Source organism: Hyaena hyaena, unplaced genomic scaffold (assembly GCF_003009895.1).
Source record: "Hyaena hyaena isolate Hyena2069 unplaced genomic scaffold, ASM300989v1 scaffold_636, whole genome shotgun sequence".
Classification (NCBI taxonomy): Eukaryota; Metazoa; Chordata; class Mammalia; order Carnivora; family Hyaenidae; genus Hyaena; species Hyaena hyaena.
The window spans coordinates 4466-76554 of NW_024081268.1; the positions used below are offsets into that span (position 1 = coordinate 4466).

At 37.0% G+C, this 72089-nt stretch overlaps 2 protein-coding genes across 3 annotated transcripts; both read left to right on the plus strand.

Annotated features, from left to right (window-relative positions):
* Positions 1-8697: 8697 nt before the first annotated feature.
* On the plus strand, positions 8698-33187 carry PLSCR5 (phospholipid scramblase family member 5). 2 transcript variants are annotated; one of them, XM_039216496.1, is made up of 8 exons: positions 8698-8784; positions 14146-14211; positions 24362-24404; positions 25631-25851; positions 27746-27907; positions 29987-30148; positions 32713-32796; positions 32878-33187. In XM_039216496.1, exons 1-7 carry the CDS (start codon positions 8731-8733, stop codon positions 32749-32751), a joined length of 747 nt encoding a protein of 248 aa, XP_039072427.1. In that variant the 5' UTR covers positions 8698-8730; the 3' UTR covers positions 32752-32796; positions 32878-33187. The 2 variants fall into 2 exon arrangements, with proteins under 2 accessions (XP_039072427.1, XP_039072426.1); XM_039216495.1 differs by lacking the exon at positions 8698-8784 and adding an exon at positions 19141-19304 and having other exon boundaries at positions 14154-14211.
* A 26368-nt stretch (positions 33188-59555) lies between these two features.
* LOC120219646 (60 kDa heat shock protein, mitochondrial-like) lies at positions 59556-61610 on the plus strand. Its single transcript, XM_039216494.1, is given in 3 exon segments — positions 59556-59665; positions 59668-60294; positions 60297-61610. Coding segments are annotated over 3 exon segments (1749 nt in total). The 5' UTR covers positions 59556-59562; the 3' UTR covers positions 61316-61610.
* Positions 61611-72089: the final 10479 nt, after the last annotated feature.

Below are 72089 nucleotides of genomic sequence, written 5' to 3' on the forward strand. Positions count from 1 at the left end.
GAGAAAGACAGAAACACAGAATCCAAGGCTGTGCCAACAGCTCAGAGCCTGATGCAGAGCTCAAACTCACAAACCGTGAGATCATGATGCTTAACTGATTGAGCCATCCAGGCGCCTTGTTTTTAAAAATTTTTTCTTTTTAAAAATTTACTTTTTCTCCTCTTGGATACATATCAGAAGATATTCTAAAAATATTCAAAAATATTATAAATTTCTGAGGATATTTATAAAATTATTCTGAAATATGCTTATGCTTTAATTCCTGATTTACCAGTTTAAACTGTAGCAACTGACTCCCAAGAATATCCAATTAGCTCTTTAATAAAATCATACTCTCTTTCACCATCCATTATATACATAAAGACACAATTGCTTTTATGTTCCCAAAGTATCTATAATTTACCTTCTGCTATTTGTCCACAACTGTGTTTATCCATAGGTTGATTACACAAATTGAAGACCAAAAATAGCACATGTAATATAATGGTGTATAATACTGCAGAACCAAGTTGGGGGCAGGAGGGAAGTCACCTGAAGCTACTAAATATGTGCCACTATTCTTAGCATCAAGGTCAAATTAATTCTCTTTTCATACACTTAGTCAATTGCTCAAAATACTGCCACTTGAGTGTGCTTGTTCCTCCAACATGAATCATAAATTCAGTTACATATAATTTAAAAAGAGAGTAAGTTAAAAATAAGCTATAAATTATACACAAAACCAGCATTATTTATGTTAAACTTCCAATGATTTTATTAATCTCAGGAAAAACTGATAATGAAAGAAATCATGGCTTCAGGCAGGTTACCATGGTAACAGTTTGGTTTGGTTTCCATGGTTACAAAGAGTGCAGCTGAGAGGCTCAAAGAATCACAATTTGCTTTGATTGGTAGATTCTCAAAAATGATGATTTGGAAAGTGACAGGGGATTTAAAAAGAAAAAGGTTTCCCTCATGAGGAACAAGACATTAAGTGTAATAATAGCACACTGATGGTCAGACACAAGACAGGCCTTTGAAATTTAATGAAACATCCCTTTGCTCCTTCATAAAAAAAAAAATAATGGACGGAATATCTCAATTTATAACAGCATGATACTGTAAATCAAAATCCCTTCTCCTAATTAACTAGCCAAAATATGTTAAATTGTTTATAAAGAACTTTTAAAATTAGCATAAAAAATTACTAGCGGACTCAAACTGTGAATGACCCAAAAGACTAAAATCAGTATTTCTGACATCTCTGTGTTCTTTTGTGAGGTTTAGCAGGAAAAAAAAATGTAATAGAAATATAGTTATAAGGGTATTAAGAGATCTAGAGTCATAGAATACCTCTGTAACTAGGTGCAGGTAATTAGTCATATCATTTTATTTTCAACTTGCTTTTCTTCTTGCCAAGTAACAATTATTACTTACTATCAAAAATAGCACAGATATTGAAAAACTACCTAAGTTTTAAGAAACCAGGATCTTAAGTGGTGCCTGAGTGGCTCAGTCAGTTAAGCGTCCAACTTCAGCTTAGGTCATGATCTCGTGGTCAGTGAGTTTGAGCCCTGTGTCGGGCTCTGTGCTGACGGCTCAAAGCCTGGAGCCTGCTTCAGATTCTGTATCCCCTCCTCTCTCTCTGCCCCCCTGCCCCTTCATGCTCTGTCTCTGTCTCTCAAAAATAAATAAACGTTAAAAAATTTTAAGAATAAAAAAAGAAGCCCTGATTTTAAGATCTCTTTCTGTGCTTTGAATCCAATTATTTTAAAATATTTTCTCCCAGTTTGAAGGACAAATTAAAGAGATGCATAGGCAGGCAGGAAAAAATACAAACAAAAGGTCTAGATACTTAGCTCCTCTCTCCCAAGTATCAGAAGAAACAGGAAAAATGTCTAAGAGTCTTCATGCAGATTTTCCCAGCAGGAAGGATGTTTAAAGGAAAAATTAAATAAATTCTCTTTCCCAGAGTGGTGTCCAGCTGGGAAGCAAAGCAGTCAGAAAAAAAGAATTAAAAACCAAGGCAGATGGTCTGGGAAAGGGGAGTGAAACCTAGTGCACCAAAAGCCATGGGTCTGGGATACTTCAACAGCAGTCTCTTCATTGCCTTGACCATGCAATGCCCTAATCCCTCAAACTCTTAATGCCCACAGACAGCAGACGAGTCATTCTGGAAACTTTGAGCAAAAGCAAGGTTCCAACTGTGTTTCTGTCCACTGATTGGGGGGGAGGGGCAGGGGGGAAATGGCAATGACTGCTGGAGGAAGCAACAAGAGAACTAACCTACCTCATCATCTGGGAAGCAAAGGAGTGTTGTGGGGCAAGGGGATCTACTACAGAATGGAAAGAGAACCCACAGCAACTTAGGACCTTGAGGACACCAAAATGGAAAAGGAGCACAGAAACAAATCTTCTAAATAAGATATCACAGAGTCTAGATTGAATTCCCCTCTTGACCTTCATGCTCATATGCTACATAAAAGTAATAGATTACAAAATACTAAGATGTTAAACTGAAGCTCTGTGAATTTCATATCAGGTTGGAAAGGAAAATCATGGAGGATTTATTCACACTACATCAAAGGAATCAGAAGGCCTTGACAGAGATGAATGAGAGAAGCATGTTTGCACTGCAAAAATGCTACTGAAAGGGAAGAAAAATGAATAAAGGGAAAAGAGAGAAACAAAGATAAAAGAAAGGGAGAACAAAAAGAAGAAAGACACTGGCAGAAAGAGAGATAAGAAGAAATTATGGTTTAAATGAAATGAAATAAAAAATGAACTGTTAAAGGGGGGTCTGGGTGACTCAGTTGGTTAAGCATCTGACTTCAGCTCAGGTCATGATCTCACAGCTTGTGAGTTCAAGTCCCACGTCAGCCTCTGTGCTGACAGCTCAGAGCCTGGAGCCTTCTTTGGATTCTATATCTCCCTCTCTCTCTGCCCCTGACCTGCTCTCACTCTGTCTCTGTCACTCTCTCTCAAAAATAAATAAACATTAAAAATTTTTAAAGAATTCTTAAAGAAAAAGTACCTATGAAAATAAAGAAAAATTTCCAACCTCTTCTCACCAAAGAGACATTTAAAGAAAACATAGATCCAAGGTATGGACATACTAAGGTTACAATGTTAAAACAGCTTAATCAAATGAAAACACAGAGATAAGGACCAAATTGTGGGAGTAGAAACAGCATTACAGAAGTAAAAAGTAATGTGACACTAATAGGCAACTCAGGTAATAACTAGATTAAAAGAAGTAACATAGTAAAATGGATAACAAGAAAGAGAGTCTTGAGATAATAGCGTGAATGCAAATTGGGGCACCTGGGTGGTTCAGTCGAGTATCCAACTTCAACTGAAGTCATGATCCCATGGTTCATGAGTTCAAGCGCCACACTGGGCTTTCTGCTGTCACTGCAGAGCCTGCTTTGGATCCTCTGTCCCTGTCTCTCTCTCTCTCTCAACCTCTCTCTTTCAAAAATAAATACACATTTTAAAAAAAATAGTGTGAATGCAAAGAAAAAGAACATAAAGAAGGTAACCCAAGATACAACCTATGAAGATTCTTGTACCTGAAGTGGAGAGCACAATTAATGGAACAGAAAAAATTAATTTTTAAAGAAATTTTTCTTACATAAAAGAATATACGAATCTATGGATCAAAAGATTATGTGCTTCTCAAAGAAGTGTTACAAAACAAACAATGGTCTAACATGTGAGAGTTAACTTCTTGAACTGTGAGGATAAAGAGAGAATTCTTCAGTCACCTAGACAAGGAAAGCAAGGCATATAGGGAGCAGGAAATGCCTATTGTCTTCAGACAACCACATAAATATTAAAATAATAGAAGCAGACTCTACAAAGACCTAAGGGAAATGAAGCAAAACCATGAATGTTATACCCAGCCAACCTGTCAAGTAAGTAAACAGACAACAGAAAGAAAGTTTCAAATATGCACGAATTCAGAAAACATAATCCCATGAGCCCTTCTTGAAAACACAACGTCATGACAAATGTAGCTACCATGATATGGTGAAGCTATCGTAAAGAGCAAAGCATTGAAAATTTAATATGTAGAACGAAGACCAAAGGTTATTAAGATACACAGTCATAGAAAACTACTTTACACTTTAGTACATACACATGCTCCATATGTAAAGTTAGGCTTTAAAGAATAGAAATGGAACCAATAATTTTCAAGCCAGGAAGGGAAAAGAAACTGCTAATAGAGAGATTGTATAAGAATATGAAGGGGTGCCTGGGTGGCTCAGGCGGTTAAGCGTCTGACTTCAACTCAGGTCATGATCTCACAATTTGTGGGTTTGAGCCCTGAGTCGGGCTCTGGGCTGACAGCTCAGAGCCTTGAGCCTGCTTCACATTCTGTGTCTCCCTCTCTCTCTGACCCTCTCCTGCTCACGCTGTCTGTCTCTCTGTCTCTCTGTCTCTCTCTCATAAATTTTTAAAAAAATGAATATTAAATGTGGGGATTAGTAGAGACTTCATTTAAAAGATGACATTTAGGCAATAATGTAAATGAGATAAGGGCACTAACTTGCAAAGGTCTTTCAGAAGAATATGCTAGATAGAGGAAACATTTAGAGCAAAACCCTAACGTGAAAGAATCCTAGGTATGTTCCAGGAATAACAAGGAGGCCAGTGTGACTACAACGAAGTGGACAAGGGGAAGAGGATCAGACGTGACAATGGGGATCAGGTGGTACAGGGTCTATCCAGCTCATTCCAAGCTTGGCGGAGAGGAGTGATCTGATCTTACATTTTCAAAGGCTCATTCTTGCTGTTGCATTAAGAATTAACTGTAGGGGACAAGGGTAGACACAGGGAGTTTATTTATGAGACTACTGCAATAATCCAGTCATAAAATTGTCATGGCTGGACTAAGATGGAAAAAGTGTTGGTAAGAACTGGTTGGGGCTCTTGATATATTTTGAAGACAAAAGCCAAAGGATTTCCTGTATAAAATACAAGGTATGAGATACAGAGAGGAATCAAGAATGACCCACAAGATTTGGCCTAACTAGAAAGACAGGGGAATCAAGGACTAGAGGGTAAAGCAGATTAGGAGTTCAGTTTGATCCTGACTTTGAGATGTTACTTTATAAGTAGACAGTGAAGAAGCATACCCTGAGCTAGAACAGATTTTGGAGTAATCAACATATAGAAAAGATTTAAAACCATAAGACTAGACAAGATCAGCAAGGAATTGGATGTATGGAAAAAATAACTAAGGATTCAGAGTTGAGATGCCCCAAAACAGATTTTTTGAAAAAAGAGGTATCACCAGCAAAATAGACTGAAAAGGAGTGATCAGTTTACAAAAAAAAAAAAAAAAGATAATGCTAAAGGCCTCTTGAGGAAAGTGTCAAGGAGGAGGGCATCATTAACTTGTGTCAAATGTTGCCAGTAGATCAAGCAAAATGAGAACCAAAAGTTAACCAACAGATTTAACAGCACAGAAATTATCTTTACCCGTAACAAAGGTCATCATTTGCAAAATGGGGAGGCAAAAGCCTGAGTGGAGTGGGTTAGGAGAACACCGAAGGTAGGAAATCAAAGCCTGCAAATATAGAAACCTTTTCTGAGAAGCTTACTATGAAAAGGAGCAAAAAAATCAGCTATAGCTGGTAGAGGAGTGGGTCAAGAAAAGTTTAATATGGAAGTCACCATGGCAGGTTGCCCAATAATGTAAAGAATGAAAACTTGATATAAGAGAAAGGAGGGAATTAGCGGTTCAGCATCCTTCAGTTTGCAAGAGAGGCTGAGATGCACAAGTGAAGAAAGTAGCGTGGATAGATAATGTATAGTTATGTAGAGGAACACAGCCTATGTTCATGTGTGCTGTTGGCATATGACTACATACGATGGTGGGAATTTTTTTTTTAATGTTTTATTTATTTCTAGGAGAGAGAGAGAGAGACAGCGTGAGCAGGGGAGGGTCAGAGAGAGAGGGAGTCACAGACTGAAACAGGCTCCAGGCTCCGAGCTGGCAGTCAGCACAGAGCCCGACGCGGGGCTCGAACCCATGAACCGCGAGATCATGACCTAAGCGCAAGTCGGACGCTCAACCGACTAAGCCACCCAGGCGCCCCGGGAATTTTTTTAAGTCATCTTCTGACTGCCCCCATTTTCTCAGTGAAGTAGGATGCAAAATCACAAGCTGACAGAAAGATAGGATAGAATGTACTGATGCTTGTTTAGAGAGAAGGTGTGAAATAGTCATCCAAGAAGAGTCAATGAAATGATAATCTGGCAGTATTGAGGGCCACTTGATTTTTGAGATCATAAATGTAAAAGTGAAACTAATAAATAGTTTTGTGTGCTTTGTTCATGTGTAGGTGCAGGCCGAGAGCAGAGGAGTTGGATTGATCAGGAATTTGTTTTCAGCTAGGTAAGTACTAAGAAATAGGAAACGTATATTTTCAAGGGTGTGATTAGAGCAATTCTCCATGGAATTTAGACTGGATGAACCAGAGAATGAGGACACCAAAGGAAGCCATCGATGGGTAGGACTGAAGGCATTGGTGCCTCAAAATTTGTTTCAGTGGAAATACCAGAGAGAATGAGCCAGGAATAGAGGAAGAAAATAGAGGATAGAATACATGAATTTGATATGATAGAAGGACTGCATTTACTGGTTACAAAAATATCTAAGATATACCTATGAAATATATATACTTTTTTTAATGTTTATTTATTTTGAGATAGAGAGAGACAGAGCATAGGCGGGAGAGGGTCAGAGAGAGAGGGAGGCACAGAATCCAAAGCAGGCTCCAGGCTCAGAGCTGTCAGCACAGAGCCTGATGCAGGCAGGATTCATTCAACCTCACAGACTGTGAGATCATGACCTGAGCCGATGCTGGACAGACACTTAACTGACTGAGCCACCCGGGCACCCCAAATATATATTGTTTTTTAAGGTAGGTTGAGGTAGAATAGGAAACAAGATCACTGGAGGAAAGTAAAACGACACAGCATTGTTGGGATCATTTATGTGTACTCTTATAGGTCTCTGCCTAGTCACATATTTTTCATTCCTCCCGAATTGCTGCATTTTTAGGGGGCACATGGATGGCTCAGTCAGTTAAGTGTCCAACTTCAGCTCAGGTCACAATCTTACGCTCCTGATTTCGAGCCCTGAGCTGGGCTCTCTGCTGACAGCTCGGAGCCTGGAGCCGGCTTCCAATTCTGTTCCCCTCTCTCTCTCTCTGCCCACTCCCCGCTTGCACTCTGTCAAAAATAAAAAACGTTCAAAAAATTAAAAACTATAGTTTTAGTATCTATGTATGCCTTTCATTTAGCCTACTTTAAGCATTATAGAAATTGAATCACTCTATACAAGCATTTTTCTGTGACTTGCTTCTTTCATTCAATATCAAAATTGAAAGAAATACCCATATTGCATCCATGTAGCTGTAGTTTATTCACTTTGATTTTGTATAGTATTTTATTTTAGAAGTATGCAACCCAGGGTGCCTGGGTGGCTCCGTTACTTAAGTGTCTGGCTCTTGACATCAGCTCAGGTCATGATCTCACAGTTCATGGGTTCAAGCCCCATATCGGGTTCTGTGCTGGCAATGTGGAATCTGCTTGGGATTCCCTCTGCCCTCTCTCTCTGCCCCTGCCCCACTCACATGCTCTTCCTCTCTCTTAAAATCAATAAACAAACTTAAATATATATATATATATATGCAACTATTAACATTTTTTGTGAACAATTTGGTTGTGTTAAAGCCCCATGTCAGGCTCCGTGCTGACAGCTCAGAGCCTGGAGTCTGCTACTGCTTCTGTCTCCCTCTCTCTCTGCCCCTCCCCCCACTCATGCTTGCTCACTCTCTCTCTCTCTCTTTCTCTGTCTCTCAAAAGTAAATAAACATAAACAATTATATTTAAAAAAAGAAAAAATACAACTAGGCAAACATAAATATGCTTTAAGCAAACACAGTTGTTCCTAGATGTACCCAAAACACAGTAGCATATTTGTATAAATTTCACTCAAATCACAACTGACTATAATTTGAAGTCAGGAGCATGATCATAATTCTTGTCCATTTTTCAGAATTCATACACTTGCTTGTAGACATGATAACAAAAGGAAGAAGGTCAAAACTAGAAATGATGCTGATGGTTATGTCGATTCCCCATTCTTTCAGTTAACATTCCACGAAAACCCACAATGAGTCAGGACCCGCACTAGGCACCACCACCACCACCACCACCGAAAAGAATATACACAAATCACAAGAGCAAGCCTTTGTTTAACACTCCCATTCAGTGAAACCACATTCTCCGTGGCATACAGGACACCTCCCACTCTTTTAGCCACCGCTTAGCAAAGCATGCGTTTAAATGTGGTAACATTTTCTGGCTGATCCAATCCATAAACAGCAACAGAAGAAAACACTAAGCATACACTATTAAGCATAAATGAACTCTAATGCACTTCGCCTATATGCTTAATGTATATTTGTTATAAGAGTTATCTCAGTTTCTTGGGAACTGTGCTCTTGGGAGGTTCCAAGCTTGCAGAAGCTTATTTTCGATGCTGGAAATGCAAAGATGTTCTGCAGAAAACAACTGGTGTTCTCTAGCTGGCGCTGAATCGCAGCTGCACTGGCTGTGCGTGCTATGGCCGCTGCCAATGAAGGCAGTTGTATGCAGAGCACTGCTGGGCTGTCAGCAGCAGCGACCGAAAGGCTTGGTGCAGGACTGTGAGGATGTCTCAGATGCAGGCAGATGTGGGGAGGACAAAGTGACCACACCGAGCCAGGCAAAGAACCAAGGCACAAGGTAAGTATATGTAAAATAATGGTAGAGATAAAGAGATTTTCAAAATGGTAAAGTAATTCTTGGTGGGCAGCATTAAAGCCTCTGAAGATTTTTTAACACTTTATGAATTCTCCTTCTCAATCCAGTTAGTAGCTTCCATCTCTCTCTCTGTCTCTGTCTCTCTCTTTCTCGCTCTCTCCCTCTGTGTGTGTGTCTATATCTTCCTCTCTCTCTTTCTCTCTGATACACACTTGAACATACCTCCTGAAGGACATATAAACAGTTGTTGATATGTCATATGTCTATTCAAGCTTTCTGCTTATAATTCCCATCTCTTTTACTAGTGATATCCCCTGGAATGAGCCAGAACCTCTCAGACTATTCCCTCTACGTTTAGACTCTTTAAAGGAAAATACCATTTTGAACTATTAAAAGTTTGCATTATGCATAACAGATCAGACAAATGCCAGAAGACAAAACACAACGAAGAAAAGAATCCTTCAAAAAACTCCATTCAGCTCTACTTACCTAGTCTTACCTAAAGAAAATGTATAAGGCTGAACATTGAAAAAGAACTTCTGTACATAAACTAAACTATTGCTTCTGCCTTAGGCTTTACAGTCTACTGATTATGGCATACGTTTTGCCCCATGAAGTCTGTGCACAGAACTCTGCGTTAGGAGTCTCTTCCTTGTCATCTTGGTGAATGGGGACCCTCTAGATTTGCTCTAGAACTAGCTCTCTCTTAGTTTCACAGATTCTTTTCTGTATCCAGGATTCTTTCTCTTATCCTTTGGATCAATATCTTTTTAAGTATGCAGAATGAGAGGGGGTAAGAAATTCATCTTTTATTAATAGCTAAGAGGCATGATCCAGTTTACTATCCTTTCAATATTTAAGAAAAAAATCTTAATAGTTATTATTTTCTTGTCCGAAAGGAACAGATGAAATGAAAATTAGACATGTATGTGTGAAACAAAGAGTTGATCTTTTGAATGATGCATTACTGATTCCAACTGGCTTTGCTTTTCAGATAGAGGATGAGTTACATCATTTTATTTTCAGGAGGTTGTAACTTATTCTTAGTTTTAAAAAGTAAAAAGAATATTGCAATCCTTTATTGTGAATCTTCACTAGAGCACACATTCTCCCAGAGTGGGGGCCATATCATTACATCTGAGTATACTCTATGATGCTATGCACATGGTAAAAAGCTAATACATGTTTAGTGAATGAATGAATAAAGCATTGTATCTAAAGGACAGATTTGAATAAATAAGTAGACAAATGCATTTCATAGAAGGTTTGCAAAGTACACATAAATGACTAATGAAATAGGACATGCACATTCCTAGGAAAGAAACATCCAAGTTTACATTCAGGGGTTGTATATTTCATATTTAATAGTGTAGTTATAAATCAAATAACTGGAAAAAATTATAATAATGACATTTCTCCACATATCTGTGTTATTTCCTTTATTAATTTATTTATACACACCTTGTCCTGTTCCACAGCAAGTTTTAGTACGGGAACTTACAAATCAAAGGATAAGATATATGCATAGAAATGCATACCTTTCATGCTGCACAGTTGCTAAAAGTGGATTCACGTTTTAACTGACTATGCCGTAAGACTCACGAGTGAAAGGAGCTGTTTCATCACTAAGCTATAGTGCATTTACAAACCATTTCCCACCTATAGCAATTACTTTTACAACCAGTTTTTTATAAAATTTGCTACTAATGATTCTTACATGATACAGTATGATCGGAACAGCTGAAAACATAAGTACACATAAAATGTTTACAGTACTTAGGTATAGCGTAATGAAGACTTCTAGCTGCTGCCTTCTTATAAATCAGTGTTTGCAAGCCCCTTGTTAATTCCACACTCTACTGACCATGCCGGTGTTGAAGGGATATGTGGAAATGGGAATACTTACCCATCACTGTTGGGAATGTAAACTGGTACAAGCACATTCGAGATCAGTTCTCCAATGATCTCCAGTGATACTTAGTAATTTCTTAATATTTACTAGTACTTAGTAAATTCTGCAGTGATACTTAGTAAAAGTCAGGATCTTTATAGTCCATAAGCCAGCATTTTCATTTCTAGATATACACCACCTTCAAAAGACTGCTACACATGTGCATAAAAACCATACTGCCTTATATACTGGAAACAGTCTAAATTACCACCGAGAGGACAATATCCATAAAATGTAATAACAGGTAGTGGCTAAAAACAAATGTAAAGGTATGTATTATAATGTATTTTATTTTTCTTTAAATTTTTAATGTTTATTTGTTTTTTGAAAGAGAGACAGAGACAGAGCATGAGCAGGGAAGGGGCAGAGAGAGAGGGAGACAGAATCCAAGCAGGCTCCAGGCTCTGAGCTGTCTGCACCAACCCTACATGGGGCTCGAACCCACAAACCGTGAGATCATGACCTGAGCCAAAGTTGGATTTTGAACCAACCGAGCCAGGTGCCCCGCATTATAATGGATTTTAGAAGACATAGTTTCAACTGAATAAAACGTGCTTTGCAATTATACCTCAATATAAATAAAGGGAAACAAATAATTCCTTCTCATTCCACATAGGTATGTATATATTCAATTATATACATACATATGTATATATTTATATATGTATATATTTAACTTTTTAGAACCTATAATTTTATAATACAATGAAAATAATCATGAAATATTCTTAGAGTTAACTATTCCCTTCCTTGGTCCTTGGTCCTGCCTCAGGCCTGTAGGCTTACATCTTTTTCCATCCCCATCCTTTCCCCAAAGGAGGCTGTTTGAAGCATAATGCAGTTTTTGTCATAACAGGGAGCTTATCAGTCACTCTGTGAATTTAAATGATGTGCAGTTTCTCCCTTCATACTGAGGGAGACTCTCTTGGTGAGCCTTTTCAGACATGAAAATTTGAGTCAAGTATCTAACCATGAAGTAATTAAATAATGGGGAAAGTTCTAAACAATGATGTAATGTTGACTAAACAGCTCTTCAGAACAGCTGCAATATGTCCTGCAGAAAGGCCATGGGTGGTGGGGGTGATTGCACTGAAATAATGATGCAATTTTTTCTATTTCCTTTTGACTAAAGCTGAAGTTGAGGGTGACCAGAGGCCCTGCTTTTAGAAGGGACAAGGACAGGCAAGGCAGAACACCCCCATGAAATGAGCAACGCCCAGGGAGCGGAGCAGCAGGGCAAGGCTCAAGAGAGGGCAGTTTCCTGCGAAGGGGCAGACCCGTTGTCTTGTTTGTTTTCTGACAATTCATTTTTAAGTCTCCTTTTTAGCACTGCTTTCCCCGGGTTTACATCTGTTAGACACTCCCACCTAGTATTGGCTCTACTTTGTGGAATCAAGCCAGACAATGGGAAAACTACAGCCTGATGGCAAAGGGAAGCTGGTATTGACGCTGCTTGAAACAGTCCAGGGCTTCAAAGCACAAAGCTGAGAGGTCAGGGTGAGCGGTCTCAGCACTGAGCCAAAGAGCAGGGCAGTCCTGCTTCTGCGCAGACAGCAAGTGTGAGAAGACGGGGATTGAGGGCACCAAGCAGGTGGAGTTGAATGACCACAGCAACCACAGTGGGAGAGGAGGTGAGGCCCTGTCTGCACGAGCACTTGGTAACAGAACACTTCAGTATCCGAGAGGTCCATCACAAGGGTTTGTGACCCTTTTTTAGAGAAAGGCTGGGAAACAGAAAGGAATGGAGAGAAGGGGAAACCTCAGGCTGGTATCTACTGGGCCTTTGAGAAGTAAAAGCAGTATCAGAGCCGTCTTTGGCAGGACAGAGAGAGAAAGCATAAAGAAAGAAATGGGCACTCCCTGTACCACACCAAGTTAGGCGGCCTGAAAGTTCTCCCTTGCAGGTTAAATATTGTAAGACTCCCTCAGTCAGTCGTATGACCATATCCAAATACACGGATGGTTGGCCTTATACAGGCCAAAATATGCATTTAATTGGCTTAGATTTTTATCTCAAAATTAGTGCTCTGTAGCAAGTCAAAATTAACTAGTCAATTATGACCATAATTTAAACTACCAGATTTGCTAGTATTAATAACAACTTAGTTTCTTTGGAATACAGTTTTTTTCAACTGCCAAGGGCAAACAGTAAGAAATATAGGAAACATATAATTTAATTAACATACTAATCATCTTTATTCACTTTTTCAGCAAAATTACAAGTCAGAGAACGGTAGCTCTTCAACCCCAAATACTTCAAAACAACAACAATAAAAAGAAAAATCTCTGCCCAATAAGAAGAACATAAACTTTTGGCTATCAACAACCTGTGGGAATGACTTTATAATTTCTCATTAAAAGCTATCTTTTATCAGGCCACTTAACTATTTTTAAAAGTAGACAGTGTTATTTATAACCCAGTATATCTTGCAAGTTCAACCTTAGCAATTCATGCCATCCACGGCAATTGACTTGAGGAGCAAAATCTCCATGGTCACCTGCATTTAGAAAGATGAGCTGTCTATTCAAGGTTACGGGGTTTTCTTTTTCCCCTCAGTATGCAATACAGTTAAATATCACCAGTGTTTCCATTAACTTTGAGAAGTTATTGAAGGCTTGTATTTTCAAATGTGTCTGATTCATCAGATTCAATTAAATAGGAAAATACAGGGGCGCCTGGGTGGCTTAGTCGTCTAAGTGGCCGACTTCGGCTCAGGTCACAATCTCCAGTGAGTTCGAGCCCCGTAGGGATCTGTGCTGATGGCTTGGAGCCTGAGCCTGCTTAGAATTCTGTGTCTCCTTCTCTCTCTGCCTCTCCCCTGCTGACGGTCTGTCTCTTTGTCTTTCAAAAATAAATAAATGTTTAAAAAAATGAAAATGAAAATACAGATTTATTTATTACATAAATAGTTAGGGATAATCTACTTCCTGCTTATTTGCTTTTGGGGGAGAGAACATGAAAAAAATCCCAAGAGAAAAATAATACTGAAGTTCAAACATTTTCAAAATATAAAATATTATATTTAGAACTATTAGGAACTTACAAAGGATAGAAGAATGTATCATAAAAAAAGAAAAATGTGTCATAGACTCTGGCACAGAAGTTTTCTAGGAAAATAAAAATTTCTTTTATTTCTTAAAAATAAGACTCTTAAAATGAATCTTCCTTCCTGGTTTTTATTATTTTTAAATTGTTCCTTCAGCCACCAAGAGATGGTTTCTGAGTAGTGCTTACCTTTGGTGATAGCTTTGTCTCCCCCTGTTGTCCAAAGTGATACATCACTCTGGAAACAAGACGCTCACTTCCTCTGTTATTTGTAAGCTGACATGAAGTAGACAGACACCTTCTGAAGTTTTATGCATGCTGTGTTTTTTCTTCTTGCTGCAATAAGAAAAGCCTTTCTTTTAACCTGGCTGCCTTTGAAGAAGTGACTCAGACATCCTCATGGCCTGTAAAGGTAAGAGTAAATAGAGCCAGCTAATAAATTTTTCCTTATTTATGACTAAAAATATGCAGTTGTAGGGATGTTATAATCAGTGAGATTGATACTTTAAAACCTGTCACTTATCACTTTTGACCACTGGAATTTTTAACTTCAAGGAGCTTGTTCCATTAAAAAACAAACAAACAAACAAAAAAACCCACTACCTGATTGAATGCAAAAGTTAAGATACAAACAATGTTTTAGTTATCATGAATATAAACATAATGAATTAATAAGAAAAGCTGCATAGCAGAATTTAGAAGGGCAATATTTAATGCCAAACACAAGGACAGGCTGATATTCCAAGTTTAAAGGGATTTGGAGAAAACTTTTCACAGATAAGTTAAAAAGTGTTACAGTTCAATATTTTTAAACATCCTATTTGTTGTTTAAGATGTGTGATAAACTCATTTATTATAAAGAATTCAATATGTGTTATTGGTAAATTCTAATAAATGTACTGGACTAATAGTAAATATTTCTGAGCAACAATCTTTCAAAAGTTCTTTGACAGTAAATTATATATAAAAAAACAAACAGAAAATAAATAATTTAAATAAGCAGATTAATTAGGGATTTTGTAGGAGGAGCTGGGAATTTTCTCAAGTCCCTACAAGTACATAAATATCATTAGTGCTGTTTAAATAACTTCTCAAAAGACAAGAGATATGGATTTTTTTTAAGTAATGAGTTTTAACCTCACTAAAACCACTTGTGAAATTATATAAATTGAAATTATAATGTGTTTTCATTTCATTATCAGAACAAACCATTAAACTCTAGCCTATAATAAAAATTTTTAGCATGAAGCATGATGATTAGTATAATTGGATGACACCTTTTGACCTAATCATAAACAGGATAAGAGAGTCCACCAATTTAAAATATCCTAAATTAAATTAGTGAAGTATTCAAAGAAGCACATATGCTTATATACACTTTTGGATGCTATTTAATATGGAACAGAGGAGGTAATCTTTTCATTTTTCTTCAACATTTAAAGTATACCAGTCCCTGAGTATCACAGAGAAAGCTCAAACCAACTGTAAAATATAGACATGAAACAACAAAATCATGAATTTTAATATATTGTGTGTCTCATTTTTATACTTGAAGATGAACTAAAAAAATCTTGACAAGTCTTTTCTTTCATTGAAGACTGACACTAACAGTTAATCCAAAACACTTCATCACTTTATACGAGTTACAGCAACAACAGTAGTCTGTAAGGTAAAGAGTTGCAGAGTATGTGAAATATTTATAAGCTAGTTATACATTTTTAAAAGAGTAGATAGAAATTCAAAGCCAGATAGAAATTCAAAGGAGTTCCATCTTTATCTGGTGGTCTGAGTCTTTGAAGAAACTTGTGACTGGAAAGCAATAGTAAGATCAAAATATGATTAATCTACAAAAAAAGCAGTGATGTTCAGTAATGATAAAGACTCACCACTAAACTTAGAGGCAAAACTTTAGATGGAAAACCAATACTCCTGCAACCTACTCCAAATAGCACATGAAGTGGGCAAAACATCTGTTAGAGACTCTATTCTATTTAAAAGAAATGAAAATGAAGCTTCCTTTTGAATCAGAAATCTAGTTTGAGGGGGCAAGTCAGATTATCATCATTACTTAAAACTTTTGGTAGACAGGGGCGCCTAGGTGGCTCAGTCTGTTATGTGTCTGACTTCGGCTCAGGTCATGATCCTGGTTTTTATTTGTTTGTTTGTTTTTGTTTGTGAGTTTGAGTCCCACATTGGGCTCTGTGCTGACATTTTGGAGCCTGGAGCCTTCTTTGGATTCTGGATCTCCTTCTCTCTCTACTCCTCCCCTGCTCTCACTCGGTCTCTCTCTCCCTCAAAATAAACACTGAAAAAAAAAAAAAGACCATTTTGGTAGACAGTTTTCTTCAATTATGTTGCAGGACATTATGTATAATATCATGGATGTACTCTGGCCGATGAACTGTATGGGCAATTATTATTTTCCAAGGGAATTCAGGGTAATTGTATAGTTCACACATTTTGTGGGCAGTTCAATCAGCACCTCTAAACCAAAGGACAGTCTGAATACTAGATGCCATTAGCACTGAAGAAATATTTGTGTGGTCAGGAGTCCCGTGGTCTAGTATAAATAAACACAATTTAAGAAAAATTTTGTCCCAAATTTTTAAGTTTGAGAAAAACAAGAGTTTCTAGGATAATCTAAACTGAACAGGAGATATCTCTAAGAGCTGCTCCAATATGAACTGAAATCCCAGAAAAGGAAGCACGTGATGTCACAGCAGTGATCCCAAATGAGACTCCACTCAGACTTTGGATGTGATCTTGCCCTGGGCTCCAAATACACTACTGTTTCTGGACCTGTTATGAGATCTAAGGACCCAAAGACCTTGGTACAGCCAAGGTCTGTGTACAGCCACACACAAGAAACTCAATCAATAGTCTGCATTTCATCACAGCAAACATAGCTTACAAGATAAAATGGGAGTAATTTGCTAATCTTTCTAACAATAAAATTGATGAGAGAGAATCTTATAATCTTCTGCGAGCTATTATTAGAAATTGATCCCTTGGTGGTGCCTGGGTGGCTCAATCGGTTAAATGTCCAATTTTGGCTTAGGTCAGGGTCTCACAGCTTGTTAAGTTGGAACCCCACATCAGGCTTTGTGCTGACAACATGGAGCCTGCCTCAGATCCTGTTTCCTTCTCTCTCTCTGCCCCACCCCCAGCTCGCTTTCTCTCTCTCTCTCTCAAAGGTTGAGAGAGTAATGTTTAAGTAAACACTACAAACATTTAAAAAATTGATCCCTATATATGCTTTTTTTAATAGAAGGATAACATGTGTAAAGTGCATAAAGAGCACAAAACTTAAGTACATTATTTTTTTAAGTGGGCTCGCCCCACATAGGGCTTAAACTCCTGACTGTAAGATCAAGATCTGAGCTGAGATCCAGAGTCAGAAACTCAACCGAATGAACCACCCAAGTGCCTCAGGTTTATTTTTTAAACAAAGAGCATTTGCAACCACCAACAAAATTAAGATATAGAACATTTTTGGCACTTCAAAAAGTTCCCTTTCTGGCCATAGTCCTACACCTCCACATTCAGGATGAACTTCTGTCTGCAATTTTATCATTATAAACTAGTTTTCCCTACATCACAGTTTTGCCTCTCTTTTTCTTTGGAAACTGGAAACAGTTTATATCAATGTTCAAAGGATCATTCATTGGATGCCCATGTTCCTTCACCATGTTCCTTCTCCAAGAACTCATTCACGCTATGCTTGAATTCTCTTAATAGTGGAGAACTTACTATCTCCAAAGGAAACAGTCCTTTCTTCCCATTTATTTTTTAGAGATTTAAAGAATTCTAAAAACTACACCCCCACATACATACAACTTACCCAGATTTAGTATCAGTGCTGAAGGAAGGCCATTCTAATCTACTGAGAATTATATAGATGTCACTGCAACTGTAATATATGTTCAGTGAGGGTACTTTTCCAAATCTGTGTGCGGCTGTTTTAAATTTCTTCCTTAGAGTAGACCAGAATAATTTTCCTTGTCCTTCCCATTCATATGTCCTTAGAATAGTGTCAATAATTTGTTTTCATAATGGCCCCTTAATATTTGAAAATAACTATCATGAATCTTGATGCATACCTATGCTCAAACTAAGACAGCATAGTGTTGTCAGACTAAATGAATGCAGATGTGAGAACTCCAATAATTTATGGATTAATAAACATGAAGAGTAAAATCTCTGATAGTCTTTCGGAAAAGAAAATGGTATTCAATTAGGTAGTAATCCAAATGGCAGTCATGTGAAAAGAAAAAGGAAAAATAATAGAAGGCTGTAATTTATATTTTTTAAAAAGAAGACTTTTTCAAGTATTATTAGGGCTTATACATAATACTACACAGGCTCCCAACTAATGCAGCAAATATCTAAATGTTAAGCTAACAGATAAGTGAAATAGTAACATTTTTGCCTGGTAATAATAGAGAAACCAGGCAATTCTCTAAAAGAAATCAAAGCCAAACATTACAGAATTCTGCAATTATTTTATCTTTTGTATCACTGAGTAAGCTACAAAGGGATTCACACTGTCAAAAATTTTGGGGTGCTTTATTTCAAAGTACTGAGAAATCAAAGCTTCATTAGATATTATATTACTCTTAAGCTTATAAATTAGTTTTGAGTATTCTCATAGCATATAGAATTAAACCACTAGTTCTCAAAGTATATAGTCAGAGAGGCAGTATTAGCTCACCTGGAAACTTAATAGAAATGGAAATTCTCAAGCCTCACCTCCAACCCCAACTCCTGAATGGGGCTCCGGAATTTGTGTTTGAACAAGCCCTCCAGGTGCTTCTGGTATAGCTGAAAAAATAAGCACCTGAATCAAACCTAGCTATAGCAGTAGGATTGATTAAAAGTGATAAAATAGCCTCAGCAATTACAAGGTACCCTCATAATATTTGGGGAAGTGAGACTATGCCTGGAAACTTATGATTCAAAACTTGTGTCTAAGGTTATCCTTTTAGGAGTAGAGAATATCTAGTCCCTTTTACCATTTCACTTTGGGGTTTATAATTTTCCAGCTCTTTGAACAGAAGTTTAACTTGCCTTCCAAAAAAATATCTTTGGAAACCATTTATTTTGCCCAAATTATCCAACATTTTTCTCACAACCACTACTAGCAGCCTTCCGCATTCCTTTTCCTCTGGTTTAAGGGGTAACCGTAATGGTAACAGTAAATAGGGAAAATGCAGGAAAGGGTAGTAGAGAGAGGAGACAGGAGATCATTGGTCCTCTGAATTCAGAAGTCACAGATATCATGAGAAACATAAGTGAAACGGCCTACATTTAAATATGGGCTGAGATTTTCATTCTCTTGCAGATGCACAGAACCAAAGAAGTAGAGGTCTGCCTGGCTTTCTTCCTGGAGCTCCAGACCCTGAACGCAGCTTTCACCTCTCACTTCCCAGTCCAGAAAACCAAGTGTGGCAGCCAGCTCTCTCTCCGCCAGGCAGCCTCCCTCCTGGGCTAGAATATTTAAGCCAGGTGTTTTTTATCTCTCTATTTCTACACGTTTGCCCCTTAAAATGAACACGAACCTGGTTTCTTGCTTTTCAACTGATGAGGTTTTGGGATGATGACGGGTTTAAAGCTGACAGCCAAGAAAGAATTCTTGAAGATGGCTTTGGTGCAAAAAGGGGATTTTATTAAAGCACAGGAACAGGACTGGTGGGCAGAAAGAGCTGCCCTGGGGCTATGACGGGTAACTAATTACATACCTTCAAGTTGGGAGGGCGTTAGGGATAGAGTAAGTCACTAAGGAATTTTGGAAGCAAGGTTTCCAGGACCTTGAGGAGCCAGCTGCTATTAGGAAAACACCTTTTATTACAGTTTAGTAAAACCTCAGTCATGATACCCTTCAGGTGTGTATCAGGGAGCCATAACCTTGGAGTATGATTGCCGCATATATGTATCTTGGGGAAGCTGAGAAAAAGGTAGTTTCCAAAGGAATTTTTATATGTTAAAGTAGACTGACAAGATCCTGGGGGGTCAGGATAATGTTAAATCAAGATTCCCTTTTGCCCCCAGCGAAGTGTCATCATTAAAGCAGCTGAGTTCCTACAGGGAGTTCACTCTGCTAGTTTTAAGGACTACTCAGTGGGCCATAGGCGGTAAGGGAATTTAATTTTTCATTTGCCTTAGTTTCCCACATCACCATGGCAAGCATTTAAACCCCTTCCCTTTGTTCTTGGGTAGCCAGGAGTGTCAGAGGAATATCACACATATTCCACATGGGGGTGGGGATGCTAGCTTGTACTTTGCCCTCAGTTTGCATTATGCCCCCTCATCATCAACCAAGGTTGAAGGACTTCAACAAATAATTTATTGAAGTGAGAAAAGCATAAATCATGAAGTTATGGGAAAACATTTATTTCTATTATTTGGAAAGAAATTCATTCTCTTTTATTTCCGCTTCTATTTTTCTTATTTGGCATAGTGATGACACTAAACATTTTTGATGGAGCCATTTAACACATTTATCCTCCTTCTGCTCTTTGCTCAAGGTAGAAACAAATGTACCCTCAAGGAATTGTCTAACATGTCTCGTCACCTACAGCTATTTAATTAAAGAATATTTATTGAGTACTTGCCGCAATCAAAACATATAAAAAGTATAAAACCTAGTCCCCCTCACTCAAACGCTCTGTAACTTAATTGGCATGCAAAAAGTGTTGACAAAAAGTGCTAGGCAATGTACTTAAGCCAAATAAACACACAGTTGTAATGTGTACAGGTGCATAGAGCAGAGAAAGGTTGTTAAGGATCTAAGTACTCAAGAGAGACCTCCGTAATTATCTGAGAATTCAGTGTCCTCAACTGAATCTCAAAAGATGACTATAAATCCAAGGAACGGAAGTCACCACCAAGTTAACATCATTGTCTCTAGTACTGTTGCATCTTCAGGTCGATTTGCTTAAAAGATCATATTACTATTAGATTTTGGACTATTAGTCATTGGATGGTAAGCAGTGATTAAAGCCCTATAATAAATCAATCAAAAAATACCATCATCTGAACTATGTGGCACACAAAGAACAATTATATTTTTATATATTAGTGTTGCTTTCGTATCTTATCCTATGAAAGAACAGAAATACACTGATATTGAGATGTCAGCACATCTGCTGCAATTTTCAGCTTGTTTGGCATTCTTTCAAACTATAAAGTCTATCTCCTTTATCAAAATCAAATCTCTGTGTTAATTCCCTTAAGGTACAAGAGATTCCTGTTATGCCTGATAGGGTTTAAGCTGCATGCAGCATATGTTCCTGGGAAAATGTTTATAATTGCAGATGCCTTCTCCAGAAACCCACTGGCAGACAAATGTACTACAGAGACTGGAGAGCTCAGGGAGATATGTAAAAAAGCTGGAAAAGCTAACCTACCATCTTCCATCTGCAGAAAGGATCTGTAATAGCTGACTAGAGTTGATTAACTGCTGCAAGCTGTTTGGGAATGTTGTCAGACAAGGTTTTGCCAAGTATAAAAGTGATATAGCAGTGCCAGAGGGCTGAGGTTTGATGATCACATATGGTCATCACATATTCTTCTTCCATCCATGAATGATGACACACCCGGAGCCAGATGCTTGACATGAATACATTTTTTTTTTTACATTCCATAAATAGAGATGTGAACCCAGTGGCTTCAGTTCTAAAATGAAGTCAATTTTCCATACCTATACCTCTGGTGATCTATTTCAGAAAACAAAAAGATGCCACAAACTGGTGAATATTTTACTTCAAAGGGAAAGATAAGTCATTCACTTTGTACTAAAAGAACACTTACTCGCTTTAAAGCAGTGTACTTAAACAGGGTAAATGACCATTTTAAACGTTTTGTACCACAAGTCTGGAAGAGTTATACACATAAAATGAATTTTTATGTGTTAAATTCTTTCTAAAACTATAAGAATTAAATAAAATCATGAACATTTGGAAATAGTAAATTCTTCAGTAAACAGGAAAATACACAAAATCCTTCTAAATTAAAAAAAACACAGTAAAAATTTAAAAACACATCAATTCTCCTTTAATCAAGCCTGTCCCATGACTAATGGAAATAAGATTTTCATTAACAATTTGAAAATAAATTTTCAGATATGTATATAAATATATGAATGCATATACACACATGTACACGTGTATACATAGATGTGTATGCACTATGTAGATATATATGTATGGATATGTGCATACATTTATGTTGTTCATTTAAACCTGAAAATAAACCGAATAGATTATCTCTCTGGATTACCACGTTCATGATAGGTAATATCATTTTATACTATTAGTGTCAAAACAAAGGATAATTATTATAATTTAGTCACCTATAGGTAAGAGTAGTGAATTAAGTCTACAAAGACACATGTATAGATCCTATTTATTCAGAAGTATATATACGAAATGGAATCACTGATACCTGTAAACCTGATAAAGTATACATAAGAATTTATTCTTAAGCTCTATGTCCAAGGCCGTTGTTAGATTTCCATCCTAGGGCTTTCATACTTGAGTGCTTCACTTGCCCTGACACCTGAATACATGATCCAATCTGTGTAAAGTTTCCAAGAATTCCTAGTCCATCAAATAATAGCAGAGAGTAGAAAGGGCTCATTTGGAGCATAGTTTATAAGTGGCCTACCACTACTTAAAAAAACAAAACAAAACTGCAGGAACAAAACAAAACCCTCAAATCCAGGAGTTTTGCCCAGAGACAGATCAAATCAAATGTTATTACAGAGGTTGGGGTCAGTGTAAGGGTAGAGAAAATCAGAAGGAGAGGTTCAGAAGTTCCACAGTATCACTTAAGAATTGTTTATCCCAGTTCCTAAGATTTGTTTAGTGATGCCAGTACAACAACAGAGTAGAAATCATGTCAAAATTGGTAGAAGTACAATGTAGGTTCAAGTCCCATCCCAGCCATTTACAAGCTCTGTGATCCTGGGCAAACTGCTTAATCTCTCTGAGATTGTTTTGTCATGGGTTAAATAAAACGATGCCTATGTCTCTAAGTTTTTGTAAGGATTACATCAAATACTATGTCAAAATATCTACCACAAGGACTACCTCATGGTAGTCATTAAATAAACAACTGCTATTATTAGAAAGCAGAGAGGTAGAACTTACCTTTCCAGAATGGATCTCAGTTGATAGTCTCTAAATTTCAGGACTAAAACTTGATCCATGGCACCAACATTGAAGTTCCTAATTCAAACCTTAGTCTTGTCCCCAAAACTCTTTTCCGTCCCTAACTTACCACTAATGGATCCACCCCTAAATAATCACGGATATCCTTTGTGACCTTTCTCTCAACCCTCCATTTTTGTCAAAGAGAACAGAACTAACAGTAGTACACTATGAAAGACTGATTCTAATATTTAAAAATTTCCACAATTGTGAAAATAGGTTTTAGAATATCTTAAATCATAAACTGTTTATGGAAAATATTTTTTGTGAACCTTAAAAAAAGGCCCCATGCACTCTTTTACCAATAATAAAATATAAATAGAAAACATTTAGTTTTACCTGTACCTCCGGATATACAAGGAGAATGAAGGAAATGATGTAAAATCAACTTTTCCCGGGCTTGGAATGCCCAATCAATACCAGATATTACTAATGACTATTTCAGTTTTTAAGCATTACCAGTGAGTTTATTAATATGAAGGGAGAATAAAGTGAAGAAAGTTTAGAGGTGAAATAGAAAAGAAAGTGTCAGAAAAGTAAACTAGTATCCGGGTTCACTAGTTTACCTTAGTAAAAATTCATTCTAACAATATATTTTAATACTCCCTTTAAAAATTTGCACTGGATACTTTTCAATATAGTCATTTCTCAGCACTCTGTAGATACTTTATCTCTGTAAACGAACTTCATTTTAATTACATAAAGCAACTTTTATTATATCAGCTATTAGTGGCATCACTTATTCTGCTAAAATGGGTATTTTGTTGGCATCAGCAGGATTTCTGTTTTTTTGTTTTCTAATCCAAAGAAAGGCATGAGTGAGAATAATTTATAAAATAACCTCTTCTCAGCATTCACAAAGACATTTTATAGCTATGAGGAATGAGTTGAGAGTGAATGAGAAGTTAGGCAGGATGGAGAGGAAAGGTCTCCATTCAGGCATTCAGCTCACTGATGTTTTACATCATCTCCTTTAAAAAAATGAATTTTAAACCTTTTTAGGCATCATTATTTAGAGACTGTTTTAAAATCTTCTCTAAGTATTGTTTCCAAGAGTTACTCTTTTATCCCTTTATCACAGAAAGAACACAAAATTAACCATAGTTCTTATTCTTATCCTTGGCATTTCTGCCTTGGAATTTTCAGGGCTCTTGTAATTTTTTAAAAATTTTACTTGAATAAAAAATGAATCTTCTTTTTCATTATAAAATGTGAGCAGTTTTCAACCATTTTCCTGGTAGAGAACATGGAAATTAATGATGTCATGTGATGAGCAGATTAATAGTAATATCTCCAAGGGTTTTCAAAGTGTGATGTAATACTTTTTATTTCCTTTATGTCATTCTTTAACAGTTAGACCTGATAATTATACACCAGCAGGTGGAGCTTCTTGGAAGTAAGTATATTATATTCTATATGTATTAAAATCATTAAAAATATTTTAGGCTTCAGAAATTTTATTACATTTAAATATCTTATAAACAATACTGTTAAATGTTGAGGATAAAATTGGATCAAAAGCATCAGTAAGTCACGGTGCCTGGGTGGCTTAGTAGGTTAAGTGTCTGCCTTTATGATCTCATAATTCATGAGTTCGAGCCCCGTGTTGGACTCTGTGCTGACAGCTCAGCACGTGGAACCTGTTTTGGATTCTGTGTCTTCCTCTCTCTCTGCTCCTCCCCCTCTCTGTCTCTCAAAAATTAATAAGCATTAATTTTTTTAAAAAAAGATCAGTAGGTCTACTGTTTAAAATAAATATTTGAAGTGAACTGTCAGTCTGATATAGCTAAACCTATAAGCATGAACTCTCCAACAAATCTTTGGTAATATTATTATCAGGAATCTAACATTTTTATCTTAAAATAATAAAAGATGTTATCATTTCCATGCTTGGTAACAATTTATATTTTCTTAATAATTTCATAAATGGAAATCAAGGTTGAAACTAAGTGACAAAAACCTATTCTACTCTTGAAACTAATATTGCACTATATGTTAACTAGCTGGAATTTAAATAAAAACTTGAAACAAAAATGATAAATAACAAAAACCCATCGAACAAAATTTGATATTTTATCATTTGCCAGTGATTCATCAAATGGCATGTTATTTAATAGTACACAGATTTTCAAAGATCACTGACTGAATTCAAATTAACTACTTTTTGTCCTTAAATTTTCTTTATCTAAAATATGTCAAAATCATAATACACAGATAGCAAGATAACTCGCAGCTGTAGATATACTGCCAAATAGATTTTAAACAAAATCATTACTATGCTGCGAGTCATCCCAGTAAATTCCACAGCAGTGATAGAATTATTATTTGAGGATTCCATTCTTCACAGCCTTGCTTCGTTAGTTGAAAAGTGGAGCTACATATTCCCAATAAGTCATATATCTGGAATCAAAATTTAATCATCACACAGCTTTGCTCTCAATTTACTTTGATTTCCATAGCTAAGTTTAGAGCATGGAAGTAGAGTTGGGTGAAGAAGATACCACATACTTAATCATTAGCTACTGTATTTTCTTTTAATAACACTACCCCTTTTACTTATTTAAAGATATAATACTAGGCAATAGCATTGTTCTGGTGATTTTCTTTTTCTCTTCCCCTTAGTGATACTTGGCACTGAGACCTCCAACAAATATGAGATTAAAAACAGTTTGGGACAAAGAATTTACTTTGCAGTGGAGGAAAGCATCTGCTTCAATCGTACTTTCTGTTCTACGCTTCGAGCTTGCACTCTGAAGGTCATGGATAACTCAGGTCGGGAGGTGATTACAGTAAACAGACCGTTGAGGTGTAACAGCTGCTGGTGCCCTTTCTACCTGCAAGAGGTTAGTCACTGGCTCTGGGTGTACTTTTATTTTTCTACATTTGAAAATGTTGGCAATAATTTATTTAACAAATGGCATTCATTTGGGGCTATAAGGCAATTCATCTATTAGTTGCGCCTTAGGGTCCAAATAGCTTAAGGGCTGTGGTTCACAGCCCTTAGTTTTAGTACAGAATCTCACATTCGATTCATTCATTTATGACAAACTTCAAATTTTGGCAAAGACTATGTTATTGTTCTGAAGGGAATCATTTCCTTATTTTATTCTAATATATAATAGATTTTCATCATTATCTAATAGATCTATAACTTTCACTGACAAAATGCAGTTAAGTTGATATGGAGCCTTAACTTATTTTGATATCTTTGGTATCATAACATCTCTATGAGCTAGAAAAATAGGTTTTACTCTTCACATTTAGCAATGAAGGGAACTAGGGCTTAGAGAGCAGAGGTAACTTACCTACAATCACACATCCAGGAACTAAATCATGAATGGGGCTTGATCCAGGTTCCTTATTCAAGCCCAAGTACTCTACTTAGCACAATGAGAAATAAATGTTAATATAGGTTAATAGTTAATATAGGGAGTTAATTAGGGAAGTTTCTGGAATATATATTGAAGCTAATTCTCCAACTATTTATAGGCAATTACCTGGCTAAGTAATAAAATGGCTAGATACTCATAATGGTGTCCAAGAATTTCCATCCTCCTACTAAGGATATTTAAGATCTAATATCCTTTAAGATGGTATAGTCAGTATAATATATTCATTTGAATGTTTCTGATAATTGATGGTTTATTTCATAGTAGTCCAATATCACATATGTTAAAAATAAGATGTATTTGATATCCACTAAGAATTTTTTAAAATTTGGTCAAAATCAAGCCAATTATTTTAAACGTGATCCAGAACAAATGTATATAATTCTTTCTTTTCAGTTTTTTTTTTATTTTAAGTGTAATTGACATACAATGTTACATTAGCTTCAGGCATACAATTTCGTGATTTGACAGGTCAAATCTATATAATTCTAGGTACTTGAATCCACCTTTGTTGATCCAAGAGCACTGCAGACATACACATATGACTATGAACTTAATAAATTTAAAAAAAAAGACAAAAGGAAAACAGATTATAAGGAGTTGGTTTGATTTAAAAGCAAACAATTGTCACTATTTTTACCCACCTCTGGCTTATTTCACAACAGACTTGGTTTGACTATATAAACATGTTGAAATACAATATGATGAAAAATAAAGAAATTAAGGGAATGAAGGTAATGGGGTACAGTACTAAAGTAAAGCCTAAAACTGCAATTACAAGTCTATCACACTTTGGAAGAAGTGAAACAGAAATCAAATTGGTGTGTAAAACTGTAACTTCACAAGAAGCATTTGTTTTTAATTGAACACAGAGAAGCTAGAAGTTGACAGCCTGAAGGGCAAACAATCATGAATAGTTAATAACTGGTAAGTGAGAGTTAAAAATAGATGTGTGTTGTGGCACCACATTAGAGGGAGCGGATTGGAAATACCTCACAGGAAACAATGCTAAACCAACTGCCACACACGGAACAAAATGGCAAGGAAGCCAATATCCCAGGGTCAGAAGACAGTTCTGGGATAGGTTCTCTTTAGGAAAGTAAGATCAAAGACATGAATTTTTAGTGAATAATGACAAACAAATACCTATATAGTGAATTTCTTTGTTTCTATAAAATATCAAGAAAATCCACTATTGTGCTTCCTTAGAAGCAGATATTTAGAATATTTTGTAGAATGCAAAAATAAACTTTATAAAAGTTACTGTTTAGAAGGAAATTGACTTGTTCTAAAATTAAAATACAATAACCATAGAAAAATCTTATTTTATTATTATCTCTTCTTGCAGTTAGAAATTCAAGCCCCTCCTGGTACTATAGTTGGTTATGTTGCACAGAAGTGGGACCCCTTTCTGCCTAAATTCACAATCCAAAATGCAAACAAAGAAGATATTTTGAAACTTGTTGGTCCTTGTGCAACATGTGGCTGTTTTGGCGATGTGGATTTTGAGGTATGGTTGACAGAGTGAAGGAAGTTTTCACTTAGGTCCTGATTGTTTGCAACATAAGTCAGTGTTAAAATATTCAAATCATGAAATGTATCTGAAATAAATTTAGAAAATAATATATTTGGGAAATAAGGTAATAAGCCTATATTGTGTGTGCCAATTAGAACTCATAATTTCAGAGATACTAAGTTCAAGTTAAAAAAAATACTAAGGAGCACCTGGGAGGCTCAGTTGGTTTAGCATCAGGTCAGGATCTCATGGTTCCTGAGTTTGAGCCCTAAATCGGACTCTGCACTGATAGTGTGGTGCCTGCTTTGGACTCTTTGTCTCCCTCTCTCTCTCTGCCTCTCCACCACTAGCATTCTCTCCCTCTCTCAAAAATAAATAAACTTAAAAAAGAGTAAGAAAATAAAAATAAAGAACATACTAAAACGTCTTTGATTTATGTGGAATTACAGCACCCATGGTATAAAGTAAATATATATTAGTTTAGAATCACCCTACGTTTTATCATCTTTCCTATAGCTCTGGTGGTAACATATCCTACTTCAGATCTCATCTAAGAAGTACATTCCATTAAAACATCACTCATTTAAAAGACTTGCTAAGTTCATTTTATAAAACAATCTACATTTACATAAACATTTTTGTATAAACTCAATGTTAAAAAACTATTAATAGGTAGTTGCAAATTCAATTGTGCAATATGAACTGTGTTTACTGCTTTTCCTATAAATACCTTTTAGGCAAAGGAGAGCTAATTTTTTTTTAATTCTTTTGTTTTTACATTTATTTACTTTTAAGAGACAGAGTGAGAGAGAGTGTGAGCGGAGGAGGTGCAGAGAGAGAAGGAGACACAGAATCCGAAGAAGGCTCCAGGCTCTGAGCAAGCGTTCCCACAAACCGTGAGATCATGACCTGGGCCAAAGTCGGACACCTAACCGACTGAGCCACCAAGCGTCCCAAAGGAGAGCTAATTTAAAGTGTCTATTTATTATTCATCTCTTCCTTCATTCATACATTCATGTATATCCCACCTAGGACATTCAGTTTGAGAAACTTTAGGGACCACTATTTACCTCAAACATGATGGAAATTTTACAAAGTGAACTGTTCTAACTCCACCCCACTCCAAAAGGACTTGGCAAGCTTTCCTAAGACTAAAAGCTAAAAATATGCCCTATGATTGAGAAATAAAAGTTTTAGTAAAGGTATATATGGATATCCTAAGTAACCTTCTCTATTTATCTTTTCCCACTATACACAAAGTGAAATTTTATATTGAATCCTTTCAGCCTTTAAATGGGAAAGAGGGCAAGCAAATGAATAGTTGATAAAGTTTAACTGTAGTCTTCTTCTAGCTGAGAAGGACTATAGATTTTTTATGTCAAATTAGTCTGAACTTCCTGTGTGCTACATTTGCTGAGAGGATTTTTTTTTTTTCTTTTTTTAGTGAAAAAGAGGACTTAGGTTTAGTTTTGAAGGAATGCCCTAGTAAATTTTGGAGTATAATATAAATATGAGATTAAGCAATGGCTGATAATATTTAAATGTTAGTAATTCTAAAATCTTAACAATAAAGATTTAAAGTTTACAAATTGTACTTATAAATGAATTTCTTCTAAAAGTCTTTTCTCAAATCTTTATCAAAATATTTTCTTTTTCTTTTTTTTCATTTTGTTGTTGCTGTTTTTATTGAAGTATTGAGGTTTAAAATCTGGACTTACGGTAATGGAATTACCTTCAAGGTCAGACGATGTAATTGAGACTATGTACCTGCTGCCATCTTGTGGTAGCCTGGCCTTAATTATTTATTGCTTTTATTTTCTCAATCTGCATACAAAAAGCAAGGAAAAAAAAGAATTATGATAGATCAAAAAATTGTCAGAAAAGCAAAATTCCTGAAGAGTAAACTAAAAAGTTAAATCTACGAACTTATGCTTATATACAGGAATGAATGACAGAATTGTCATTTAAAGATGATGAATAAAATAATTCATATCTCTTGAAGTAAACATACTAAGATACGTAAAACCATTCATCTCACCTTCAGATTTAACATCTCTTATTTTCTTTTCAAAGGTGAAGACCATTAATGAAAAACTTACAATTGGGAAGATTTCAAAGTACTGGTCAGGATTTGTAAATGACGTCTTTACCAATGCTGACAACTTCGGAATTCATGTGCCCGCAGATTTAGATGTGACAGTCAAAGCAGCAATGATTGGTGCTTGTTTTCTCTTTGTAAGTATGGTCTTTTTTTAACTTATTTTTTATTTTAGAGAGAGAGAGCATGTATGAGCCAGGGAGAAGGGCAAAAAGAGAGAATCTTATGCAGGCTCCATGCTCACTGTGGAGCCCAACTTGGGACTCAATCCCACAACCTTAGGCCAAAATCAAGAGTCTGACACATGACCAACTGAGCCAATCAGGCACCCCTGTAAGTATGGTCTTAAAAGCAGATGAGTGATTTATTTCTCACCCTTTCCTTGTTAATCACTATAGAGCCAATCTCATTTTACACGGCACTATGTTTATTCCAAGGAGGCTTAGGCATAGAAGGCTAATTTGAGACCAGATCTTCAGAAGTCAGAATTTAGGAGCCTGCATTTCTAATAGAAAGCCCTTCTCCACTGACCCTTATACATGATCTTTCTCAAGAATTGGTTCCCTGTTGGGGCACCTGGATTGCTCAGTGGAGTAAGCTTCAACTTCGGCTCAGGACATGATCTTGCAGTTAGTGTGTTTGAGCCCCACATCAGGCTCTGTGCTGACAGCTCAGAGCCTGGAACCTGCTTCAGATCTGGGCCTCTCTGCCCCTTCCCTGTTCATGTTCTGTCTTTCTCTCTCAAAAATGAATAAATATTAAAAAATTTTAAAGAAAAAAAAGAAGTGGTGCCCTGTCATGTCCTACTCATCATTTCTTCAAAATCCTAATTAACCCTTCTCTTTCAATTTCAATTCCAATTTTTAGCTCATTTTCACTTTCATTGAAAAAATATGTAAATATCACATTATTTATCCTGGGTAAATTTCAGAACTGTTTCATTGTTTAACAATGAACTAAGTGACATTCAGAATGTGAAAAGTACATTTTTCTTCCTTTCCAACATGAACATGGACACATGAATTCACAGGGATGAGTTAATATTTAACAGTTTCCATTATTACAAAGACATTAGGTCTTTGTCCTTTCTTTCCAACTTATGATTTCATTAAAAACATTTTCTTCCTGGTGTGGAGATTGGTGATAGGAGAACAGAAGTCAAGTAACCCCTATGCCGAATGTTTGGCCACCTCCTATTCCTGGTATTTCCTCTAATATCTCCCTCACACACATACACACCCTTTTCCCAATACCTTTATTTGGCCTTACTGAAAAACAGATCATCTTGGAGCTCCTGGGTAACTCAGGCGGTTAAGCATCTGACACCTGATTGTGGCTCAGATTGTGGCTCAGGTCATGATCTCAGGAACTGTAAGTTCTGTGCTCTGTGCTGACAGAGTGGAGTCTGCTTGGGATTCTCTGTCTCCTTCTTTCTCTGTCCCTCCCCTGCTCATGTTCTTTCTCTCTCTTTCAAAATAGATAAATACACATTAAACATTTTTTAAAAAATAAAAAACAGATCATCTTTAATCTGCCCTACCCACATATTATTTAACAAACAGTAAAATGTACTGTCAACAATTCACTATGCACTATAAATTGGAGAAGCATTGATCCAGATAACATCCCAATAATCTGAGAAGTTAACTTTTTAACTCCATTGTCTCAGGGAGAAACATACTTACTGAGAATATTTAATGCTCCCGTCCATTTCCTCTTTCTTTTCCTTTTTACCATAATATTATAAAACATTTGCACTTTTTTGGGGGCTACTATAGCTTTTAAAACAATTTCTCACATGTATTAGATAACTACATCGATACAAGATAAATTACTTACTTCTACATATAATCTGGTAGGCAGAATTATGTTTTTAATTTTTAATGTTTTTATTTATTTTTGAGAGAGAGAGAGACAGAATGCAAGCAGGGGAGGGGCAGAGAGAGAGAAGGAGACACAGAATCTGAATGAAGCAGGCTCTAGGCTCCGAGCTGTCAGCACAAAGCCCAATGTGGGGCTCGAACTCCTGAACAAACTCATGACCTGGGCCAAAGCCAAACACTTGTTGGACCGAGCCACCCAGATATCCCATGCTTTTCATTTTTAAATACCGTGTCCATTTTATTAGCTTGTGTTGAGAGAAAGAGAGACCATCAAAAAGCAGCTGGTATGAGAAAGCCCTGATCCAAACAGCAAAATTCACAAGTATTACCGAATTTTTAGTCTTCTCTGGTTTGAGGCTACCACTCCATAACCCAAAGCACTAATTACCCTTCACAAGTTCCCTCTGGTATAGTTTTCAGTACTTCCTCAGATGACTACCTGGTTACCAACCACATAGTCCATGAGGATGTATCTAATGCTTGTTCCAAGGTCAGTGTCTATTACAAAGCCCCACACTGACATAGAATGGCCTGCAATTGAAGTCTGCACTGTCCTGATCACCTAAGATTTTGACTGATGATAGACACCCTGCTGATTCAGATAAGATTTCTAAGTAACTTGTACTCTGAAAACTTGATGTGTAAGTGTCATAAAGCTTGAAACTTTTTTGATTTTCCTCTTACTGATAAATCACATATTCCTGGAACACCACTGGGAAACCTAATTGCTTTATATAATCAAAGCTCATGTGTGAGACTCCTGATCTTAATTGTTGCCTTTTTGTAAATTCACTCATCCTCAGTTTATTTATTTGTAGGATTTTATGTTCTTTGAACATTCACTGGCTGGATTATAACAAGCAAGATGACACAAACGATTAAGTATGCAAGAACATGTTTCAGTAAGTGACGTTTAAATGATCTCTTTCCCTTTGAAGATGTCTATATTTGACGCTGTCTAACCCTTTTTCATTTTCTTCTAGAAATCCCTTGGGCTCTGGATTTCATTTCTGAATGGTTTGCATATTTGCTTTTTTGTAACAAATGTTAATTGTTATATTTATTAAAGCATAATGTAATGAAGCAATTATCTGCTTATCAATGCATGTTAGCTAAAGAAAAGATTACTGGCCTGAGCACAGGGTTGCTTTGAGAGACTGTCATTCTTTTTAAGCCTTTTGAAGTTGTTGCATGGGTAAGCATGAAAGATGAGAACTAAGGCTTGCAGCATCACTGATGAAAATTCTATGTTTAGAGAGCACTTTGAAGTTTTTCTGGTACTAAGGCTGGTAACTAATCAAAAGGACTGGATTTCAAAAATATTTTTTCCTAAATAGTCTTTAGACTTTGTTTATTAATATTATTGTAGTGAGAAATTTTTACTTTATATCAGAAAAGCTAAAAGTTGGAAGAATAATATGTTTATAGTGAGGAGGAAGGTAGATAAAATCAATTGGTTCTAGTGGTAAGGAGCTAATATTTCCAGAAGTGGGCTAATATTTACAAACCCAAGCATGGTGTAAATACATACCCACACCAGACTTAAATGAGCATATAAACAGACTTTTAAGTTAGTAAAAGCAGTGGTATAGAGCAGGAAATTTATCTATTACAGTGAAAGTTCAATCAGAAAAGGAATCTAGCTAGGGCTCTGAAAAAATGCACAAATCCAGGACTTAAAAATAAGTAATAAAAATAAATAAAACGTTAATACATGAGGCAAATACAGAAGTCAGGGCATACAGTTAATTCAATAATTAATGCCTTCTACTCTAACATTTTTGGAGTCCTCTAGATAACTACATCTAGTTATCCACTCGTTTCCAAAGCCCACACAAGAAGTTCTTAGAATTCCTTTTTTAGGAATGACGATAGTTCCTCCCTTTTCAAAAGGAGGAAACAGACTTGTTTTAAGCAAAGCACCATGTAGCCATTTGGAATTATACAAATATTACCCAAATTATACAAATACTTTAGAATTACACAAATACTACCCAATTTCTAAACACTTACAAAGGTGTTTAGACAAACTTCCAGCAATCTCCTACTTGGTAAAGGACATGTGTTCCAAGCATCTGTAACTAAGTTAATTACTTGGAATTAAGAATCTATCATCCAGAAATAACATTGTATGTGTTAGTTAAGTTCCCAAGATAGCCCACAAATAGCAATTTAGTGCTAGGTTCTGGGATAACGATTCTAGGTTGTATTAAGATGAAAAGGAAAAGAATCACCTTCTTGAGAGCCCCCTCCGTCGACATGCCTCGGCAAACCATAAAAAATGGACTCGTGGGGCAGAGTAGTTTAAGCATTGAGCACCGAAAATATAGCCGTGCTTCAAAATCACAGCCAATCTTTCTCCCTGTGACCCCATCCATTCCTTCAGTGTGACCTGCATGTGAGGAACAGTACAGTCACAGAAGCAAGCGAGTCCTGTATGTGATAGACACTGTCTTGAGTCTAGCCCTGCTGTTTGGTAGCTATGTATCTTCACATCTATCCTGCAGTCTTTCTAAACCTTCTCCAGTTTCCCATTTGTCACTTTGCAGAGCTACGGTGACAGGTAAGGGGATCACAGTGTTTCCACCCTTTCCCCTTTGTCTATTCTAACTGATGGGTATATGACTTATGGTCAGTCATTCATAACCAGCTAAAGGACATGGCATTAAAAAAATTTTTTTTATTATTTATTTTTTGAGTGACAGAGTGTGATTTTTTGAGGGGCCGGGGGAGAGGGGGTAAGGGAGACACAGAATCTGAAGCGGGCGCCAGGCTGCGATGTCAGCACAGAGCCTTACGGGGGGGCCTGAACTCATGAACTGTGAGATCATGACCTGAACTGAAGTCAGACACTTAACTGACTGAGCCACACAGGCCCCCCAGGAAGTGGCGTTTTTAAAGCAGATGCTTATTAACTAATAAAATGTAGAAAAATTGCTAACATTTTCTAAGGGCTTATCACATGTCAGGCATGTGCTTCCTATGATTTCCTGGTAGGGGGACAAAATGAAGTAAACACAAAGGAAAATCAAGCAGTAGGTGGAAGACTGCCTGGGATCCTATCTTTCCCCCTCCCCGTCCTGCTCCATGTCCCAGATTTCTTCCTAATGGGTGTACCTGCTTCATACTTTCTTCTTGTATATCTTGTACTTTTGATTTCTAAAGTGTAACACTTTTTAACTGGTGTCACAACAGCAGCATTTGAGATTCTCATGGTGGGGAAAATGGGAGAAAAATCCTACTTCAAAATACTACATTTTAATATGACCAATATTTGGATTAAAAAAATATTTAAATGAACCCTAAAACTAGTAAAAAGTTTAAAACACTTACTTTTTTTTTATGGGCCAGTGGTTGTGCATTGTTTTTGCTCTTTCTTTTTTTTAATATAATTTATTGTTAAGTTGGATAACATACAGTGTATACAGTGTGCTCTTGGTTTCAGGGGGTAATTTCCCATGATTCATTGCTTACATACAACACCCAGTGCTCATCCCAACAAGTGTCCTCCTCAGTGCCCATCACCCATTTTGCCCTCTTCCCCCGACCTCCTCAGTTTGTTCTCTGAATTTAAGAGTCTCTTATGGTTTGCCTCCTCTCTCCCTGTTTGTAATTATTTTTCCCCTGCTCCTCCCCCATGGTCTTCTGTTAAGTTTCTCAAGTTCTACAGGTGAGTGAAAACATATGATACTGTCTCTCTCTCACTGGCTTATTTCGCTTAGTATAATACCCTCCAGTTCCATCCACATTGCTGTAAATGGCAGGATTTCAAACTTTCTCATTACCAAGTAGTATTCCATTGTATATTCAAACCACATCTTCTTTATCCATTCATCAGTTCATGGTCTTTTAGGCTCTTTCCATGATTTGGCTATTGTTGAAAGTTCTGCTATGAACATTGGGGTACATGTGCCCCTATGCATCAGCACCCCTGTATCCTTTGGATAAATTCATAGTAGTGCTATTGCTGGGTCATAGGGGAGTTCTATTATTAATTTTTTGAGGACCCCCCACACTGTTTTCCAGAGCAGCTGTACCAGTTTGCATTCCCACCAACAGTGCAAGAGGGTTCCTGTTTCTCCAAATCCTCGCCAACATCTGTTGTTTCCGGAGTTGTTAATTTAGCCACTGACTGGTAAAACACCTACTTCTAATGGAGACTCCCTAAAGATGAAAGTCCTTCTTAGAATACAGCACTTATTTTATTTTATTTTTTATTTTTTAATGTTTTATTTATTTCTGAGAGAGAGAGAGAGACAGCGAGCAGGGGGGAGAGTCAGAGAGAGAAGGAGATACAGAATCCAAAGCAGGCTCCAGGCTCTGAGCTGTCAGCACAGAGCCCAACGCAGGGCTTAAACCCACAAACCATGTGATCATGACCTGAGCCAAAGTCAGATGCTTAACTGACTGAGCAACTCAGGCGCCCCTACAGCACTTATTTTAAAGCTGGCTGTATTAAAACAAACCTTGCTGTAGTACTTTGCTGCTGAATTGCACTCTATGGCAAATTAAGATCCATCCTTTCTCGTCTTACTTATTAAAGGTGAAATTAATTTTTACATGTCTTCTGTGCTCTATCTTTTCTTTTCCCTTTCCCACCAAACAGGAGTCCACGAGAGACTGGCGAGACTCTCACTTTTAAGTAAAATATTCAGTAAAAAGCATATAGCTCTATGAGGAAGGTCCCTTGTACATCACAGTTTTCTGGTTTACTGCCTCTTTTAGGCCCCACTACACTATCTGAACACAGGTTCCAACCCTATTTATTCTGAGATGTACTAGGAAAGACGACCAAATTCAAATGCCTCCCATTTATTCATCCATTCTTTCATCAAGTTAAGAAATATTTATTGACTCTTTCCAATATGCCAAAAATATAGTGCCCCCCACTGTCGACCTCAAAGCATCGGGGACCCGGGGCAGCAAAGGAACTGAGAAAAAGATAGCAGTATAGTGGGGGCACAGGGGACCCTGAGCCAACCGCCTGAGGTCCAGAACTTTATTTTACATCATCGCATATACCTTAACAGAGATATGAATCAACAATGATTAACTACAAGAGCTTAGTGAAGTATGGCAGCAATGTACATCTGGTGAACACTGTGCAGGAGAACACTGTCTCAGCAGAAAAGCAAGATGTGATAGGAGCCTTTCTGGCAGGATGAAACACCAAGAGGGGAGTGACGGCACTGTGCTATTTACTGATGACTTCCCTTAGGCAAAACATCCCTATCTGCGTACTAAAGAACAGGACACATTCCCAAGGGCATTTCACTCAAGTCCTCTAAGGTTGTATTTAACCTTGTGGTCTCAAGTTTTTTCAGAGATCTTGGACCCTGAATGAATATGCGCCTGTGGTGATGATGCTGCTGTTTCCTACACCCCACTTTGGTGCAGCTTATAGTTTCAAGAGATTCTTATTAATACACTAATGACACACATAAAGGTTGGACTTTAAGTATAAGACTTTATAAAGGATGGACAGGGTGCTAAGTATGGCAGAGGTATTTGCTGGTTGTGAGGGAGTAACTGTAGATTTAATATATAAACAATAAGTGGAGCAGAAGGAAGAATGTGGTTTGGCTGAGTTCTGTGATGGGGGAGGATGAAGACATGACAATCTCATGTGACATAAAGAAGGCCAGTGACTAAAGTTCAGACAGTGAAGTGGAATATGGTAGGGGATGGAGATGAATAGGGCCTGTAGGCCATGTTAAAGATTCTAGACTCTGTATCATCAGCAAAGCATCTGATGAAAGTTGATAAGAAGAGAGTTAAAGGATTAAAGTTTAGATTGGTAAGAGTATAGGAAAGGATGGACCAATTAGTAGCTTACCAAAGTGGTTTAGGTGACAGCTAATGGTAGCTTAGACATGTGGCACTCATACAAAGGAAGAGAAGTGAGCAGATTCAAGATACATTAAGGGGTAAATTACTCGATGTTCAATTGGAAATTAAGATTTGAGGGAAAAAGGGAATTCCCAGCCTATACCATTTACTGAGAGAGAGGAAATTACAAGAGGATCTGGTTTAGGGATGAAGAGCATGGGTTAAGTTTTAAACACACTGATTTTGTAATTCCTTTAAGTTTTCCAGAAGGAGATGTCAAAGAGGCAAGTGGGCATCTTTTCATCTAGTATATTTCTGAAGAGAGAGATGAATACATAAGACCTCTACAGACACACAGAGATCTAAATAATCATTGCTTCACTTCAAAGACATCACTAAAAAATTTTTAAACATGCATCGTCCATGAGTTTATTCATTCATTTATTTAATTAGTATTTTCTGGAATTGCTTCTACGTACTAGGCACTATATTAGGCAGTAGGAGATATTATGCTAAGTGGCAATTATTCCTACTTTAAAGATGCATTCGCCAAATATTTATGATGTTGATATTATGTATGAGGCATTTCTGTCAGTATGATGTTCTAGCAGTGAAAAAGCAACAGGATGCCTGCCCTCTTGGTGCTTACATTCTAACACAGATGGACATTAACCGACAGGTAACCAAAAATATCACGTTATCATAGGTGATCATAAATACTGATAAAGAGTCCATCACTTAATATCTAAAACAAGTTGAATTTATTGCTTGCTCAGGCAAGGGAAAGCTGAGTTTGTAAGACATAGTTTACAAGCAAAGGAGAGAGCTTACGCAGGGTTTTTGGAAAAGGGTGAAGTGTAGAAGCTATAGTGTTGACTTTAGCTATGGGAACTTATTTACCAAAGTAAGATTGTTTCTGACTAGCTGACTCTCAGAAATGTTCACTGGAGTAAAACTATGACTGATTACCTAATTTTTCAAAAGTAGGTTGCAGGGCTCAGATGCCCCCAAAATCTAGTTTAAAAAAAAAAAAAGTAGATTGCAGGGAATGTTACTGAATTTCTTTCATACATGTGTGCACTTTTGTAATCAATCACTGATTAAACAAGTTTAATACTGGTTTTGATTGTTACTCATTGCTGTGATGAACAGTCAGTTTTTTCATGAAGAAAAGTACTTGAGAATAAAGAAATAAGAGAAAAATGGAGCTGCTGTTGCTCTGTATTTGAGCAGAGAAGGGGGAAAAGGGTAGCAATTCATTAGAATATAGGAAAAACAGTTGCCAGTTGATGGAAAAGTGAGTTCCAGGCTCACTTGACTCTCTGAGTCAAAAGCTGCTGGTGAGCTTGAGAAACACACAAAGCCTGAGCAAGTGAGGTATAGTAAACAAGAAAAGGGAAGCATGAGTTGCAGTAGGAAAAGTGGTCAGGGCTAGATCATAGAGTCTTGCAAGGTGAAGGTATGGAAGACGAATTAATAAAACCCGGCACTTGATTGGATAAGAGATGTAAGGGATATTAAGGACTCAAAGAGGGGCCCCTGTTTCTGTCCAGCCCTGGTCTCTGTTGTAGGAAACCAAAGGTATGGCCATACCATAACTCACCATAACCAGCACAATACAGTGTTACAGGTGCTATGATAAAAGAACATACATCCAGGCACAAAAAGAAAAGACATTTAATACATTTAGGGTGACAGATTAGAGCCCTTAGAGAATAGATAATAACACATGAAATGAGTATCTGTATGTCCTCCTGGCCAAGTGGAGTCACAGGCAGAAAGTGTACATCTAGGAGAACATTCCAAGCCAAGAACACAGTGCCTGATGACTCAGTGGGAGAAGCAGGTAACTCTTGATCTTGGGGTTGGGAGTTTGAGCCCTACATTGGGTATAGAGTTTACTTAGAAAAGTAACCAAAAAAAGCCAATCCAAGAGCACAGCACAAGGCATAGAAGTGAGAAACACTATAATTATCACCAACAGGGAAGAGGCCCCATGAGTTCAGGATGCACCTAATGAGTTTAGACTCTTCCGGAGCAATGAGGCCACCCTCCCCCCACCCTCAGCTGCACCACAGTTCTCCTCCAATAGTGCTACATCAAGATTCAAAAAATAGCTGCTCCTGGATATATTTTGTCTATACTTGACCAAAGCATCCTCTAATGGCTTTGAAAATTATTTACAAATTAGATTGAACTCAGAAACTGAGTCTGAGTGAAACGACAGGTACTGGAGGAAAAAAAATAACCCCACAAAACTTGGAATATGCTTCCCTATCCATATTATGCTGGAAGAAAGAAATTAAAACTCATTAATAAGTCACCCAAATTTCCCTATTAAAAACAGGTTTTGATAGATGATCTGAAGAATCAGAGGTTAGCTCAGCCGCATATGCAGCAGTTCACTAAAATTCTAACTCATTGAGCTTTATATACAATTCTTTTAGATTAGTTATTTGCTATCAAAATATGAACAAACAGGAAATAATATATTAATACTTCACAACTGTTATTTTAACAGTTCTGCCATAGTTTCTTTAATTGTTAAAATTAGGGGAAAAGAAACTATTGTTTATAATATTTTGAGATTTTGAGTTCTCAAGTTAGGCGATTTTTCTTTTATGTAAACCTTTATTTTTTTCCTTCTAATATTTTGTCTTGAAACCTGTGGATTATCTCAAAAAGAAAAAGCCTTTATAATAAAAATTCTCTACATGCAAATGCATTTTGTTTATTTCTTATGCTATGACGTATTTGTCATAAAAACAAAATGAGCATTGTACCTAGTGACAGGTATTGTAGTTTATCCAACTGTGTAGGTGTTTAATGAGGCATCACAGATTTAAGTAAGTTATATAATTTAAGAAATCTATGATTTATTTTAAAGATAAAAAATGAAGTAACTAAAACTTTGTTAAAGAAAAGGAGATAATCATACTAGATTTTGTTGAGTGAGCCAGTATTTTGACCACCTGCCAAATATTATTATCCAAAACATTGAAAACGCATTTCTGGGAGTTTCCATTTAGTGATAAATATCAATTTTTAAAAAATCAATTACAACAGAAATATAAGAGGTTTAAAATATGAAAATTTGTGGGTGCCTCGGTGGCTCAGTCGGTCAAGTGTCCAACTCTTAATTTTGGCTCAGGTCATGATCCTAGAATCGTGGGATGGAACCCCATGTCAAGCTCCATACTGAGCATGGAGCCTGCTTGAGTCTCTCTCTCTCTGTAAAAAAAAAAATTAAAAATAATAAATTTTAAAAATTAAAAAATAAAACATGAAAATTTGGTATTTTGAACAAAACTAAACATGATGAAATGATTTGTTTCATAATATAAAAGTTATCATTAATGAGCAGCTTGTAGGTATTGTGCTAGACTTCTCACATACAATTCTCGTCTAACTGCAGAGCACCAACACAACAAAAGAGTTATTATAAACCCAAAAGCACACACAGGGAAATCAGTGCTCAGGAGGGTTAAGTAACTTGCAAGTTTCACAGTGCTATTAACTTTTTGTCTCCCTTCTATGATGAGACATGCGTGGACAAGAAATGGCAAAAGGAGAATTTTTTAAATACATAGGGAATTCGGAAACCTAGGAGAGAAAATTTTTCATCCCCCTAAGATCTCAGTAAGTAATACTTTCAACACCATGTGCTGTCTCTGGTTAGGAAAGCAACCTATACACAGCTTAAAATCTTTCATCCATTGATGGTATATGTCTGGTGTCATCATTGTGGATACCTGTATCACTAATCTATATAATTGATTAAGTAAGAATGGGTAAATCTGAAAAAAAAAAAACTATTTGAAAAAAAGTTTAAATTTTATTGGAGTGATTTTTATAAAACTTTGTTAAACATAAAAGATTTAGAAAATATTTCCTAGTATCAATGAATCATAAGGGCTATTTTAGTCTATCATTTAATAGCTTGTTCATTATTAATTTCAGCATAACCAAATCTCATAATCTCAGAATTCATTTTGGCACCTACCATATTCACTTTCATACTTTTGATATTTTAAAATATATTACATTCTATATATATTTAAAGCGAGCTATAGAAAATACATAGAAAGACTAGTAGAGAAATTAAATAGCTTTTACTTTTTAAATAAGCAAGTTGTTCAAAACCCAGTTATATACGAAGTTCTGGGGTGATGGGGGGGTGTTTGTGGGGTCCCGAGCCCACAGCCAAGAAAGAATTCTTGAGACTTCTTTGGTGCAAAAATGGTGATTTTTATTAAAGCACAGGGACAGGACCCATGGGCAGGAAAAGCTGCACTGAGGCTGTGAAAAGTGACTGCTTTTACACTATGGAGCTGGGGGAGGCAAAGACGAGGGAGGCCTCCAGAGGGACTCTGATATGCCAAAGAGGACTTCTAAGATACCTGAGGCCTTGCTATTGTCAGATCAGTTGTTTTCCCTCTAGAAAAGCGTTAACATGAAGACAGTAGGGAGTTCCTGGGGAAACAGTTGACTCTGCCTGCCTCAAATATTTGTCAGTGGGCTGCAGATTATAAGGAAATTGAATTTTACCTGCCATTTCCTTCTTGCCTTTGTTCCCCACATCACTATAGGGGTGATGTTGGGGCTCCAGGAAACAAGAGTCTGTAGGTTTCTGGAGATTAGGCTATTGATAAGAGTGCCTTCTTGTAATTTACTAAGATATTTGTAAACTGATGGAGACTCCAGGAAACAGAGTCTGTAGGTTTCTGGAGATTAGGCTATTGATAAGAGTGCCTTCTTGTAATTTACTAAGATATTTGTAACTCATGGCCCTGCATGAGTTAGCCATTTGTTCACTTTCCTTCCTTTTGTTCTTGAGCATCCAGGGGTGCATGAGGAATATCATACATACCCCAGCTGGCAGGGGTGGCCACACTGGCTTGGACTTTGCCCTCAGCTCCCTCTTCACATACATATAGGTAACATGCTTTTAATAATACGTTTTTCACGCTGCAGGTGGCAGCAGCACTTCATTATTGGCTCTGCTTAACTATACCAGCAGACACAGAAACACACATTTCTGAGTATTCACTTTTTTCTTTCCATAATCTGTAAAAGATTTTATATATAGGTGGGCGAAAATTGATGTTATTTTTCTTCTCAAACAAGAAATAGACTGTTTTCATATATGCATTATATGCCAACACAAAAGTTTAGTAATTACTATTTTGGACAAACAAACTGAATACATTTTCCTTTTTGTCTTTAATTTTTTTTTTTAACATTTATTAGTTTTTTTAAGAGACAGAGATAGACAGGGTGTGACTGGGGGAGGGGGAGAGAGAGAGAGAGGGAGAGGGAGACACAGAATACGAAGCAGGCTCCAGGCTCTGAGCTGTAGGGGCTCAAACCCACTGACCACGAGATCATGACCTGAGCTGAAGTCAGGCGCTTAACCAACTGAGCCAAACCAGGCGCCCGTTAATACATATCCAATCAATTCCATGAATGTATATATTTCTATATCTCCAAGGAAACTGAGTAACATTCTCTTATCAAATAGTTAAAAAAGGGCAACCATGAACTTGAACGTAGATTCCCAAATCTGATTTGTTGTTCCTCCCTTAAGAGCTAAACAATCTTACAGAAAATCTAGAATGATTTAGAATCATGCAGGAAATCTCTTCACTTTGATCATTTGTATGTTGCATCTTGATCGTCTTCACAAGAAATATATAGGCAAAGCCGTGGCACATACACGGAGTCAAATCTCTTCAAGCTTTGGTGATTCCAGGATCATCAAGCAAGGGTGAATAAGTCTGATCAAGGATGCACCACCCTTTTTTAAAAAGGCTTTTAAGATAATAAAGTGATAGGAACAATTCTATCCAGAATGTTGGGAGTGTTACGGAACCAGGTCTGGATCACCCGCAGAAGAACCAAGTGCACTGGGAGATCTTGGAAGGCAGGAGGTTTATTTTATACTGCTGGGCTCGTAGGAAATCATTCTCCAGGGATCTGAGTCCCAAGCATAAGCAGAGGCGACAATTTATAGTCTGCTCATGCAGCAAGCTGAGTGGGAAGGACAACCCCAGATGGGAGTCTTCGGGCAGGGACTGGAATTCCCCTATCAGTCCTGTCAGCTTAGATTTTTCCCTATCAGGAGGAGGGGCAGCAGAAGTGGGGAAAATGCAGTGTAAAATATAGAGAAATCAACTTTCTCCTGTAAGGGTGGTTTTCAATCCAGTCTGAATGTACAAATCACATTTTTTTCAAATATCAGTGTGGAGAGATTTTAAAAATACCAATGCCCAGGCCTCATTCCAAACCAATTAGACCAAATCCCTAGGCATGTTTTCTGGGTCACATATTCTTTATTAAAAGTCTTCCCAGTAGTACGAATATGCAACCAGTGTTACAAACAACTTTATACTGAAGGCTGACAAGAATAGTATAAACTTTAATTTTATGTCCCAAACCCAAATGCGGCATTCAAAGCTACCAGTAATCTGGCTGTGGTTTTGTTATATAAACCTCCCACTAGTCAGAGCCCTTTACAGTAGAGCCATGTTTCTCTGGGATCCCGGGCCAGATCCCTGGTCTACTGCCATAAATTCATGTTTCCAATGTACTGAGTGATTGCAAAATCACAATCAGAGTAGTAGTATCACCTATATATTGATAGAATTCTTTACAGTATTTCAAAGCAATTCCACACATATGAATGACCTGAGCTGGGCCTCACAAGAAAACAGAGGGCTTTAAAATTGTGCATAACTTTGGAGATGACTGGGTACAATGTCCCTATATTAAAATTATTGTGGTAGAGTCCCCTCCCTGAGGACTGTGGTGAGAAAATACCTCAAGGTAAGGAAGGCAACTTGGCTATTTGCTACATGACATCCCGCAGGACTCTATAACATGAAATACCCAATCAGACTGTATGCCTATACATTACTCATATACGGGAGAGAAAGAAGTAAAAAATGCATAAAAGGCTACACTACATGGCATTCAGGGATCAGTTTTTTGGGTACAAACCCTCTGAGCCCATGTCAGCACAAATAAAGTTGCTTCCTAGAAAGAAAAGCAACTCTCTGTGCAAGGATCCTACTACATTATAGAAAATGAGAAGTAGAAAAATTAAATGACTTTCTTTTACTTCTGTCCATAGACCTTTTTATCATACCAGACTTTACATTAAAAGACTATTAACGAATATGTAAGATGCTCCGCAGTGGTGAATTAATTACAGATTTTTGTTCACACAAAGAATGGAATTCTCTTATCTTAAAATTAAATTTTAAGTCTGATGGATGGCAGAATACATAGATATTTGGACAGATAGGATAGAAAATATCTGTATTACAGTAGGTGAAGAAAAAGCAAATTACTTTGCAGAAGTATACAGAACTATGATCACTTTATAAAATAAAAAATAATTATCTGTGGGAAGTGTGTGAAAAGACAGAAGAGAGGGAAGTGCAAAAGTTTAGGTTTTTTTTGCTATAGAAAAAGCACAGGTATGCAGTCATGAAAGTCATATCAAATGTTTTTAGATACATATGTAAAAGCATGAGAGCTAGAATGCAGGATAAACCTATTTTAAAAGTAATTATTTTTTCAGATTCTTTGTATTCAGAGGTCTCTGTGTAATTCAGACATTGTCAATGAACCATAACCAGAAGTCTATTAGGGCGTCCAGTAGAGCATTCACTTTTTTGTTTAAAAGGGCAGAAAAGTTGGCTCTATTTTTCTGCCCACATCATGGAACATGATGTGATGCCTGAAAGTATAGCAGTGATCTTAATGAGTCAGCAACTCAATACTCATAAGGATGACAACTCAAATAAGAGAAAGATTATGGGTCTTTGATGACATGATGGAGCTTTTATACCTGTCCTGAACAATCTATCTCCAAAATTCTTAAGTGAGATAAATAATGTGCTCAAGAAATCATTTAGAGCTTAAGCCACAGCATTCAGGTAGACTATAACATAAACTTAAAAATATTGTGACCTGATATAACCATGTAAAACAATTAAACTATGACTTAAGGTCACTTACAGAGATTTAGAAATAAAAATAAAATCATAAAATTCTAGAAGATTAAAACTTCTTGTTACACAAAACACAACAGAAACTAAGACCAAAAAAAGTTGCAACATCAAAGAACACATAGTGATGTGGGAAATAAAGGTAGAAGGAAATAGGTAAAAAACTAACTTCCTTATAACCTGCAGTCCATTGGCAAATACTTGAGGCAGGCAGAGTATAACATTTCTCCAGGAACTCCCTACAGTCTTCAGGTTAATGATTTGTTAGAGGGAAAAACAACCTTAGCTTGACAATAGTTAGGACTCCAGTATCCCTAAGTCTTCTTTAGCATATAAAAAACCCTTTGGAAACTTCCGCTGGAGTTTACCTCCCCCCAACTCCCTAGTATAAAATCAGTCCCTCTTCATAATCCTGGGGCAGCTCTTTCTGTGCAGGGGTCCTGTCACCAAGCTTCAACAAAATCATCTTTTTGCACTTGAGACATCTCAAGAATTCCTTCTTGGCTGTTCTCTGGACCCTCATCATCACTCCAAAACCACATGAATAGTGCTTATTCAAAATGGCAATGAAGCTGCTACCAATATATGAGACGAATATTTTTAAAGGAAAAAGGTACAACAATGAATATAACATTTATTAAAAAGGAGGGGTGCCTGGGTGGATCAGTCAGCTAAGCATCCGACTTTGGCTCAGGTCATGATCTCATGGTTCATGAGTTTGAGCCCCTTGTCGGGCTCTGTGCTGACAGCTCAGAGCCTGGAGCCTGCTTCAGATTCTGTGTCTCTCTCTCTGCCCCTCCTCTGCTCATGCTCTGTGTGTCTCTCTGTGTCTCAAAAGTAAATAAACATTTTTAAAATTTTAATTTTAATTAAGGAAATATTAATGGCTAGTAAAAATAAAATTATGTTCCATTTTTTCTATTCAGGAAATGAGTCAGATTAGAGAAGATTCAAAAGTTTGAATTATACATAGTTATCAAAGGCTCAAGAAAGCAGCAACTTTTTTACTCTTGAGGAAAGAGTAAATTGATATTAATCAGGAGGAAAAAATTTGGCATCAAGTATAAAAAATTTTAAGTGTACACATTACTGTGATAGGAAAAGATAAGATTCCTTAGGCAGGGAGGAAAAAGTTAGGACCTGAGATCCATGGGTGGGGAGAAAACACAGATATTTGAACAATGTGGGGAATTTCTAACCACAGCAAACCCCATTAGGCATAAGGTTTCTCTTAAGAATGTAACAGACACCGTCTACTCCCCCTCAGGTTTCCCTCAGGAATTTGACAAAAGATGTAACGAAAAATAAGTAGTAGACCATAAAACATATGACCCACAAGGACTGATGTGGCCATACGCCACCCTTCATACAATGGAACTGAACCCATCAGGAATGGATAGCCCAGCAAGAGCTATCCAGCCAATAAGAGTAGAACCTGAGAAGGAACAAGGGGGAAGAGAAGTAGGAGAGGGGGTTGGGTCAACCAGAACCTTATAAAACAAGGACCCTTGCCTGTAGCTGCAGGCTTTCACTTTAGAATGCCCTCTTTGTGTAAAGAGAGCTTTTGTACTATCATTAACTTTCTGATCTTAGACAGTGATAAGCTTTTGACTGCTGTTCATTTTGTGTCCACCTCTTCATTCTTCAAAGCGGTGAGACAACAAACCCTGTGTATTGAGGTAAAAAATCCTGTGACATTACTTGAGCAAGCAACCTTGTTTTCTTGTAATTTATTATGTATGTATACATATATATATTATATATGTATATTGTGAAAGCTTCTGAAGATATATATATCAGGGTACTAGTGGCAAAATTGTTTTGATACTCACAATAAAGTAAGTGGTCTCTCTGCCCGCTGTGGGCTGTGTGTGCTCTCTGTGATGTTAGTGAGCCCCAGTTAAACTGGCTGTGAGGGGGAGTGACTGCAGAAGAGCTCCAGAGTGGGTCAGTGGTGTTAGCAAAATTTGTACTAGGCCACTAGTCCTAGGCTAGATTCCTGGAAGTGTGATGAGTGCAAGGGATGTGTGCAGAGTTAACAAAATGTGTACTGAGCCTAAGGCTGAAAGCCAGTAGGCATGGAGTGGGCAAGTCCTCAGGAGAACTCCTGGGTGGGGCACACTGCTGGTGGGTCGGGTAGCAAGTGTCCATCCAGCACTCCCTTCTGAAGGTGGCCCTGTGTTTATGCTCTAGGGGTGGGAGAGGAAAAAGCCTCCTGCCAATTCCTTGTTCCAGGTCAATTGCCTCAGCTACTCTGAAGTCAGTATACACAGATCTCCCTCCAGTTGTGTAAGCTACTTTCTCTTCTGTGGTACCTTTCCTTAGACTGTTTTCTCTTTAAAGGTGGGGACCCAGCTACCATTTGTCCTCCAGCTTGTCCAATGCTGAGCCCGCTGACTCTTAAGGCTCCAGCCATCATGTCCAGCCGGTTATACAATCCCACAGACTTTAGCCCCACTGGTTGTCAAGGCCAGACATTATGGAGATTCACTTCCCCCATATGGGCTCCCTGGTGCTTTCCTGTCTTCATGACCAACCGCAGCTCCCTCCCTCCTGTGGGCAGCCCACCGGCCCCAACACTGTTTCTGCCCTTCCTAACCCCTCCTGGAGGCAGCTTCTTCTCTACAGTGACTTGTGGAGGCTGCTGTGCCAGTCTTCAGATGGCTCTCTGGTTTATCTACTCAGATGTGAGTGAAAGCTAGTTTTCAACGTGGGACAAAGTGACCTTACAGTCCTAGTAGGTCATCTTCCTAAGGTCACCTTCCTAAGAGGGAACTTCCTCTGCAGTTCCCAAACTTCAGTCTTTGACTAGAGCTCTCTCCTGACAGATACCTGTCAATATTTTTCACTTTCATGTTCCATAATCACCTCAAAACTAATCCAATAAGAGATGAACTTCCTTTCCTAATTTCTCTTCTGACTGACTGCATTCTTATGTGGATGGAAAACAAACTAGTAAAAAATAATTATAATGTATACTAATGGTAAATTAGATATAAAGTTATTTCAGAGTATAACTTTTGCCCTATTTAGTATTTTGACAAAAAGATATTTCTTTTTTTCTTATATCAACTGCTCACATCAGCAATGTCATCTCAGATCAGACTACTATTAAATTATGTGAAGCAGAATATTGACAGCCTGGAATTTAAGTATGTTGGGTAGTGTCATGGATGCCAAGAAACAGGATACATGTTTACAGGTTGGACATTATGACAAATAAATCAATGAAAAAGTTGAAATAGATACACATAAAAGATGGACTCATTTTGAACACAACCAAAAAGATTCGGAGTAGTCATAAAGGAAAAGAAAGTGAGTCATTAATTTTCTTAATTTTATCCTTAATCTTTTGGTTCAAGAAATGTTGCAAATTTTCTCTTAGGAAAATCTGCATAATGGCATTTTTTTTTTAAAGTTTCTTTCTTTTGAGAGAGAAAGAATGCATGGGGGAGGGGCAAAGAGAAAGGGTGGCAGAGGATGCAAAGCAATCTCCATGCCAACAACAGTGAGCCCGATGAGGGGCTCGAATTCACAAGCCTTGAGATCATGAAAGGAGATGAAGTCTGACACTTAACCTTCTGAGCCCCCCAGGAACCCCGGAATAACGCCTCAAAGATATTACACGTTAGTCCTTTTACATGTGTGAGGGTGGGGGGTCGTTAAGTGTGTGTATATATGCATGTAATGGGTTTTGTTCAAACATTTCAGAAATACGTAAGGTAGTAATTAATTCCTTCATTATGCCTGTCCCAATTCTGAAAAAATCACTACTAAAAATTTGGTTGCATTCTTCAAGATTTTAAAATTTAAGGTATCTTATATAATGTAATATAATTACTATTTTTTATTTAAAAATGAATCATAGTTCTACATATTGTTGCAAAGTAACTTGCTCTTCCTCTACCTATTATATTCTAGATATTTCCCATTGTGTTCCCCTATCTTCTGCCCCTGTTCTCTGTCCTTCATCTAAATAACTATCAATCTATATAATTTTAAGAAAGGAAAATTCCCTTTTATACACACACTCACACCATGCATTAATAAATAATTAATAATATTTATTTATTATATTTATATTATATTTATATTATATATTATATTTATTGATATTATTTATTTATTTAATAGTTAATAAATAATTGTGTATGTTTGTATATTCTATGATATATTACATGTATTATACATTATATTATGTAGTATATGTACATTTATTTATTAACTAATCCACCATAATGAATAGGGCATGAAAACAACACACACAAGAGACTTCTCTGAAGGGCCAGGTTCTGGTGAACAGGGGATTCTGTACTGCAAAGCCCTACAGAACCTGTTCTTCCTAAAGCCATTGCATTCTAGAGTAGAAGATGTAGCTGACTTTTCTAACACAGAAACAGACCCAGAGAGATAGAAAAAAATGAGACAGAGAAATATGTCCCAAATGAAAGAACAAGATAAAATCACAGCAGGAGACCTCAGTGAAACAGAAATAAGGAATATACCTGATAGAGAATTTAAAGCAATAATCACGACTTAAGAAAAGGTTGGAGGACATCAGTGAGACCTTAACAAACATATCAGAGGTGAAGAACTCAATAAATGATATTAAAAATACAATAGATAGAATAAATACTATGCTTAGGAAGCAGAGGAATATATCAGTGACTTGAGGGATAGAGTAATTGAAAATGATTAAACTGAACAAGTGAGAGCAAATACTGCATAATGAGAATTGAGGTAGAGAATTCAATGATTCTATCAAACATAAAACCATTCACATTATAGGAATCCCAGAAGAGGAAAGAGAAGGGGAGGGGTGGGCAGGAAATATATTTGAAGAAATAATAACTGAAAAACCTGAATCTGGAGAGGGAAACAGATCCCCCAACAAATTCAGCCCAAGGAGGTCCATACCAAGACAATAGTAATTAAAATGGCAAAAAAAAAAGTGAAAGAAAAGAATTTTAGGGGGGCCTGGGTGGATCAGTCAGTTGAGCATCTGACTTTGGCTCAGGCAATGATCTCATGGCTTGTGGGTTCGAGCCCCGCTTCGGGCACTGAGCTGACCGCTCTGAGCCTGTAGCCTGCTTTAGATTCTGTGTCTCCATCTCTCTGCCTCTCCCCTATTCACATTCTCTCTGTGTCTCAAAAATAAGTAAACATTAAAAAATTATAATAAAAAAAGAATTTTAAAGGTTGCAAGAGAAAAGAAAACAAATACATAAAAGAAACCTCATAAGGCTATCAGCTAATTTTTTCAGGGGAAACTTTGTAGACCAGAAGAGAGTGGCAGGATATATTCAAAGGGCTGAAAGGGAAAAAATGCAGCTAAGAATTTTCTATCCAGCAAGTCTATCATTCAGAATAGAAGGGCAGTAATGGTCCCCAAACAAAAGATAAAAGAATTCATAACCACTACACTTGCTATACAAAAAATGTTAAGAAGGACTCTAAGTAGAAAACAAAAACCATAAGTAGGAGTAAGAAAAATAGGAAGCACAAAAGCAAAAAAAAAAAAACCTTTAAACTTTAAATATATCTACAAAAATCAGTCAAGAGAAGCACAATATAAAAGAATATAAAATATGATACCAAATATCTGAAACATGAAGGGGAAAGGAGGAAAGAATGAGTTCAAAATTAAAGTACCATCAGTTTAATATAGACTGCTATATGCATAAGATGTTATATATAAACTGAATGGTAACCACAAATCAAAAAGCAGTAATAGATATGCAAAAAATAAAGAGTAAGGAATCCAAGGACATCACTAAAGAAAACCAGCAAACCATGAAAGAGAGAAAGAAAAGAATGGATCAGAGAAAAACTACAAAAACAACCATAAAACAAAATGGCAATAAATATATATCTACCAATAATTACTTTGAATGTAAATGGACTAAATACTGTAATCAAAAGACATAGGGTGATGGGGCACCTGGTTGGTTCAGTTAGTTAAGCATCTGACTATTGATCTCGGCTCAGGTCATGATCTCATGGTAACCAAGGTTGAGCCCCTCATCGGGCTCTACTCTGACAGCACAGAGCTTGTTTGGGCTTCTGTGTCTCCCTCTCTCTGCCTGTCCCCTGCTGTCTTTCTCACTCTCTTTCTCAAAGGAAATAAACTTTTTTAAAAATGTGGGAAATTTCTAGGGTACCTGGGTGACTCAGTTGGTTGAGCTTCTGACTTTGGTTCAGGTTATAATCTCATGGTTTATGGGTTCAAACCCCATGTTGGACTTTGCTCTAACAGCAAGGAGCCTGCTTTGGATCCTCTCCCTCACTCTCTGCCCCTCCCCAACTTGTGCTTGCTCTATCTCTCCCAAAAATAAGCAAACAAACAAACAAAAAAAGCCACACAGGGTCATAGAGTGACACAATGGATTAAAAAAAAAAAAAGATCTATCTATATGCTGCCTCCAAGAGATTCACCCCAAACCTAAAGCACCTGCAGATTGAAAGTGAGGGGATGGAGAAACACTTATCATGGAAATAGATGTCAAAAGAAAGCCAGAGTAGTGATATTTCTATCAGACAAAATACTTTAAAAGAAAGTCTATAAAGAGACACAGAGGATACTATATAATAATAAAGGAAACAATCCAACAAGAAGATATAACAATTGTAAATATATATGTACTCAATATGAAAGCGCCCAAATACATAAAAAAGTGAATAACAAACATAAAGGAACTAATTGATAGTAAGCCAATAGTAGTAGAAGACTTTACATTGATGGACAGATCATCCAAACACAAATAGTGTTTTGTATTTGGCTTTGAAGGACACACTGGACCAGATGGATTTAATATATACATTCTATCCTAAAACAGCAGAATACACCTCAATTTCAAATTCATATGGAATATTCTCTAGAATATATTACATATTAGATCACAAACCAGGCCTCAACAAATTAAAAAAGAGCAAAGTCATGCCATGAATCTTTTCTGATCACAAGAAAAATCTGGAAAGACCACACATACATGGAGGTTAAACAACATGTTACTCAACAATGAATAGGTCAATCAAGAAATCAAAGAAGAAATCAAAAAGTAAATAGATGGAAACAAAAATGAAAACACAACAGTCTAAAACCTTTGGGATGCAGCAAAAGTGGTTCAAAGAGGGAAGGTTATAATAGTACAGGCCTAATTTAGGAAGTAAGAGGGGCGCCTTGTTAGTTCATTTGGCTGAGCATCCAACTCTTGATTTTGGTCATGATCTGATGGTTTTGTGAGTTCAAGCCCCACATGGGGCTCTATGCCAACTATGCATGGAGTCTGCTTGGACTTCTCGCTGACCATCTCCTGCTCACATTCTCTGTCTCTTTCAAAATTAATAATTAAACTTAAAAAAAAAAAGAAGCAAAAAAAAGTCTCAAACAAACTAATCTTACACCTAGAGGCTAAACAAAGACAACAAACAAAACGCAAAACGAGCAGAAGGAAGAAAATTATAAAGATTTGAGCAGAAATAAATGACATAGAAAAAAAATAGAACAGATCAATGAAACCAGTATCTGGTTCTTTGAAAATTTCAAAAAAAGTTGACAAACCTCCAAACAAACTCATAAAAAAAGTCTCAAATAAAGAAAATAATAAATGAAACAGGATAAATAAAAACCAACACTGCAGAAATACAATTGTAAAACAATTTTATAAAACTATATGCTGGGCCACCTGAGTAGCTCAGTTGGTTAAATGTTCAGCTCTTGGTTTCAGTTCAGGTCATGATCTCATGATTCATGAGTTTGAGCCCCATGTTGGGCTCTGCACAGATGGTGTGGAACCTGCTTAGGATTTTCTGTTTCTCTCTCTCTCTGCCCCTCCTCCACTTGTGCTCTTTCTCAAAATAAGTAAATGCACTGAAAAAAAAAAACATATGCCAACAAATTAGACTACCTAGAAGAAATGGATAAATTCCTAGAAACACATAACCAACCAAAACTGAAGCAGGAAGAAACAGAAAAACTAAGCAGACTGATTACTGGCAAGATTGTGTCACTAATCAAAAATCTTCCAATATACAAAAGTTCCAGGACCAGATGACTTTCCTAGCAAATTTTACCAAACATTTAAAGAAGAGTTAGTAACTATTCTACTCAAACCGTTTCAAACAATAGAAGAAGGAAAACTTCCAAATTCATTCTATGAAGTCACCATCACCCTGATACCAAAAACCAGATAAAGACACCACAAAAAAAAAAAAAAAGAGAGAGAGAGAACTACAGGCCAATATCTCTTGATGAACACAGATGCAAAAAATCTTCAACAAAATATTAGCAAACAGAACCTAACAGTACATTTTTAAAAATCATTAATCATGATCAGGCAGGATTTATTCCCAGGATGCAAGTGTGGTTCAATATTCACAAATCAATCAACATGATACATCATATCAAAAAGAAAAAGGATAAAAAAACATAATCATTTTAAAAGATACAAATAAGTACTTGACAAATCGCACATTTCATGATAAACGCCCTCTACAAAATAGACTTAGAGGGAATATACCTCAACATAAAAAAGGCCATAGATGAAAAACCCACTGTAAACATAATACTCAATAGGGGAAAACTGAGAGCTTTCCACCTAAGGTCAGGAAAAAGACAAGGGATGTTCACTTTCACCACTTTCAGTCAACTTAGTACTGGAAGTCTTAGCCACAACAATTAGACAAGTGAAAGAAACAAAGGCCATCCAAATTGGTAGAGAAAAAGTTATACTGTCACTTTCACAGATGACATGATGCTCTGTGTAGAAAACCCCAAAGACTCCACCAAAAATAGCTGCTAGAACTGATGAATGAATTCATTAAAATCATAATATATAAAATGAACATACAGAAATCTTTTGCATTTCTATTCAGCAATAATGAAGCAGAAGAAAGAGAAACTAAGGGATCAATTCCTTTTTCAAATGTACCAAAAAGAATAAGATACCTAGGAATAAACCTAAGCAAAGAAGTAAAAGATCTATGTTCTTTAAAAAAAATTTTTAACATTTATTTATTATTGACAGACAGAGAGAGACAGAGCATGAGCAGGGGAGGGGCAGAGAGAGAGGGAGACACAGAATCTGAAGCAGGCTCCAGGCTCCAAGCCGTTAGCACAAAGCCTGAGGCATGGCTCAAACTCACAAACCACGAGATCGTTACCTGAGCCAAAGTCGGTTGCTCAAAAGGCTGAGCCACCCAGGTGCCCCAAAAGACCTATACTCTTAATAGTATAAAATGCTGATGAAAGAAATTGAAGATGACACAAAGAAATGGAAACGCATTCCATGCTCATGGATTGGAAGAACAAATATTGTTAAATGTCTACACTACCCTTAGCAGTCTACAGATTTAATGCAATCCCTATCAAAATACCAACAGCATTTTACAGAGCTAGAACAAAAATCCTAAAATTTATATAGAACCACAAAAGACCTGGAATAGCCAAAGCAATTTTGAAAAAGTAGAGCAAAGCTGGAGGTATCACAATTCCAGATTTCAAGTTATATTACAAAGCAGTAGTACCCAAAACAGTATAGCACAAAAATAGAGAATAGATCAATGGAACAGAATAAATAAAACTCTCAAGTATATGATCAATCAATTTTTGACCAAGAAGGAAAGAATATCAAGTGAGGGGCACCTGGGTGGCTCAGTTGGTTAAATGTTCGACTTCGACTTAGGTCATGATCTCCTAGTTTATGGGTTCAAGCCCCACGAAAGGCTCTGTGCTAATAGCTCAGAGCCTGGATCCTGCTTCAGATTCTGTGTCTTCATCTCTCTCTGTCTCTCCCCCCACCCCTCTCTTTAAAAAATAAATAAGCATTAAAAAAAGAGAAGGAAACAATATCAAATGAGAAAAAGAAATCTCTTCAACAAATGGTGCTGGGAAAACTGGTCAGCTACATGTAAAAGGATGAAACTGGGCCATTTTCTTACATAATGCAGAAAAATAAACTCAAAATTGATCAAAGACCTAAATGTGAGACCTGAAAACATAAAAGTCCTAGAAGAGAACACAGCCACTAATCTCTCTGACATCAGCTATAGCAACCTTTTTTAAGATATGTCTCCTGCATCAAGGGAAATAAAAGCAAAAATACATAATTGAGGTGACATCAAAATAAAAAGCCTCTGCATAGTAAAGGAAACAATCAACAAAACTAAAAGAGAACCTACGAAATGTGAGAAGATATTTGCAAATGACCTATCTGATAAAAGGTTAGTATCCAAACTATATAAATAACTTCTAACTCAACACCCAAGAATATGAAAAATCCAATTCAAAAATGGGGAGAATTCATGAACAGACTTTTCTTCAAAGAAGACATCTAGATGGCCAATAGACACATAAAAAGATGTTCAACATCATTCATCATTGAGTGTTGGTATAAATGTAAACTGATTCAGTCACTCTGGAAATCAGTATGAAGTTTTCCACAAGTTAAAAATAAAACTAGCCTATGATCCAGCAATTGCACTACAGGGTATCTACCAAAAAAATACAAAAACGCAACTGTGAAGAATTACATATACCCCTATATTTAGAGCAGGATGATTTATAATAGCCAACTAAATGTCTTCTCTGGCAAAATGTCTATTAATGTCTTCTACCATTGCATAAAGGGGCAACTACTCTGGAAAACAGCATGGAGGTTTTTAAGAAAGTTAAAAATAGCACTATTCTACAATCCAGCAATTGTACTACTAGGTTTTTACCCAAGGGATACAAAAATGTTGATTCTAAGGGATGCATGCTGGTGTTTATAGCAGCATTATTTACAATACCCAAATTATGAAAACAATCCAAGTGTCCACTCACTGATGAATGGATAAAGATGTGTGGTGTATATATATATAACAATATTATTCAGCCATAAAAAAGAATGAAATATTCCCATTTGCAACAACATGGATGGAGATAGTGTAATGCAAAGCAAAATAAGTCAGTCAGAGAAATACAAATTCCATATGATTTCACTCATATGTGGAATTTAAGAAACACCACAAATGAACATGGAGGGGGGGAGAGCAAATAAGAAACAGATTCTTAACTATAGAGAACAAACTGATGGTTACCAGAGGGGAGGCAGGGGAGGATGGGTGAAATAGTAAAGGAGATAAAGGACAGCACTTGTGCTGAACACTGAATGATATATGGAATTGTCAATACACTATTTTGTACACCTGAAACTAATATAACACTGTATGTTAACTATACTGGAATTTAAAAAGAATAGAATGAAATAGAATAGAATAGAATAGAATAGAATAGAATAGAATAGAATAGAAAAATAATAAAATAATAAAATAAAATAAAATAATATAAAATAGGGGCACCTGGGTGGCTCAGTTAGTTAAGCATCCAACTTCTAGCTCAGGTCATGATCTCACGCCTCGTGAGTTCAAACCTCACATTGGGCTCTGTGCTGACAGCTCAGAGCCTAGAGCCTACTTCGGATTCTGTGTTTCCCTCTCTCTCTGTGCCTCCCCCACTCATTCTCTGTCTCAAAAATAAACATTACAATTTTTTAAAATAAAATAAGAAAATCCTATAATGCTCACAGTCTAAGATTGAACCGCCTATGTTTCACTTTTGGAAAAAAAATATATTTGGGAACTAAGGCCATGAGTGCATGGAAAAGAGAAGAGTGTTAAAAGTGTTAAAAGCCTTGTGACACCACATTTCAAAACCACAAAGAGCAAGAAGAATCCACAAAGGACAAAGTAGAATAGCAAGAAAAGAGACAGAATATGATGCTACAGAAATTAAGAGAAGAAAACTTCTTGAGATATAGTAGTGTTTGAGCATGCTCGGTGGATAGAGTTTAAAAAAAAAGGACATGATAAGGCATGATTTAGTTAATTACTTTGGATTTAGCTCTTCGACTATTATTATACCTTAAAGAAGGTAGTATTAAATGAATTTTGTTAAGGGTCCCATTTTCATGCATTTGGGCATGATGAAAATAAAGGAAGCAGATAAAATGAATGAAGAATGTTTTTAATCTAACAAAAATAACTTAGAATTAATATAGAGAGCAAATATCAACAACCATGAGGATCTAGAAGAGGGTTATCAATGACAAGTCTGTTAGGTAGGGAGCATTTTCGAATGCTGCAGAAACATCAGAGAAAGTAACAATGTAAGCAAAGGCCATAGAAAAATACACCCAAAAACAGGTGGATAAACTTTTCATTCTGATAAGAGTTGGGTAGTTCTTCCAGAATCAAAAGCATAAACATTTGATTAATATGAGTTAAAAGATTGAACCCCAGATATCATTTTATGAAATTATGGAAAAAAATGAGGAACAGTGAAGAATTAGGTGATGATTTCCTGTTTTTCAATGAACTGTTCCATACTCTTTCCATGTAACTCCAAACATCATGACTCCATATTAGATTTCAGAAAATTTAACGTATCAATTAAAGTCAGTAGATCAAATTTTAATTACTTAGAATCTAATTTTGTATATGGTTAGGAAATAATTCTGGAGAGACATGTAGTCTGGAGTTCTACATATTGTTTTTACATGAAAATAGCTAATTAGTCATGAAATGCGACAAATTCTATTTTCCGTTTACCTCTTAAGTCTCTCTTTTCATCTCCATTTCTACTGTCACTATCTTATTTCTGAGCCCACTTACTTGTGTCCTTGGCACCAGACTTTCCCTCCTACAATCCATTTTCCATGTAACAGATACGTTGATTAAAAAAAAAAAAGTATTTGAAAACATCTCTTCCAGTTCAAAACAACTAAAAATAAGAAGTTATCTCCCCTTTCTCTTAAGAGTCTAATAAAATTACAGCAAGTGAAGATACTGGTAGAAAAACAGAAGAAGCAAAAGACAGCCCCTGTGTACACATGAACAGTTAACAACCGAGGATAGCCCATATCCCATGGAGGTACCTGGCTCAAAGAGCAATGTCATGCCAGGTGGGAGTAGAAACCCTTTAAAAACAGTTAATTGAAAGTCTGTATACTGAAATATTACTCTAGTCAGGTGTCCCACACTCACTTCACTTTCAACCCCATGCTCCTTGGGCATTGCAGCCCAGTAATATAGTCCCAGGCATCCAAAAATAACACAGAGAATTAACTGCACGAGCATATGGTTTCTAATGTTATGGAATGGCTTCCAGTGCCCCCAGAATAAACCTTTCCTCATTTTAGCATTCTTTTTTTTTTTTTAAATTTTTTTTAAATGTTTACTTATATTTGAGAGAGAGAGACAGTGTGAGCAGGGGGAGGGTCAGAAAGACAGGGGACAGAATGTGAAGCAGGCTCCAGGCTCCCAACTGTCAGCACAGAGCCCGACGCAGGGCTTGAACTCACAAACTGTGAGATCATGACCTGAGCTGAAGTTGGATGCTTAATAGACTGAGCCACCCAGGGGCCCCCATTTTAGCAATCAAGGATCAGTTTCCTTGTCTGCTCACCCCAAAGGTGACAAGCATGAATTCAGATCTGAGCTACCAGCACTAGTCCTCATGGTGGGAGAAAGCTAGCAGAGAAACAGGCATAAAAAGCAGAGGAAAATGACAACAGTCAGCAGTCTTCTATTCTTAGATATGAATAAACAAAGAATGCCAGATATATGGCAAAACAAAAAACTAAGATAAATAAAAACTGCTGAGCAAACAAGAAACAGATACATGAGAGAATATAAATAAATATAAAGAGAATTCTAAAATAAAAACCAGTGTATACTGAGGAATTGGAAAAAGTAATGTAACCACTAAAGAACAGCAGGCTATGAAAACAAATAAATGTTAAGAATTCTCAGAAAGTCCCTCACTCGCCTCCGACGGCCTGCCTCATGGCCCACACGCCTTGCCGCTGCCCTGCAGAAATGCTTCGATTACCCACAGTCCTTCGCCAAATTAGGCCAGTGTCCAGGGCACTGGCTCCTCATCTCACTCGGGCTATGCCAAAGATGTAAAATTTGGTGCAGATGCCCTAGCCTTAATGCTTCAAGGTGTAGACCTTTTAGCCGATGCTGTAGCTGTTACTATGGGGCCAAAGGGAAGAACAGTGATTATTGAACAGAGTTGGGGCAGTCCCAAAGTAACAAAAGATGGTGTGACTGTTGCAAAGTCAATTGACTTAAAAGATAAATATAAAAATATTGGTGCTAAACTTGTTCAAGACGTTGCCAATAACACAAATGAAGAGGCTGGAGACGGCACCACCACTGCTACTGTCCTGGCACGCTCTATCGCCAAGGAAGGCTTTGAGAAGATTAGCAAAGGTGCTAATCCAGTGGAAATCAGGAGAGGTGTGATGTTAGCTGTTGATGCTGAAATTGCTGAACTTAAGAAACAGTCTAAACCTGTAACAAACCCTGAAGAAATTGCTCAGGTTGCTACCATTTCTGCAAATGGAGACAAAGAAATTGGCAACATCATTTCTGATGCAATGAAAAAGGTTGGAAGAAAGGGTGTCATCACAGTAAAGGATGGAAAAACACTAAATGATGAATTAGAAATTATTGAAGGCATGAAGTTTGATCGAGGTTATATTTCTCCATACTTTATTAATACATCAAAAGGCAGAAATGTGAATTCCAAGATGCCTATGTTCTGTTGAGTGAAAAGAAAATTTCTAGCGTCCAGTCCATTGTACCTGCTCACGAAATTGCCAATGCTCACCGGAAGCCCTTGGTCATAATTGCTGAAGATGTTGATGGAGAAGCTCTGAGTACACTCATTTTGAATAGGCTAAAAGTTGGTCTTCAGGTTGTAGCCATCAAAGCTCCAGGTTTTGGTGACAATAGAAAGAACCAGCTTAAAGATATGGCCATTGCTACTGGCAGTGCAGTGTTCGGAGAAGAAGGGTTGACTCTAAATCTTGAAGATGTTCAGCCTCATGACTTAGGAAAAGTTGGAGAAGTCATTGTGACCAAAGATGATGCAATGCTCTTAAAAGGAAAAGGTGACAAGGCTCAAATTGAAAAACGTATCCAAGAAATCATTGAGCAGTTAGATATCACAACTAGTGAATATGAAAAGGAAAAGCTGAATGAACGTCTGGCAAAACTCTCAGATGGAAGAGCTGTGCTGAAGGTTGGTGGCACAAGTGATGTTGAAGTGAATGAAAAGAAAGACAGAGTTACAGATGCCCTTAATGCCACCCGAGCTGCTGTTGAAGAAGGCATTGTTCTGGGAGGGGGTTGTGCCCTGCTTCGGTGCATTCCAGCCTTGGATTCAATAACTCCAGCTAATGAAGATCAAAAAATTGGTATAGAAGTCCTTAAGAGAACACTCAAAATTCCTGCAATGACCATTGCTAAGAATGCAGGTGTTGAAGGATCATTGATAGTTGAGAAAATTATGCAGAGTTCCTCAGAAGTTGGTTATGATGCTATGCTTGGAGACTTTGTGAATATGGTAGAAAAGGGTATCATTGATCCAACTAAGGTTGTAAGAGCTGCTTTATTGGATGCTGTTGGAGTGGCCTCTCTGTTAACTACAGCAGAAGTTGTAGTCACCGAAATTCCTAAGGAACAGAAGGACCCTGGAATGGGTGGAATGGACGGAATGGGAGGTGGTATGGGAGGTGGCATGTTCTAATTCCTAGAATAGTGCTTTACCATTATTAATGAACTGTGAGAGGAAGCTCAAGGCAGTGCACCTCAAAAATAACGTGAGAAGTCAGTTGAAGGAAATGACTGAAGAAAAGGCTGGCAGATGTTTTAAGGAAATCACTATAACCATCAGTTACTGGTTTCAGTTGACAACATATAATGGTTTAGTGCTTTCATTGTCCATGCCTACAGATAATTTATTTTGTATTTTTGAATAAAAAGACATTTGTACATTCCTGATAACTGAATGCAAGAGCCATGTACCAATGTACTGCTTTCAACTTAAATCACTGAGGCATTTTTACTACTGGGGGTAGAGCAGAGAGAGAGGGAGACACAGAATCCAAAGCAGACTCCAGGCTCTGAGCTGTCAGCACAGAGCCCAGCACGGGCTCTCGAACCCACAAACTGCGAGATCATTCATGATCTGAGCCGAAGTCGGACACCTAACTGACTGAGCTACCCAGGTGCCCCAATATTTATTTTCTTATTGTAGAATACATAAAAATTTTAAGCAGATACATGTAACATGTCAGACTTGACTAAAAATTATCTTCAAGAATTCAAAATTCAATATCTCATATAAAAGAAAAATAAGGGTTTTATTTAAATACTGGCTCGAGTAACCACTAAGAAGCCAAAGTTTATTAAAATGATTGATAGGGGCACCTGAGTGGCTCAGTTGGTTGAGAATCTGACTTCGGCCCAGGTCACGATCTCACAGTTAGTGGGTCCGAGCCTCGTGTCAGGCAGGCTCTGTGCTAGGATTGTGGAGCCTGTTTGGGATTCTCTCTCTCCCTTTCTCTCTGTCCTTCCCCCACTGTACTCTCTCTCAAAACAAACAAACAAACAAACAAACAAACAAAGATGAATTGATAGAAACATAATATCCATAAGAAAAGTGGTAGCTATGTCATTATGTGGGTCAATAATCCTCTATCCTGGGTGCTATAAGCACTACACTAATAGATTCCAAACTCTAAGAACACTGGCAAATTGGAAGACACCTGAAGAATGATTAAAAAGATGAAGATTGAGGGGTTATGGTTCAAGATGACCACATAGAAAGCTCCTAAACTCACTTCTGCTCACAAGCGTGCTGCACCTGAAGCTATATATGGAACCATTCCCTCTGAGAGAAATCAAAAAGATGACTGACACCTACACATGAGGTGAAGGGGGAAAGAAAACCACACTGAAACAGGTAAGAGAGGCTGAGACACAATCTCCCAATAAATCCCATTTCTAGTTCAGGGACAAAAAAAACAAGAAGGAACTCCTAACTCCCAACTTCTCCCTGAGGAGTGAGGGTTTGGACCCTACATGTAGCACCAAAATCTTTAATACTTCCACCTGAGAGATGGGCCTCCAGAGCATCTAGCTTTAAAGCCAGTAGTGCTTTCATCCAGGAGACCCACAGGTTATTGTGAACTCAGAGACAGTTGTCAAAGGGCTCATGGGACTCATCATGGCTAACCCCCCAGGATTCAGTGCAAAGAGAACAGACTGAAGCTTGCCCAGTCTTTCCTTGAAAGAGGACTATGAGCTTATCATAATATCTGGGCCTAAGGAGCAAGCTTCTATTTTAACACACATCAAGAGTCAAACCACAATACTCTCTAGAGACAGGGATGCAGGTGGCACAATCTTCAATCTCTCCCTCTGCCTCACATCAAGTAACCAGAATCCCAGAAAGGAACTCATGCATACGTCTGGCACCCCAGTTTTTGCCTATGTCCACATGAGACAAATCAAACTTTATGACAGACTGCAATAAGAGACAAAGTCAATAAATAAGGACAAAGGAGTCACTCCAACAAGAAGATAAAAAATTTATAAGTATTTATGCACTCAACATAGAAGCAACTAAATGTATAAAATAACTGTGAATAGGCATAAAGGGAAAAATAGCAACACAGTAATAGTAGAGGACTTTAATATTCCACCTTAATCAAAGGATAGATCAAGACAGAAAATCGATAAGGAAATATTAGACTGAAATATTACATTAAACAAGATGGACTTAACAGACTTTTACAGAATATTCCATTCAAAAGCAGTAGAATAAACATTCTTCTCAAGTACAAATGGAATATTCTCCGGAATATAGCATATATTAGACCATAAAACAACTATTAATGAATTTAAGAAGGCTGAAATCATACCAAGCATCTTTTCAGAGCACAATGGTATGAAATAGAAATCAATTATAAGAAGAAAACTGGAAAATTCACAAATATGTAAACATTAAACAATATGTTACTGAACAAATTGGGTCAAAGAAGAAATCAAAAGAGAAATTTAAAAAAGAAACCTTGGGTGCCTGGGTGGCTCAGTTGGTTAAGCATCCGACTTCAGCCCAGGTCATGATCTCACGGTTTGTGGGCTCAAGACCCGCATCAGGGTCTGTGCTAACAGCCAGCTCGGAGCCTGGAGCCTGTTTCAGATTCTGTGTCTCCCCCTCTCTCTGACCCTCCCCTGCTCACGCTGTCTCTCTCAGAAATAAATAAAAAACATTAAAAATTTTTCAAAAAAAGAAAAGAAATGTTGAGACAAATTAAAATAGACACACAATATACCTTATATATCCTGGAAGAAAAAAGAAATACAACATACAAAAAACATACTGGATGCAGCAAAAGTAGCTCAAAGAGGGAATTTCATAGCAATAAATGCCTACATTGAGAAATAAGAGAGATCTCAAATGAATAACCTAACTTTACATCTCAAGGAACTAGAAGAAGAAGAATAAACTCATTCCAATGTTAGTATAAGAAATAACAAAGATCGGGGCGCCTGGGTGGCTTAGTCGGTTAAACGTCCAACTTTCGCTTAGGTCATGATCAAGCGGTTAGTGGGTTCAAGCCCCACGTCAGGCTCTGTGCTGACTGCCAGCTCAGAGCTTGGAGCCTGTTTCAGTCTGTGACTCCCTCTCTCTGTGACCCTCTCCTGCTCACACTGTCTCTCTCTCTCTCCTAGAAATAAATAAAACATTAAAAAAAAAAAGAAATAACAAAGATCAGTGTGTAAATAAACAAAGCGAACAACAAAAACAATAGAAAAGATTGGTGAAACTAAGAGCTGTTTTTTGAAAAGATAAACAAAATTGACAAATCTTTAGCTTGACGCACCAAGAAAAAAGAGAGAGGACTTAAAAAATTAAATCATTGGGGTGCCTGGGTGGCTCAGTTGGTTGAGCGTCCAACTTTGGCTCAGGTCATGATCTCACGGTTCATGGGGTCGAGCCCCACGTCGGGCTCTGTGCTGACAGCTTGGAGCCTGGAGCCTGTTTCAGATTCTGTGTCTCCCTCTCTCTCTGACCCTCCCTTGCTCGCTCGCTCTCTCTCAGAAATAAATAAAACATTAAAAAAATTAAATCATAAATGAAAGAAGACATTATAACTGACATCACAGAATACAAAGGGTTATGAGAGATGACTATGAACAATTATTTGCCAACAAGTTAAACAACCTAGAAGAAACGGATAAATATCTAGAAACATACAACTTATCAAGATTGAATCATGATGGAATAGAAAACCTAAACAGACTAATTACCAGAGATTGAATCAGTAATCAAAACTTCCCAAAAAACAAAAGTCCAGGACAGAATGGCTTCACCAATAAACTACGCCAAAAATTCAAAGAATTCATATCAGTCTTCTCAATCTCTTCCTAAACATAGAAGAGGAAGGAACTCTTCTAATTTTATGAGCCAGCATTACAAGGATGCCACAAGAAAATAGAATTACAAGCCAATATCCCTGATGAACGTAGATATAAACATTCCCCAAAATATTAGCAAACCAAATTCAATAATACATTTAAAGGATCAAGCAGGACTTATTCCAGGGAAGCAAGGATGGTTGAACACCCACAGAGCAGTCAATGTGATACATCACATTAGCAAAGTGAAGGATAAAAATTATGTCATTATCTAAATAGATGTACAAAAACCTACTGACAAAATTCAACATTGATTTATAACAAAACTCACAACATAGTGGGGCCGGGAGCCGCACTGGCCTCTCTGGACGGCAATCACAGCAAGGAAGTGACAATGTTTGCAGCTCCTGCCATGAGAAATGAAAACTGGTATCTCCTTCTGCTACTATTGGCTCATGTTGGATATAAGCCTACTGGTATTGACCAGACCTCACAATATTCAATATCAGACCCATAATCTGAAAACAGATACCTCATAAGGAAAAGCATATTCCTGCCTTTACAAAAGAGATTTTAGATGAAAGCTCTGTGGGCGATTGTCAAAAGGCTCTTCCTATGGGCCTTGCAGATCCGAGGCTCAGATAATAAAGCGGGATAAGCACACATCGGTCACGATTGAGCCTGGTTCCATGTCAGAAGAGCCTAATTTATAGTTAAAGTACAGATAAGTACAGAACATAACTNCTCTTACACTGGCAGCTGGGATGAGGATAGATAACAGTAGCTAAAACATAACCCAGGGGCAAAAGACTGACCCATTCAGGGCCCCCATGATAGTCTCCACAAACAAACCAATTCAGAAACATTCATCTTCTTGAGAGCCAGACAAAATACTCCTAACTTATCTATATACAATTTGACCTATATGTTATCCTGTTTTTCACTAAGAATATTCTGTTATTTCCTTGGTCGGAATAATTCTGCAATTGATATCACAAAAGGCCTCCCATTGTAAGAAATTCCTTTCTCTGACTTCATCTTGTTGCTGAACCTTTAAATAAAGACACAAAAACTGACAGGACAGAGATGCCTGCCTGATGATCAGAATCTCGGGGCTCTCTCACTCTCTCTCTCGCTGACACCATCCATCCTTCAGGGACCCCTGGACCTGCTGGAGCCGGCTCGGCCTCCAACAAGTGGGTATGAAGGGAACATACCTCTGCATAGAGCATCTATAACAAACCTACAGCTAGCAACATGCTTAATGGCGATAAACTCAAAGCTTTTCTTCTAAGATCAGGAATAAGACAAGGATGCTCACTCTCTCACTCTTACAGCTTTTATTCTACATAGTATTAGAAGTCCTAACCAGAGCAATCAGGCAAGAAAAAGAAATAAAAGGTATCTAAACTGGAATGGAAGAAGTAAAACTGTCACCATTTATACATGACATGATATTATATTATGAACACCCTAAAGAATCCATCAAGAAACTGTTAGAACTCAGAAGCAAATTCAGTAAAGTCACAGAATACAAAATCGATATTCAAAAAAATGTTGCATTTTTATATAGTAATAAGAAACCATCAGGAAAAAAAAAGAAATCATCAGAAAAAACAATTAAGAAAACAATCCCATTTATATTTGCATCAAAAAGAATAAAATACCTAGGAATAAATTCAACCATGTAGGTGAAAACTCCATATACTGAAAATTACAAGACACTAATAAAGAAATTGAAGATACAAATAAATGGAAAGATACTTCTTGATCATGGGTAAAAAGAATCAATATCGTTAAAATGTTCATACTCCCCAAAGCAATCTTCAAATGCAATGCAATCCCTTTCAAACTTCCACGGCAGGGGCGCCTGGGTGGCTCAGTCGGTTAAGCGTCCGACTTCAGCTCAGGTCATGATCTCACAGTTCGTGGGTTCAAGCCCCGCGTCAGGCTCTGTGCTGACAGCTCAAAGCCTGGAACCTGCTTCAGATTCTGTGTCTTCCTCTCTCTCTGCCCCTCCCCTGCTCACACTTGGTCTCTCTCTCTCTCCCAAAACTAAAAATAAACATTAAAATTAAAAAAAAAATTCCAATAGCAGTGTTCACCAAAAGAGAAAAACAATCCCAAAATGTTATGGAACCAAAAAAGCCCTCAAATAGCCAAGGCAATTTTGAGAAAACAACAAAACTGGAAGCATCATCTGCCTTCAAACTATATTACAAAGCTACAGTTATTAAAACAATACGGCATTGGCATAAAAACAAACACACACACACACACACAAAAAAAAAACATAGATCAATAGAAGAGAATGAAAAGCCCAGAAATAAAGTCATGCATATAAAGTCAATTAATTTGTGACAAAAGGGTCAAGAATGTACAATGGGGAAAGAATATTCTCTTCAATAAATGGCGTTGAGAAAACTGGGCAGTCATATACACAAGAATAACATTCAACCACTATCTTATACCATAAACAAAAATTAATTCAAAATGGATTAATGAGTTGAACATAAAACATAAAAATATAAAACTTTGAGAAAAAAAGCATAGGGGGTATACTCCTTGGGCTGGGTCTTCATAATGATTTTTTAATCTGACACCAAAAACAGAAGCAACAATAGCAAAAATAAATAAGTGGGACTGCACCAAATTAAAAAGCTCCTACATAAAAAGGAAACCATCAATAAAATGAAAGGCAGCCTACTGAATGGAAGAAAATATTTGCACAGTATATATCTGGTAAGGGGTGAATATCCGAAAATATAAAAAACTCATAAAACTCAACAACAAAATCTCAAATAATCTGATTAAAAAGCCGGCAGAGGATCTGAATAGACATTTTCCCAAAGAAGTCATATAGATGGCCCACAGGTAGATGAAAAGTACTTTACATCACTTACCATGAGGAAATGCAAATCAAAACCACAAGGAAATATCACCTCACATCTGTAGGGTAGCTTTTATTTAAAAAAACACAAGAAGTAACAAGTGTTGACAAGGACATAGAGAAAGGGAACCCTCCATATACTGTTAATGGGGATGTAAACTGGTACAGCTGTTATGGATAACAGTATCAAGTCTTCTTAAAAAGTTCAAAAATTGAACCAAGTGTCTATTGAAGGATAAATGGATAAAGAAAATGCAACACACACTCACACACAGAGGGATATTATTCAGCTATGAAAAGATTGAAATTCTCCAAGTACATCTATCCTGCACAGTGATGTCCACATCATTCTTCACATTGATCAGTCATATCTCCTTATTTCCCTAAACTTGTCTGATCTGATCTCAGAAAATACGGGGAAAAAATGAAAAAGGAACAGAGAAGTTAAGTAACCTTGTTAATGCCACACTACAGAGCCAGGCAGCTTGGCCCAAGAATGGAGCTCTTAACTGTCTCAATATGTAGGTGTCTGTTAGATTATTCTCTGTATTTTTCTTTTTTTAAAAAAAATTATAATGTTTTTTATTTATTTCTGAGAGAGAGAGAAAGAGAGAGAGCATGAGCAGGGGTGGATCAGAGAGAGAGGGAGATACAGAACATGAAGCAGGCTCCAGGCTCTGAGCTAGCTGTCAGCACAGAGCCCAACACGGGACTCAAACCCAGAAACTGTGTGATCATGACCTAAGCCAAAGTTAGACGCTCAACCAACTGAGGCACCCAAGCGCCCCTTCTCTGTATTTTTCTATGCTTAAAATGGTTTATAATTGTTTCTTTAAAGGATCTGAAGTAAAAATGGCAAAATCTTTAAAAAAAAAAAGATTATCAAAATATAATTGCTCACAAATGTCAAATACTCAATATACCTGAAACTAATTCATCCTGATTAAGTAAACTGTATAATTCACAGTTCATAATGTTTATATATATAAACATATATAATATGCAGTATAACATAGAAAGAATAGAATTCAAAAAGAGAATCAAAGATTCCAGATCCAGATAGTATGGATTAAGTGCAATGCATTCTGTCTTTCCCATTTTATATGGCTATTAAAACCTGGACTGGACATACAGCAGCTATTAATGAAGACCCCAAAGAACTTTTGAATATGTGGGTTTTATCTAGTGACATCTACCCAAATTAGAGATTAAAACAGAAACTGTTAAAAACAAAAAGCATAAGTTCACATTCCATTAACTTTCAGAGTGGTGATATTATCACCATCATCACAAATCTCTGGAAATTTCCTCTGTACAGTCATATGAGAGAGAATAGAAAAGACAAATAACATCTAAGTGATATAGGACATAGTTTTGACCACATTTTTCTAACTGCTGCCCATATGCAACATAAAAAATATTGTTTTGAACCACAAATGAGATGTTTATCAAACTGTAACAAAAAGAATTGGGACAAATATTTTAAAAACTAACTTCAGGGGTGCCTGGGTGGCTCAATTGGCTCATCTGACTTTGGCTCAGGTCATGATCTCACACCAGGTGAGTACAAACCCTGCGTTGGGCTCTGTGCTTACAGCTCAGAGCCTGGAGCCTGCTTCAGATTCTGTGTCTGCCTCTCTCTTTCTCTGCCCCTCTCCAGCTCATGCTCTCTCCATCAAAAATAAATAAACATTAAAAAAATTAACTTCATACTGATTAAAAGGCAAAAAGAGGTATGGCAATATTTTAACAAAAAGTTAGAAAAAAATGTTTAGAATTTAAAAAGACATTTCTAAGTAATACAGACACATGTTTTTTGATGTCTTTTTGCCAGCTCTGGCTGCCAGCATTACTTGCTTAAGGCTCTCCATTCACATAGGATCATGACAGTTAAAAAGGATACCAAATTCATGTTCTGCCACTACTTTTTACACATGGACTTACATTGCCATTGAGAAGAAATTCATTTTAATAAGTTAATTGTTTATATTTAAGAGACTGTCTACATCAAGCTTTCCAAATTCTTTCACCAGAGTTAGTATTCCTTACCTGGAGTAGTGGAGATGACCAATACCACTAACCAAATATCCTTGAACAGTCTCAGCTCTTCTAGCGTTCCAAAGAAAATGACTGTCCATTAAATCTCTTTGTTATCCAAGGAATACTCTGAGTAAGGTAAATGGTTCATCATTCACCAAGGAACACCTATGAAGTTATCACATATTATACCTATTAGAAATTTTTAGACTTATGATGACCTATTTTTGAAATCTGTAAGAAAAAAATATTATGTAGATTACTTGTGATTTTACAAGGTTGCAATAATTTTTGACATTTAAAAGACCTTCAGTAAAAATAATTTTCCTTACTTGGCTTTAAGAATGTCAGGGTCTAGAGGGTGCCCGAGTGGTTTAATCAGTTGAGCATTTGACTTTGGCTCAGTTCCTACTCACAGCTTGTGAGTTTGAGCTCCACATCAGGCTCACTCCTGTCAGGGCAGAGCCTGCTTCTGCCCCTCTCTCACTCCTCTCTCTCTCTCTCTCCCTCTCCCAAAAGTAAATAAACATTAAAAAATAAATTGGGGCCCCTAGGGGCTCAGTTGGTTAAGCATCCAACTTTGGCTCAGCTCGTGATCTCTCGCAGTTCATGAGTTCAAGCCCCACATCAGGCTCTGGGCTAACAGCTCAGAGCCTGGAGCCCTCTCTATCTGCTACTCTCCTGATCGTGCTCTGTCTCTATCTCTGTCTCTGTCTCAAAAATAAATAAACATTAGTTTTTTTAAAAAAATAAATTAAAAAAAAAGAATGTCAGGGGCACCTGGGTGGCTCAGTCGGTTAAGCATCCGACTTCGGCTCAGGTCATGATCTTGCAGTTCGTGGGTTTGAGCCTCGCATCGGGTTCTGTGCTGGCAGCTCAGAGTCTGGAGTCTGAGATTCTGTGCCTCCTTCTCTCTCTCTCTGCCCCTCCCCCGCTCATGTTTTGTCTCTCTCTGTTTCAAAAATAAATAAACTATAAAAAAATTTTAAAACAGAATGTCAGGGTCTAGGAATATTATGTTTTTCAAAGAAATTTTTACTACAATAGAAAAATATATAAACTGTGGTTTTAGAATTTTAGAACATATAAACAAATATAACACATGACTGATATAAAATGGGTTTGGACAATATTAAAATGTGAAGTTGTAATTTAAAAATATCTTAAGATAGTTTAGGCCTGGCCATGGGCTCTGGAACCAAGGGATAGGATGGTCTCTTTAATAAATGATGTTGGAAAAACTAGACAGCCATCTGAAAAGACTGCATTTGGAATTTTATCTTATACCATACACAAAAATCAAGTCAAAATTGATTAGGGAGTTAAACATAAGGTAAAAAACCATAAACCTCTTAGAGGAAAACAAAGGGGGAAATCTTGAGGTTAATCTCAGGAATGATTTCTTAGATATGGCATCAAACTCACAGGAAATAAATGCAAAATGGGAATACATCAAATTACAACGTTTCTGCACAGAAAAGGAAATTATCAATACAATGAAAAGGGAGTCTACAGAATGGGAGAAAATCTTTGCAAAACATATATCTGATAAGGGGTTAATATCCAAAATATATAAAGAACACATACAACTCAGTAAGAAAAAAAATCCAATTTAAAAATGGGTAGAGAAACTTAGTAGACATTTCTCCAAAGAATACATACAAATGGCCAACAGATACACGAAAAGATGTTCAACATCACTAATCATCAGAGAAATACAAATCAAAACTAGATATCACCTCATCCAGAGAAAGTGGCTACTATCAAAAAGAAAAAATAAAAAAAAGCAAATGTTGTCAACGATGTAGAGAGAAAAGAACCTTTTTACACTGTTGGTAAATTGGTGCAGCCACTATGGAAAACACTATGGTAGATCCTCAGGAAAAAAAAATCATGTGATCTAACAATCCCGTTTATGAGATATACCCAAAGGAACTGAAATTAAGATCTCAAAGATATATCTGCACTCCCATGTTCAATGCAGCATTAGTTACAATAGAGAAGACATGAAAGCAAGATAAATGTCCACTGATGGCTGAATTGATAAAGAAAATGCAGTATATACATGCAATGGAAAATCATTCAGCCTTAAAGAGAATGCTATTCTCTGCTATTAGTAATAATGTGGATGAACCTGCAGGATCTTATGGTAAGCTAAATAAGACAG

Coding starts and splice junctions, on each gene's coding strand:
- PLSCR5 (XM_039216495.1), top strand. Junction 25,852..27,745: donor GCCCTTTCTACCTGCAAGAG/GTTAGTCACTGG, acceptor CTCTTCTTGCAG/TTAGAAATTCAAGCCCCTCC. Junction 27,908..29,986: donor TTGGCGATGTGGATTTTGAG/GTATGGTTGACA, acceptor TTCTTTTCAAAG/GTGAAGACCATTAATGAAAA.